This window comes from Oreochromis aureus, linkage group 11, assembly GCF_013358895.1.
Source record: "Oreochromis aureus strain Israel breed Guangdong linkage group 11, ZZ_aureus, whole genome shotgun sequence".
In the NCBI taxonomy this organism is placed as follows: Eukaryota; Metazoa; Chordata; class Actinopteri; order Cichliformes; family Cichlidae; genus Oreochromis; species Oreochromis aureus.
This window is the reverse complement of record NC_052952.1, coordinates 8047881-8119969: the sequence shown is the minus strand read 5'-3', so window position 1 is coordinate 8119969 and position 72089 is coordinate 8047881. Positions and strand designations below refer to the sequence as shown.

General features: G+C 39.1%; 1 protein-coding gene across 5 annotated transcripts; it reads right to left on the bottom strand.

Annotated features, from left to right (window-relative positions):
* Positions 1-20830: 20830 nt before the first annotated feature.
* On the bottom strand, positions 20831-69299 carry LOC116329755 (protein MTSS 1-like). Of its 5 annotated transcripts, none has more exons than XM_039619468.1 (17): positions 68774-69299; positions 66995-67056; positions 60756-60829; positions 38018-38102; positions 36815-36906; positions 36521-36595; positions 35616-35627; positions 30385-30542; positions 29041-29148; positions 28805-28902; positions 27215-27479; positions 26112-26225; positions 25511-25750; positions 25116-25331; positions 24234-24393; positions 23852-24133; positions 20831-23765 (listed from the first exon to the last, which is right to left on the bottom strand). In XM_039619468.1, the coding sequence occupies exons 1-17, from the start codon at positions 68843-68845 to the stop codon at positions 23299-23301; spliced, it is 2580 nt and encodes an 859-aa protein (XP_039475402.1). In that variant the 5' UTR covers positions 68846-69299; the 3' UTR covers positions 20831-23298. The 5 variants fall into 5 exon arrangements, with proteins under 5 accessions (XP_039475402.1, XP_039475404.1, XP_039475403.1 ...); XM_039619470.1 differs by having other exon boundaries at positions 27215-27344; XM_039619469.1 differs by lacking the exon at positions 26112-26225.
* Between the last annotated feature and the right edge of the window lie 2790 nt (positions 69300-72089).

The following is a 72089-nucleotide window of genomic DNA, read 5'->3' as shown; positions in this document are numbered from 1 at the left end:
TTGTTCTCTTTCCAACAGCATGTCTTTCAAAGCTCAGAGATGTAAACCTTTAAAAGTGTGTGGATCCAAGTGGAGGGATTACACTTTAGTCATTCAGTGATTCAAAGAATATGAACTTTTAATATTCATTCAGATGTTTTCTGACTCTAAATTTTCTGTTCTCATTTCTTAGGTTTTCCAAATTTACATTTAAAACATTTTCAGCTATTTTCCAGCTTCTTCTGTGTGAACATAAGCTTTCAAAAGTTCTGCACTTTTGTTTTCGGGTTAAAACTCTGTATTTTCCAGTTCATTCAACATTTTTGGCTTAATATTCAGCAATTAATTCATTTCAGTGCATACATTCAGATTCAAGCATTCACACTGCAGTTTCTTCAGAAAATGCACTTTCTAGTTATTATTATTATTATATTTTATCTATTCCGTACGTTTTTTGTAGTCTATCTCCTTCAAAACCGTTCAACTTAGAAAAACCATTCAAACACCGTTAGATTCCTCTTCTTTTGGACATGACTGCTTCTATTTTTCTCATTTTTAACATTTATATTTTTAATTTTATTTAACTTTTTCAACAAAAATTCCATGTATTTCAATGGGAGACCCTTCAAATCCTCATTCAACTTACTCATTTTTAAACTGTATCTACTTCCACATACGTTGACATAGAGCCACCATTCAAACTTTAAAACGAAGACAAAACATTCAACTATTCAATTTGTATTTATCTTTTCAATATCTATTATACTTTTTCTTCAGTTCCAGTTTAAGTTTCATGATGTTTTTTCTCCCATTTCAGAGTTTATAATGGGTGTGTATGGGACGGAATGTTGGGGCTAGAGTGAGACAGCTCAACTGCTAGAGTGAGAGGAGCAAAAAAATAAATCTTAAAATATTTTTTAAAACTGCTGCTGTGTCCACGGTGTTTGGTCTACAGGTATGATTTTACCCTCAAAACGTAGCCATCGCTGTCCTCTTTCATCCAATGTGTTTACTGTTGTACTAGGTGTTATGGTTCTTTCATAAATGTCACCGATGCACAGCCTCCTCCCTCCAACTCCTCCATAGACTAATGTTAAAATGGCTCAGAAGGTTCCTTTGAAAATCAGAAGAGCATGGTGTCTTTACACTGTCACCACGTCCATATAATAAACTCCACAGGCATGAAAACTGAGAATTCAGTAGACTAGACATTGCTGCCGCTCACGGTGAAAGAATTTTGTCAATACGACTTGTACTTTTCATTTGGGAAGGATTTGTTTTGGGCTGACTTTTCTGTTCATTTTAAGCAGCAAAAGTGAGGTGCATGTCTGTGTGCGTGTGTATAGAGCCATTGGGTGCAGTCACTATAGCAACCAGGCTCACACCTGCCTGCTTAACGAGCTCTGTCTCTCACTGTGCCAAGATTCATCATAAACACTTCTCTTTCAACTGCTGCTGTGTCCACAGTGTTTGCTCTACAGCCATCATTTTACCCTCAAAACGTCGCCATCGTTCTTCTCTTTCCAACAGCGTGTCTTTCAAAGCTCAGAGATGTAAACCTTGTAAACTGTGTGGACCCAAGTGGAGGGATCACATTTTAGTCATTCAGTGATTCAAAGAATATGAACTTTTAATATTCATTAAGATATTTTCTGACTCTAATTTTTTTTCTCATTTCTTAGGTTTTTCTAATTTACATTTAAAACATTTTCAATTATTTTCCAACTTCTTCTGTGTGGATGTCAGCTTTTAGCAGTTCAGCACTTTTGTTTTGAGGTGAAAATTTCTGTATTTTTCATCTCATTCAAAATTTTTAACTTAAATTCAGCAATTATCTCATTTCAGTGCATACATTCAGATTCAAGCATTCACACTGCAGTTTCTTCAGAAAATGCACTTTCTAGTTATTATTAGTGTGAATGCTTGTAAAAGCATTCACAGTATTGTTCTTCTAATCTTTATTGTGTGGATGCTTTAAGGCATCCACACTATTGTTTTCCTGTTTCTCTTTATTCTTTATTATTGTGTGGATGCCCTAAAAGGGCTTCCACACTATTGAGTTCCTGTTTCTCTTTATTCTTTATTTTTCTTTTTCAAGTTGCTTCCGTGACGCTTTTTTGGACTTTATCTACTCCCTCAGTTTTCAGCCGATTTTCTCCGCTCAAACTCTATACTGTTCTGCTCTTTCTGGAGATGGGTGCTATGACTTTTGGTGTTTATTACTGTTATACTTTTTAAAATATTACACTTTTTTCCTTTAATTTGTCCCATTGAAATGAATGGAAAACTTCCACAATTCTGCTAAAACTTGGTTGTTTTTGAAACTTAACTACTTTGTCATACTTTCACCTAGAAACTCCATTCAAACTTTAAAATGTTCTCAGATTATTGGGCTATTCCTGTGTGATTCAGCTGTTTCAGATCTTCTACCGTTTTAATTTTATGCATCTTTAAGTTTTCAGTTGCAAAATTGTGATTTTTCAGAAAATACATGCGTTGCTATGGTTGCTATGCAATTAACTCAGAGTGAGGGCTGGTCTGTTCGGAATTTTCTCTTCATGTCTGAACAACTTCTTGCTACTCGCTCAATTTCCACTCAACCCCCACAAATTATACATCAAAACGTAGGTATTTTTGCTGGCTTTCAGAAAACGTCACTATCATTCTTGTGGGATTTACAGATTTTTGCAAATCTCCTCAGAGCAACACAGGTCTGAAAACTCTCCATAGAAAGTCAATGGAGAGCTTGTTCAAAATCACCGCTGAATTTTTCTAATGAGAGGCATTTTCAAATCGTCATATCTCCTTAACGAAACAAAGCTGAGACATGACGCTTGTGCCAATATATCTTCAGACTCTCCTGATGCTCACAATTCAAGAGTATTTTCCTCACCTATTACCGTTTGGCCATGAATTACATTTGTTTGAGGATAGGAAATTTGTCTCTCGCTCAGATCTCTTCAGATTTCAAACTGTGGAAATGAGGCACCTTTTTCTCTCGTCATATCTTTTTCATTGATTTCAACAGAGCCCTGAAAATTTCCATGACTGTTCACCAAAGCCTGCTGTTTCTTCACGGTGAAAGAATGATTTTGAGGCTCCATAGAGATCTAGAGTTACACAACGTTGTTTGAGGGCAAGTCAAGGCAGTTTTGCTTCGCTTCTTCTTAGTTGCAGTGTGTTACAAGTCATATAGCTTTAATAATTTATATTTTATCTCTGAATTATGCAGACCTGGAGATTTCCCATCTCTTCTGAACAAAACGGTGTCAGAATGAGCGTTCTAGCCCCTACGGTTAGGAAATTATGGCCATTTGTTCGAGGGGAATCCTGAATGTGAGAAATACACTGCAGAAAACTCATACCTCTCTCTGTGTCTGTGTGTGTAAGTGCTGATTACAGCAGGTGCAGCTAATTTAGCTGACCTAGATATACCAAGCCCAGACTCTAAACAGCCACTGCTCGCTTTAGGCTCTGTGTATGTGTATGTTTGTGTGTCTGTATCAATATTTCTCCCATGTTACATATTACTCCTCCATAATAGTATTTGTGCTAAATCAAAGTACTTCTACTACATCTTAGTACTTCTGCTCAATCATAGTATTTCTGCTAAATCATAGTATTTTTGAAAATCATGGTATTTGTGCCAAATCATGGTTTTAGGGCAGAACCATAATATTTATTTTATGTTATGAGATTACTACTAAGTGGAGGAATGTCTGTTATGTTATAGTTTATGTGCTGAATATAGTATATCTGCCAAATCATAGTATTTATCCCAAATCATAGTATTTATGCCAAATTACAGTATTTCTGCTAAAAAGCAGAAATAGTACCTTTAGCAGAAATTTCTGTGAAAAGATATTATTTATGTTAAAACATAGTATTTCTGCTAAATCATAGTATTTCTGCCAAATCATAGTATTTGTACTTATTCATAGTACTTGTGCCAAATCATAGTATTTGTACCCAATCATAGTATTTCTGCAATATGATCGTATTTGTGGCAAATCATGGTATCTTTTGCCAAATCATGGTATTTGTGCCCAGTTAAAATTTGTTATATTATAGTGTTACTACTAAGTCGTAGAATTTCTGTTATGTTATAGTATATCTGTTGATTATAGTATATGTGCCAAATAATAGTATTTATAGCAAATAATAGTATTACTGCCCAAACATAGTATTTCTTGTAGTATTTGTAGTAGTAGTTGTTGTAGTATTTGTGCAAAAACATAGAATTTCTGCAAAATCATAGTATACCAAATCATAGTATTCCAAATCATAGTATTACTGCAATTCCATAGTATTTGAGCGAAATCATAGTATTTGTGCAAAACATACTATGTCTGCAAAATCACATTATATCTGCTATGTTATAGTATTACTACTAAGGCATAGTATTTCTACCAAATCATAGTATTCCTTCAAAATCATAGTATCACTGCAATTTCATAGTATTTGAGCGAAATTGTAGTATTTGTACTAAATCATGGTACTTGTACCAAATCATAGTATTTTTGCAAATCATATTATTTGAACCAAAACATTGTATTTGTAACGAAGTCATAGTATTTCTTCTAAATCATAGTATTTCACCCAAATCTCAGTAGTTGTGCTAAACCCAGTATTATTGCCAAATCGTAGTATTTGTACTGAAACATAGTATTTGTGCCAATAAGAGTATTTGTACTAAATCATAGTACTTGTGCCAAATCATAGTATTTCTGCCATATTGTGCTAGTTGTGCAAAAACATAGACTGTCTGCAAAATCATAGTATATCTGTTATGTTATAGTATTACTACTGAGTCACAGTATTTCTGCCAATTCGTAGTATTTGTACTAAATCATACTACTCGTGCCAAATCATAGTTTTTACAGTATTTTACAGTATTTCTGCTAAAAAGCAGAACTAGTACCTTTAGCAGAAATTTCTGTCAAAAGATATTAGTTATGTTAAAACATAGTATTTCTGCTAAATCATAGTATTTGTGCCTATTCATAGTATTTGTACCCAATCATAGTATTTCTGCCATATCATCGTATTTGTGCCAAATCATGGTATATTTTTGCCAAATCATGGTATTTGTGCCAAATTAGAGTATTTGTGTCCAATTAAAATTTCTGTTATGTTATAGTATTACTACTACGCCATAGCATTTCTACCAAATCATAGCATTTCTTCAAAATCATAGTATTACTGCAATTTCATAGTATTTGAGCGAAATCGTAGTATTTGTGAAAAAAAATATACTATGTCTGCAAAATCACAGTATATCTGTTATGTTATAGTATTACTACTAAGGCATAGTATTTCTGCCAATAAGAGTATTTGTATTAAATCATAGTAGTTGTGCCAAATCACAGTATTTCAGCCACATTGTGCTAGTTGTGCAAAAACATAGACTGTCTGCAAAATCATAGTATATAGAATAGAATAGAATAGAATAGAATAGTTTTTTATTGTCACTGTTACAAGAACAGTGAAAGGCAGTTTGGCATCTCTCCATGTGTGTGGAGTACACAATAGTGTAAGTATTTACACAATGACAAATTTACATTTACACAAGAAAGATATGTACAAGTTATAAATACACCTGCAAACATACACGCACATACATACATATATTTATATATACATATTTGCATCCGCACATGCATACACACACATATTTCCACATACACGCTTACATCTATATACATACACATACATGCCATCTAACTAGCAGGTGCATTGAGAGGTGCAGTGTGATCAGTGATATTGCACATTGAGTGTGTGTGGCGGGGGATGATATTGCACATTGAGTGGGGGTGGGGTGGGGGTGCTGTTGGAACTATACTAAATAATGTTATAATAAATAAAGTTTAAAGTGGTAAGGGTGTTGTTTGCATTGAAGTATAAACAGAAATACGATTTATAAATAAGGTGTAATGTCCATGAGTGTTGGCAGTGCAGTTATCCTCCAATCAGGGTGGAGGTAGGGCATGTTTGACAGCCTGTGGGTAAAAACTTCTGTTGAGTCTGTTTGTCTTCGACCTGATGGACCTGTAGCGTTTACCAGAGGGAAAGGGGGAAAAAGTGAGTGTCCAGGGTGCGAGGGTCTTTAATGATGATGCTGGCTTTCTGCTGAAGTCTGCCAGTATAGATGTCTCTGAGGGGAGTTAGTGAAGTGCCGATTGCCCGCTCTGCTGCCCTCACCACCCGCTGCAGTTTCCTCTTGTCCTCCGCAGTGCAGCAGTTGAACCAGAGTGTGCAGCAGTAAGTCAGAATGCTCTCAATGGTGGAGCGGTAGAAGTTTACTAGCAGTCTTTGGGGTAATTGAGCCTGACGTAGTTTCCTGAGGAAGTACAGCCTTTGTTGTGCTTTCCTACCTGGTGGGAGATGTTTGTGGACCAGGTAAGGTCGGCCGAGATGTGGACTCCGAGAAACTTGAAGCTTTCACCCTTTCTACCTCCTCCCACCAATGTAGAGGGCAGAGTGCTCAGATCGCTTTGTTCTTCTGAAGTCGATTACCATCTCCTTGGTCTTGGCTGTGTTCAGATGCAGGTTGTTGTCGTCACACCATTGCTTCAGATGCTGAACCTCCTCTCTGTAGGCTGAATCATTGTTGTTGTCGATCAGTCCTATGACAGTGGTGTCATCAGCAAATTTTATAATGGTGTTACTGGTGTGGATAGTTGAACAGTCATGGGTGAAAAGTGAGTATAGGAGGGGACTGAGGACACACCCCTGTGGGACACCCACATTCAGAATGAGGGTGGAGGAGGTGTGCTCTCCCATTCTGACGTTCTGGGGTCTGTTGCTCAGGAAGTCCAGTATCCAGCTGCACAGTGAGCTGCTGAGTCCTAAGTTGCTTAGTTTATTAACCAGTTTGTGGGGTTGAACTGTATTGAAGGCAGAGCTGAAGTCCACAAACAGCATTCTCACATAGGTGTTACTACAGTCCAGGTGTGTGAGGGCTGTGTGAAGAGCTGTTATTATGGCGCCCCTCTGTCGACCTGTTTGCCCTGTATGCAAACTGGTGTGGATCGAGGTTTGCAGGGATGGCAGCTTTAATGTGTGACATGATGAGCTGTTCAAACATTTGGCAATTATGGGTGTTAAAGCAACTGGACGATAGTCATTCAAGCAGCTCACCGTGTTCTTCTTGGGCACTGGAACGATGGTGGCTGACTTAAGGCAGGATGGTACTACAGACTGTAGCAGTGAGAGGTTGAAGATGGTGGTGAAAACCTCTGCTAGTTGGTCTGCACATGCTTTAAGCACTCTACCGGCTACACCGTCAGGACCAGCTGCTTTCCTCGCGTTGACTCTGCGCAGTGTGGCTCTATATCTATTATGTTATAGTATTACTACTAAGTCGTAGACTTTCTGTTTTGTTATAGTATCTCTGCTGAATATAGTATATGTGCCAAATCATAGTATTTATAGCAAATCATATTATTTGTGCTAACACATAGTATACTGCCACATTATAGTATTTGTGTAAAACCAGAATGTCTGCAAAATCATCATATATCTGTTATGTTATAGTATTACTACTAATGCATAGTATTTCTAACAAATCATAGAATTCCTTCAAAATCATAGTATTACTGCAATTTCATAGTATTTGAGCGAAATCGTAGAATTTTTTGCAAATCATATTATTTCAACCAAAACATTGTATTTGTACGAAGTCATAGTATTTCTTCTAAATCATTGTATTTCACCCAAATCTCAGTAGTTGTGCTAAAACCCAGTATTATTGCCAAATCATCGTATTTGTACTAAATCATAGTACTTGTGCCAAATCATAGTATTTCTGCCATATTGTGCTAGTTGTGCAAAAAAAATAGACTGTCTGCAAAATCATAGTATATCTATTATGTTATAGCATTACTACTAAGTCATAGACTTTCTGTTTTGTTATAGTATATCTGCTGAATATAGTACATGTGCCAAATCATAGTATTTATAGCAAATCATAGTATTTGTGCTAAAACATAGTATACTGCCACATTATAGTATTTGTGTAAAACCAGAATGTCTGCAAAATCATCATATATCTGTGATGTTATAGTATTACTACTAATGCATAGTATTTCTGCAAAATCATAGTATTTTGCAGAAACCTTGTACTTGGTAAATAATAGTATTTGTGCCAAATCATAGTATTTGTGCCAAAACATTGTATTTGTACAAAGTCATAATATTTCTTCTAAATCATAGTATTTCAATCAAATCTCAGGAGTTGTGCTAAACGCAGTATTATTGCCAAATCATAGTATTTGTACTCAAACATATCAGTTCAACTTATTTAACTCTTCTCAACAGCCCAACACCTCTTCTTCACCCCGTTTCAGCAGAATTGTGAGTGTTTTCACCCCTTTTCAGCACAAATCCCAGCTTTTTCAGGTGTTTTCAACAGAAATCTCTTTTTTAGCAGACATTCTGCTGATTCACCTGTTTTCAGTGCAACGTTCTACTTCTTTACCTCTTTTCAGTAGAAATTCTGCTGATTCACCTATTTTAAGCAGAATTTTCAGCCTTTCACCTCTTATCAATACAAATCTCAGTATCTTCTGCTCATTTCAGAGGAAACCATTTCACCTCTTTTCAGTAGAAATTTGAACTTCTGTACCTCTTTGAAGAAGAATCTTTGCCTTTTCACCTCTTTTCAGCAAAAGTTTCTGTTTTTTCACTTGTTTTCAGCATAATTTTTCAGTTTCTTTACCGCCATACAATTTTTGCAGCTTTTCATCTTTTTCAGTCATTTTCAGCAGGCAACTTCAGCGTTAAGGCATCCACACAGCATTTTCAAGAGGAAATGCAAATTTTTCTAGTTATTATTCTAGTTGCTTCCGTGACGCTTTTTTGGACTTTAACTACTTTAACAATTTTCAGCCGATTTTCACCGCTCAAATTTTAAACTATTCAGCTTTTTCTGCTAACGACTGCTATGACTTTTGGTATTTTTAACTGTTATACTTTTTAAAATATTAAGCTTTTTTCCTTTAATTTGTCCCATTGAAATGAATGGGAAACTTCTGCAATTCTGCTAAAACTTGCTTGATTTTGAAACTTAACTACTTTGTCATACTTTCGCCTAGAACAACCATTAAAATTTTAAAATGTTCACAAATTATTGGGCTATTCATGAATGATTCAGCTTTTTCATATCTGTTACCGTTTTCATCTTATCCCTCTTTAAGTTTTGAGTTTCATCTTTGTGATTTTTCACAAAATACATGCGTTGTTATGGTTGCTATGCACTTGGCTTCCAGTGTGCCACTGTAAGTTTCGCAGTCTTCTCTTCATGTTCGAACAACTTCTTGCTACTTGCTCAATTTTCACTTAACTTCCACAAATTATACATCAAAACGTAGGTATTTTTGCTGGCTTTCAGAAAATGTCACTATCATTGTTGTAGGATTTATAGAATTTTGGCAAATCTCCTCAGACCAACACAAAGTCTGAAAACTCTCCATAGAAAGTCAATGGAGAGTTTGTTCAAAATCACCGCTGGATTTCTCTAATGAGAGGCATTTTCGAATCGTCGTATCTCCTTAACGAAGCGAAGTTAAGACATGAGGCTTGTGCCAATATATCTTCAGACACTCCTGACGCTCACAATTCAAGAATTTTTTTCTCATCTATTACCATTTGGCCATGAATTGGGTTTGTTTGAGGGTAGGAAATTTGTCCCTCGCTCAGATTTCTTCAGATTTCAAACTCTGGAAATGAGGCACTTTTTTTTCTCTCGTCATATCTTTTGATGGATTTCCACAGAGACCTGAAAATTTCCATGATTGTTCACCAAAGCCTGCTGTCTCTTACGGTGAAAGAATTATATCAATACTCCAAAGAGATTTAGAGTTAGAAAGCGTTGTTTGAGGGCAAGCCAAGGCAGTTTTCGCTTGCCTATACTCAGTTATGGTGCATTAGAAGTCAAATATCTTCAATAATTCATATTTTAATGATAAAGTGTCAACACTGTAAGATTCCCCCATCTCTTCTGAACAAAACGGTGTAAGAATGACCGTTCTAGCCCCTACGGTTAGGAAATTATGGTCATTTGTTTGAGGGGAGTCGTCATTATGAGAAATAGACTGCAAAAGTCCTGTGTCTCTCTGTGCTGCGTGCACCTGTTTTGGCGGGAAAAAGTGCACAGGCTCTCTGATTGGTGGATTCAAATTCAGCAGCTCCCAGGCTGCTTGACTGACCTAGAAACTTACTTCTCTCTCCTGTGTGTGTGTGTGTGTGTGTGTGTGTGTGTGTGTGTGTGTGTTTGTGTGTTTGTGTGTGTGTGTGTGACAGAGAGAGAGGAGAGAGAGAGAGAGAGAGAGAGAGAGAGAGAGAAAGCCTCTTTATGGGATGATCTCATTGTAAGATTCAAATTCAATATATTTAGACTGGTGACTGAATTGGATCTTGTGTGTGTGTGTGTGTGTGTGTGTGTGTGTGTGTGTGTGTGTGTGTGTGAGAGAGAGAGAGAGAAAGCCTTTTATGGGATGATCTCATTGTAAGATTTAAATTCAATATATTTAGACTGGTTGACTGAATTGGATCTTGTGTGTGTGTGTGTGTGTGTGTGTGTGAGAGAGAGGGAGAGAGAGAGAGAGAGAGAGAAAGCCTCTTTATGGGATGATCTCATTGTAAGATTCAAATTCAATATATTTAGACTGGTTGACTGAATTGGATCTGTGTGTGTGTGTGTGTGTGTGTGTGTGTGTGTGTGTGTGTGTGTGTGTGTGTGTGTGAGAGAGAGAGAGAAAGCCTTTTTATGGGATGATCTCATTGTAAGATTCAAATTCAATATACTTAGACTGGTTGACTGAATTGGATCTTGTGTGTGTGTGTGTGTGTGTGTGTGTGTGTGTGTGTGTGTGTGTGTGACAGAGAGAGAGAGAGAAAGCCTTTTTATGGGATGATCTCATTGTAAGATTTAAATTCAATATATTTAGACTGGTTGACTGAATTGGATCTGTGTGTGTGTGTGTGTGTGTGTGTGTGTGTGAGAGAGAGAGAGAGAGAGAGAGAGAGAGAGAGAGAGAGAGAGAAAGCCTCTTTATGGGATGATCTCATTGCAAGATTCAAATTCAATATATTTAGACTGGTTGACTGAATTGGATCTTGTGTGTGTGTGTGTGTGTGTGTGTGTGTGTGTGTGTGTGTGTGTGTGTGTGTGTGAGAGAGAGAGAGAGAGAAAGCCTTTTATGGGATGATCTCATTGTAAGATTTAAATTCAATATATTTAGACTGGTTGACTGAATTGGATCTTGTGTGTGTGTGTGTGTGTGTGTGTGTGTGTGTGTGTGTGTGTGTGACAGAGAGAGAGAGGAGAGAGAGAAAGAGAGAGAGAGAAAGCCTCTTTATGGGATGATCTCATTGTAAGATTCAAATTCAATATATTTAGACTGGTTGACTGAATTGGATCCTGTGTGTGTGTGTGTGTGTGTGTGTGTGTGTGTGTGTGACAGAGAGAGAGAGAGAGAGAGAGAGAGAGAGAGAAAGCCTTTTATGGGATGATCTCATTGTAAGATTCAAATTCAATATATTTAGACTGGTTGACTGAATTGGATCCTGTGTGTGTGTGTGTGTGTGTGTGTGTGTGTGTGTGTGTGTGTGTGTGTGTGTGACAGAGAGAGAGAGCGAGAGAGAGAGAGAGAGAGAGAGAGAGAGAGAAAGCCTCTTTATGGGATGATCTCATTGTAAGATTCAAATTCAATATATTTAGACTGGTTGACTGAATTGGATCTTGTGTGTGTGTGTGTGTGTGTGTGTGTGTGTGTGTGTGTGTGATTTAAATTCAATATAGTTAGACTGGTTGACTGAATTTGATCCTGTGTGTGTCTGTCTGTGCATGTGTGTTACCATATGTGTACATATTTGTGGTTGTATGACTGTTATACTTTTTTTTGCTGATTTTCTTTTCATTTAACAATTACATTTGAGGGACACTTAGCATGTTCAGGATTTTTTCAGCTGTCCATTTTGCTTTTCCAATTTTTCTATTTAAGTTATTACTATTGTGCTAAGTCATAGCATTTCTGCTGTTTTTCAGTATTTGTGCTAAATACAGCATTTCTGCTATTTTATAAGATTTGTGCTAAATATAGTATTTCTGCCAAATATAGTATTTCTGTCAAATTACAGCATTTCTGCTATGTTGTACTGTTTCTCTAAATCATAGTATTTCTGTAATGTTTAAGAATGTTTGGTGTTAAGGTTCAATGTTGAGAGAGGAATCCAAAAATAACCACAGATCCGGTCCGTGTGCAATTAGACAGCATTTTAATAAACACATGTGTGAGTCCGACCGCTGTGCAGATTTCAGCGTCGAACTGAACTTACAATCATTAGACAAAGGCTTTATAGGGTTTGCAGTCTTCCTGTTACCAGGCAGACTTAAACAAAGCATACGTCACTCCAAAACCACAATGACTCTTAACATAGTCTAAAACAACATCGTCTTCGTCGACGGCAGGTGCTTCCTGTCTCCATCCTGCCCAGGCTTATCTTCCTGGAACATCAAGTCCATGTTCTGCACAAAATGTCACTTATACAGGCACAACTTTGCAGTTATAAACTCTTACCTACTAACTGAGTCTATCTGTGTGTGTGCACGCGTGCGGGCGCGTGCATGCTGTGTACTGCGTGCACGTGTCATGACCTCTCGTACTATATGTGTCTGTATGTGTGTCTCGCCCTTAAATGCTCTCTTTGCTTTCAGTTTCACTTTTGCAAAAGCCTGCAACTTCAAAAGCCTATAACTTCCTGTCTCTGCCCTCTACACAGAAACACTGAGATCATAGAAGCATTAAAAACATTTAAAATTATAGATTCAACTCAACCGTTTAAAGTGGTTCTTCTTGGACCTGTAATAAAGACTAATATAATACCCATATATTTGAACATCTGAATGCCCTGAATGCAACATCACTATTAACATGAAATGGTAATGATGATTATAAAATAGCAGCAAATAATAGCAGTAAAATATTCTACTCCTCTCACTCCGGAGGAGTCATAACTTTTGTTGGATTTCCACAGAGACCTGAAAATTTCCATGACTGTTCACCAAAGCCTGCTGTCTCTTACGGTGAAAGAATGATATCTATACTCCAAATAGATTTAGAGTTAGAAAGCGTTGTTTGAGGGCAAGTCAAGGCAGATTTCACTTGCCTCTACTCAGTTATGGTGCATTAGAAGTCAAATATCTTCAATAATTCATATTTTAATGATAAATTGTCAACACTTTAAGATTCCCCCATCTCTTCTGAACAAAACGGTGTAAGAATGACCATTCTAGCCCCTACGGTTAGGAAATTATGGCCATTTGTTTGAGAGGAATCCTCACTATGAGAAATTCACTGCAGAAATCCTGTCTCTGTGCTCTGTGTGTGTAAAACGGCTGCACCTGTTTTGGCGGGAAAAAGTACACAGCCTCTCTGATTGGTGGATTCAAATTTAGCAGCTCCCAGGCTGCTTGACTGACCTAGAAACTTGATTTTTCTCCTGTGTGTGTGTGTGTGTGTGTGTGTGTGTGTGTGTGTGTGTGTGTGTGTGTGTGTGTGAGAGAGAGAGACAGAGAGAGAGAGAGAGGGGCGAGAGAGAGTTTTTATGGGAGCATCTTATTGTATGATTTAAATTCAATATATTTAGACTGGTTGACTGAATTTGATCCTGTGTGTGTCTCTCTGTGCTTGTGGGACTTTTTGCAGCTGTCCATTTTGCTTTTCCAATTTTTCTATTTAAGTTATTACTATTGTGCTAAGTCATAGCATTTGTACTGCTTTTCAGTGTTTGTGCTAAATACAGCATTTCTGCTAAATCATACTATTTCTGCTATTTTATAAGATTTGTGCTAAATACAGCATTTGTGCTAAATCATACTATTTCTGCTATTTTATAGGATTTGTACTTAATATAATATTTCTGCTTAATTATAGTATTTCTGCCATTTTATAGTATTTGTGCTAAAACATAGTATTTCTACTAAATGCAGTATTTCTGGGTAATCATTGTATTTCTATATATTTCTGCCAGGTCCCCAGGAGTCAGTCCTAATATTCAAATTTACATATCAGGACCTGACGGCTTCCCAGCCAGCCAATCATATCTGAGTCCTGGCACATTTAAATTTGCATATTGGGGCATTCATGGCTTCCCAGCCAGCCAATCATATCTGAGTCCTGGCACATTCAAATTTGCATATTGTTGCCTTCATGGCTTCCCAGCCAGCCAATCATATCTGAGTCCTGGCACATTCAAATTTGCATATTGGGACCTTCATGGCTTCCCAGCCAGCCAATCATATCTGAGTCCTGGCACATTCAAATTTGCATATTGGGACCTTCATGGCTTCTCAGCCAGCCAATCATATCTGAGTCCTGGCACATTCAAATTTGCATATTGGGACCTTCGTGGCTTCTAAGCCCACCAATCATCTATGTCATATATCTCTAATATTTCATATTTTTATTTTAAATGGTCAGCATTTCAAGATTCCCCTATGTCTTCTGAATAAAATTGTCTAAGAATGACTGTTTTAGCCCCTACGGTTAGAAATTTATGGCTGTTTGTTTGAGGGGAATTCTCACTATGAGAAATAGACTGCAAAAATCCTGTCTCTCTCTGTGCTGCATGTGTAAAAGCCTGCACTTGGTGCACCAGTTTTGGCGGGAAAAAGCACACAGCCTCTCTGATTGGTGGATTCAAATTGAGAAGGTCACAGCTGTTTGACTGACCTAGAAACATGCTGTTAACAGCCCCTGTTCACTTTCTGCTGTGTGTGTGTGTGTGTGTGTGTGTGTGTGTGTGTGTGTGTGTGTGTGTGTGTGTGAGAGAGAGAGAGAAAGGAGGCGAGAGAGAGTTTTTATGGGAGCATCTTATTGTATGATTTTAATTCAATATATTTAGACTCGTTGACTGAATTTGGTCCTGTGTGTGTCTCTCTGTGCATGTGTGTTTCAATATGTGTCCATATTTGTGATTGTGTGACTGTTATACTTTTTTTGCTGATTTTCTTTTCATTTAACAATTACATTTGAGGGACCCTTAGCATGCTCAGGATTTTTTCAGCTGTCCATTTTGCTTTTCCAATTTTTCTATTTAAGTTATTACTATTGTGCTAAGTCATAGCATTTCTGCTGCTTTTCAGTATTTGTGCTAAATACAGCATTTCTGCTATTTTATAAGATTTGTGCTAAATATAGTATTTCTGTCAAATTACAGCATTTCTGCTATGTTGTACTGTTTCTCTAAATCATAGTATTTCTGTAATGTTTAAGAATGTTTGGCTAAATATATTCTTTCTGTTATCTTATACTATTTCTCCTAAATTCTTGTATTTTTGAGAAGTTATCGTGTTTCTGGTAAGTTACAATATTTCTGCTAAGTTCTGCTATGCTATTGTATTTCTGCCAAGTATTATGTTTCCTCTAAGATATTGCAGTTCTGCTAAGTCACTACATTTTAGCAAAGTTCCTTTGCTTCTGCAAAGATTTTACAATTTCTGCAACTTTTCAGCTTTTTCAGCTAGTTTCAGCAGAAAGCTTCAGCTTTAAAGCATCCACACTGCATTTTCGCAGGAAATGCAAATTTTTCTAGTTATTATTATTATATATTCCGTACGTTTTTTGTACTCTATCTCCTTCAAAACCGTTCAACTTAGAAAAACCATTCAAACACCGTTAGATTCCTCTTCTTTTGGACACGACTGCTTCTACTTTTCTCAATTTTAACATTTATAATTTTAATTTTATTCAACTTTTTTCACCCAAAATTTCCCATATATTTCAATGGGGAGACCCTTCAAATCCTCATTCAACTTACTCATTTTCAAACTGTATCTACTTCCACATACGTTGACATAGAGCCACCATTCAAACTTTAAAACGAAGACAAGACATTCAACTATTCAACTTGTATTTATCTTTTCAATATCTGTTATACTTTTTCTTCAGTTCCAGTTTAAGTTTCATGATGTTTTTTCAGCCGTTTCAGCGTTTACAATGGGTGTGTATGGGACGGAATGTTTGGGCTAGAGTGAGCCAGCTCAACTGCTAGAGTGAGAGGAGCGACAAAATTAATCTTAAAATATTTTTAAAATTGCTGCTGTGTCCGCAGCGTTTGCTCTACAGGTCTGATTTTACCCTCAAAACGTAGCCATCGCTGTCCTCTTTCATCCAATGTGTTTACTATTGTACTAGGTGTTATGGTTCTTTCATAAATGTCACCAAAGCACAGCCTCCTCCCTCCAACTCCTCCATAGACTCTAATGTTAAAATGGCTCAGAAGGTTCCTTTGAAAATCAGAAGAGCATGGTGTTTTTACACTGTCACCACGTCCATATAATAAACTCCACAGGCATGAAAACTGAGAATTAGGTAGACTGGACATTGCTGCCGCTCACGGTGAAAGAATTTCGTCAATAGGACCTGTACTTTTCATTTGGGAGCGATTTGTTTCGGCCTGACTTTTCTGTTCATTTTAAGCAGCTAAAGTGAGGTGCATGTCTGTGCGTGTGTATGGAGCCATTGGGTGCAGTCACTATAGCAACCAGGCTCACACCTGCCTGCCTAACGAGCCTCTCTCTCTCTCTCACTGTGCCAAGATTCATCTTAAACACTTCTCTTTCAACTGCTGCTGTGTCCACAGTGTTTGCTCTACAGCCATCATTTTACCCTCAAAACGAAGCCATCGTTGTTCTCTTTACAACAGCGTGTCTTTCAAAGCTCATAGATACAAATGTTTTAAATTGTGTGCATCCAAGTGGAGGGATCACATTTTAGTCATTCAGTGATTCAAAGAATATGAACTTTTAATATTCATTCAGATGTTTTCTGACTCTAAATTTTCTTTTCTCATTTCTTAGGTTTTTCTAATTTTAATTTAAAACTTTTCAGCTATTTTCCAACTTCTTCTGTGTGACCATCAGCTTTCAAAAGTTCTGCACTTTTGTTTTCAGGTTAAAAACTCTGTATTTCCAGCTCATTCAACATTTTTAACTTATAATTCAGCAATTAATTCATTTCAGTGCATACATTCAGATTCAAGCATTCACACTGCAGTTTCTTCAGAAAATGCATTTTTTAGTTAGTGTGAATGCTTGTAAAAGCATTCACAGTATTGTTCTTCTAATCTTTATTATTATTATTATATATTATTCGTGACGTTTTTGTACTGTATCTCCTTCAAAACCGTTCAACTTAGAAAACCATTCAAACACCGTTAGATTCCTCTTCTTTTGGACATGACTGCTTCTACTTTTCTCATTTTTAACATTTATATTTTTAATTTTATTCAACTTTTTTCAACAAAAATTTCCCATGTATTTCAATGGGGAGACCCTTCAAATCCTCATTCAACTTACTCATTTTCAAACTGTATCTACTTCAACATACGTTGACATAGAGCCACCATTCAAACTTTAAAACGAAGACGAGACATTCAACTATTCAAATTGTATTTATCTTTTCAATATCTGTTATACTTTTTCTTCAGTTCCAGTTTAAGTTTCATGATGTTTTTCAGCCGTTTCAGCGTTTATAATGGGTGTGTATGGGACGGAATGTTGGGGCTAGAGTGAGACAGCTCAACTGCTAGAGTGAGAGGAGCGAAAAAATTAATCTTAAAATATTTTTTAAAACTGCTGCTGTGTCCGCAGCGTTTGCTCTACAGGTATGATTTTACCCTCAAAACGTAGCCATCGCTGTCCTCTTTCATCCAATGTGTTTACTATTGTGCTAGGTGTTATGGTTCTTTCATAAATGTCACCAAAGCACAGCCTCCTCCCTCCAACTCCTCCATAGACTCTAATGTTAAAATGGCTCAGAAGGTTCGTTTGAAAATCAGAAGAGCATGGTGTTTTTACACTGTCACCACGTCCATATAATAAACTCCACAGGCATGAAAACTGAGAATTAGGTAGACTGGACATTGCTGCCGCTCACAGTGAAAGAATTTCGTCAATAGGACCTGTACTTTTCATTTGGGAAGGATTTGTTTGGGCCTGACGTTTCTGTTCATTTTAAGCAGCAAAAGTGAGGTGCATGTCTCTGCGTGTGTATGGGGCCCTGGCTCAGTCACTATAGCAACCAGGCTCACACCTGCCTGCCTAACGAGCTCTGTCTCTCACTGTGCCAAGATTCATCTTAAACACTTCTCTTTCAACTGCTGCTGTGTCCACAGTGTTTGGTCTACAGCCATCATTTTACCCTCAAAACGAAGCCATCGTTGTTCTCTTTCCAACAGCATGTCTTTCAAAGCTCAGAGATGTAAACCTTTAAAAGTGTATGGATCCAAGTGGAGGGATTACACTTTAGTCATTCAGTGATTCAAAGAATATGAACTTTTAATATTCATTCAGATGTTTTCTGACTCTAAATTTTCTGTTCTCATTTCTTAGGTTTTCCAAATTTACATTTAAAACATTTTCAGCTATTTTCCAGCTTCTTCTGTGTGAACATAAGCTTTCAAACGTTCTGCACTTTTTTGTTTTCGGGTTAAAACTCTGTATTTTCCAGTTCATTCAACATTTTTGGCTTAATATTCAGCAATTAATTCATTTCAGTGCATACATTCAGATTCAACATTCACACTGCAGTTTCTTCAGAAAATGCACTTTCTAGTTATTATTATATTTTATTATTATATATTCCGACGCTTTTTTGTAGTCCCACTCCTTCAAAACCGTTCAACTTACAAAAACCATTCAAACACCGTTAGATTCCTCTTCTTTGGACACGACTGCTTCTATTTTTCTCATTTTTAACATTTATATTTTTAATTTTATTCAACTTTTTCCAACAAAAATTTCCCATGTATTTCAATGGGGAGACCCTTCAAATCATCATTCAAATTACTCTTTTTAAACTCCTACTACTTCCACATACATTGACGTATATCCACCATTCAAACTTTAAAACGAAGACAAGACATTCAACTATTCAACTTGTATTTATCTTTTCAATATCTATTATACTTTTTCTTTAGTTCCAGTTTAAGTTTCATGATGTTTTTCAGCCGTTTCAGAGTTTATAATGGGTGTGTATGGGACGGAATGTTGGGGCTAGAGTGAGACAGCTCAACTGCTAGAGTGAGAGGAGCAAAAAATTAATCCTAAAATCTTTTTTAAAACTGCTGCTGTGTCCACAATGTTTGCTCTACAGTTCTGATTTTACCCTCAAAACGTAGCCATCGCTGTCCGCTTTCACCCAATGTGTTTACTATTGTAATAGGTGTTATGGTTCTTTCATAAATGTCACCAAAGCACAGCCTCCTCCTCCAACTCTTCCATAGACTCCAATGTTAAAATGGCTCAGAAGGTTTGTCTGAAAATCAGAAGAGCATGGCTGTTTTTACACTGTCACCACGTCCATATAATAAACTCCACAGGCATGAAAATTGAGAATTCAGTAGACTAGACATTGCTGCCGCTCACTGTGAAAGAATTTTGTCAATAGGACCTGTACTTTTCATTTGGGAGCGATTTGTTTCGACCTGACTTTTCTGTTCATTTTAAGCAGCAAAAGTGAGGTGCATGTCTGTGTGTGCGTGTGTATGGAGCCATTGGGTGCAGTCACTATAGCAACCAGGCTCACACCTGCCTGCCTAACGAGCTCTGTCTCTCACTCTGCCAAGATTCATCTTAAACACTTCTCTTTCAACTGCTGCTGTGTCCACAGTGTTTGCTCTACAGCCATCATTTTACCATCAAAACGTAGCCATTGTTCTTCTCTTTCCAACACCGTGTCTTTCAAAGCTCAGACATTTAAACTTTTTAAACTGTGTGGATCCAAGTGGAGGGATCACATTTTAGTCATTCAGTGATTTAAAGAATATGAACTTTTAATATTCATTCAGATGTTTTCTGACTCTAAATTTTCTTTTCTCATTTCTTAGGTTTTTCTAATTTACATTTAAAACTTTTTCAGCTATTTTCCAACTTCTTCTGTGTGGATGTCAGCTTTTAGCAGTTCAGCACTTTTTTTTTTTTCCAGGCGAAAACTTCTGTATTTTTCATTTCATTTAAAATTTTTAACTTAAATTCAGCAATTAATTCATTTCAGTGCATACATTCAGATTCAAGCATTCACACTGCAGTTTCTTCAGAAAATGCACTTTCTAGTTAGAAATAACTTCTCTTGTTTAGGCACATTTTAATTAGTGTTTTGTGATCCTGCAAAGGTTGGTATTAATCCGACAGCAAGTAAATACAGGATAAGTATTGCCAACACCAATACTTTCAGCCTATAAGTGCACCTTATATAGGGGAGAGCAGTGTGATACGATTTATAAGATGAATCATCATCAGTAAAACACTGACTTTTACTTTCCATAAAAACTAGTTAAGAAAACAAACAAATCTTTTAGCATTTCATGTTTTTTTAGTTTTTTTAAACTGGGCTTTTTGGACACCTGGGATGTACATGTGCTGATCCTACGCACTAGTATCGATTCGATACCAATACCTGCTTTGGTATCGATGCCATTTATTTTTGAATTGATCCACCCACTTCTAATTTTAATCAGTATGTGTTTATAAGGGCAGCACTGTGATTTTTGCTGTTGCCTCACAGCAAGAAGGTTTGAATCCACCTTCTGGGCAGGGCCTTTCTGTGTGGAGTTTGCATGTTCTCCCTGTGTCTGCGTGGGTTCTCATCAGATTCTCACTGGGTACCCAGCCTTCCTCCCACAGTTCACAGACATGCAGTTTGTTGGGTTAGGTTAACTGGTGATTCTGAATTAACCATAAGCGGTGAATGATGTTAACCTCACGACAGATTTCACACACACACACACACACACACACACACACACACACACACACACTTACATATTCGAGAAAACAAAGCCAAAACAAAATTAATATTCTTTATTATATTGCTAAAGCTGTCATAACACAAAAATAACAACATTTTTACCTCCTTAAACAAAATGCATTAAAGCCTGAACTCTACAGGGACAGACTGAGAGGTCAACTCTCTGTGGGGAAGGAAAATAGCTAAAAACTAAACTGGAAAACAGACTTAACTATACTTTAAAACTTTCACAAACTATAAACTTCTTATAGGATATACTGACATTTGGCAAATATAATATTTATATATATTTATGCTAGTAATTTAAATATGGGACTTACAGGTTAATGATACAAGTTTTAAATGAGTGGACGGAAGTTTGCAAGGCGCAATCTGTTTAGCAAACTCTTAGCATGGTTGTTGTCATTCCACTTTCAGTTCAGCCTCCAGGGGGGAAAAACAAAAATCATCACTTTAAACAATAATTTACAAAAAACAAACAAACAAAAAAAAAAAAAAAAAAAAAGGGTTTTGGCGTTCCTACTCAGATGAAAATGCGCCTTTTGGACTGAACTGAAGTGGGTGCAGCTCTGTACAAGTCCTGGGCTCATAATACTGATGAGACTCAAAACCACACTTGCTTGGCATTTTTCTTACAAAAAAAAAAAAAAGAAAAAAAAGTGTGCTTTCCAACCATCTTATCTGGATTTATGATGCAAAATATACAGATGTATGAAATGAGGGACTGACAGCGGGACAGTCGTGAACATTTGAAAACTTCAGACGGCACTGATCGAGGGAACAGCTCTGCCACTCTGATATTTTATAAGTATAAAAATAGAGACGAGTTGAGGAGGAAGACATTTAAAGAATGAGAAATGAAATAAATTAAAATGGTGTGAGATCCTGGACTAACTAAATAATATTTACAATTTCATACATCCTGTAGTAGCCATGGTCTCACAGTGCTTGAACTGAAATGCAAATCAAATACAGACGGAGTTACACTAACTAGCCTGTTTAGCCTCTGGTCTAAGGACGGGCCTAGTACCTCATCTTATATGATGGTTTTTATGCGATTTCCTTGTCGATAACATAATCAAAAACAACAACAAAAAAACCTCATTTAAAGTGGCAGTTGTAAAAATTTGGTTTGAAGTCTGAAGGACAGAAACATCATGGTGTTAACAAAAATATCATTTAACTCTGAAATAATGCTTCAGGTTCTATAAAATGTTTAGTTCTCTCTCTTTTTAAACAGAGACAGTATATACTTTGAGATTTATTACTGCCGCTATGAGCAATCGACGCGGAGCAGCTCATACTGTGGTCAATAAATGACAAACAAAGGAAAGGGGTCGTATATTAACACAAGAACCTCTGACAAGGTTTAATCTGCAACCCATGAGCATGTAGAGATTGCAGATTAAATAAATCATAAACTGAGGAGAAGTAAACCCAATCCACTTGGAGGCAGTCGGGTATGATGATCCTTATATCCTGTTAAAAGATGTGGAACTGATTGATTTTGAACGATTGAACGAGCGATGCCGACACTCCCTGGTAACACAGACGTGCAAAATTATTTACAAACCGTGTCAATATGAACCCTTATAAAGAAGAACAGGAAACAACTTTAGTCTCTCTTAATGTCACAGCGTCAGACATGTGACACTTTAGTCACACTGCAGCCTCCTACGACTCCGAATGCAACACAGTCATTTCCTTTGCTTTTGTTTTGTTTTCTTCAGGAGCTTCCTGTGCTCATGGTGTCTCTGAGTATTGATGCATACTGCATTTAAGTCTTTGAACTGTGACTGGAAGCTCAGCACCTATGAACAGCCATCAGGGTGTGCCTCCAAATAAGCACCAATGCAGGTCAGGAGTTGCCAAAAATGGAGCCATCAAAGGCCAGCCGCTGAAGCCGTTACTGTTATAGAGCACTTTAATATCGCTCTCTCGAGGGCGTGTCGTACCTGCAGAGGTTATTGCCAAGTCATCAACAGTAAGAATGCTGATCCCACCACAACAGTACAGTGCACTCCCAAAACACCGAGTCTGTGTACACATAAGATACAGTACTTTTTTTCACTCAGAGGAGACGTAAGTATTGTGTGTATGTGTGAAAATAATGAGTGATCAGTGTGGTGCTACTTACTAACAAAAACATGCTGTGTTTTATGCTGCTCTGTTACATCCGTGGGCCTGGAATTACAGTTTATACAAGGATTAGTACAAATGGCCTCATCCAGAGTGAGTTATTAACCTGGCTTTATATCATTTCTGAGGCAACGTAAGTCCAATAAGACAACTGCTATTGTCTTTTTTTTGAGTGATTGTAAATGGGGTCTGTAGTAGGAGGTTCTCACAGGTGATGAAAGCCAGCAGATACAACTGATACTGCAATGTGTTATAAGAAGCCTTTTAAGTTTACACATTGCCCTTCTTATCTGCAACGTTCCTTTTTCCTAAAGCTTTTGACCTAATTTACAAATGAGGTCACACGTCTCCTGCGACCTTTGCCGAATCACGCGATCCGTGGTGCAGAGCGATCGTTAGTGAAGGTTCTCTTGAGCTTGACCCCTTTGCGGATGGCCATCAGCATGTCTCCTTCTTGCTCTCCTGAATCCTCTCCTCCTCCCTCCTGTCTCATCTCACTCTGAAGGTGCTGCTGGCTCACATAGTTGGGTAGATTGGGAGGGTTGGTTGTGGCCTGACCGCTCCAGGATGCCATGGGTAATGTGCCGGGATCCTCCCCTCCTCCAAATGTTGGGGAACAGGGGGATTCTTCTCTGCCTCCCATCTCCTCGCCTCTGTTCCCATTAACAGCTCCTGGCATATCAGGCACCGTGGGGATCTTTACAGGAACGACAGGAGTGCGAATGGGAATGGGGCCTGTACCCGTAACGGAGCCCGAACGGCGGCCAGAAGGTTTTGATGAAGGCGTGCGGCGGATTGTGGCAACTCCAGGGGTGACAATAACTGGGCCGTGGCCTGTAGAAATGGGAAGAGAGGCATTTTGAGAACTGATGGTCACGATATTTTATCACCAACATTAAGAAAGTGGCCAAAACAGTTACCTGTAGGTGTAGGGGGATACTGTGCAGTAGGAGTAGATGGATAAGCGCCTGTGTGGATTGGTGTGGAGGGATAAGGCCCCATGTGGTAGGCCCCCGGGCCAGGATAAGGAACCTGACTGCTGGGTAGCCCCGCTGTGGAGGCTGGGCGTTTGGCCTGGAACATACGTCTGTAAGACTGAGTGATATCACTGTTTCTGGGGATGGTGGAGGACTTATCAAAGTCAGACTGCTGCTGCTCAGACTCTGGGTCTCCAGCCATTGAAAAGTAGTCGTAGTCTGATACTGGAATGAAACAAATAAAGAAATAAGCAGTGTATGCACCCAGCCACGTGACGTATGATATGATGCTAGCAAGTTACTTTAAAACTGGTGAGTGTGCTACCTTGTGATGGTATAGTATCCTCAGAGCAGCAGGGTGTGTTGGTCTGTGTGCTGTAGCCACTGGAGCACTGGATAGAGTCTCTACTAGACCTCTGGGTGTCCAGTTCCAGACCTCTGGATAAGGCCAGAGCCAGATCATCCTGGGCCTCGATATCCCCGGCCTGGAGAAAAACAGATGCAATCAACCAACAAAAAGAAAGAAAAAACAAAACATTTAGTAACAATCTGAATGTTTGCCTGGAACCAGTCAGGTACAATTCATTAAAGTCATTAAAGTCATTAGATTCAACCCATTAAAGTCATTAAATGGGGACATTAGTGGTGGGAGGCTATTCATATCATCTAAATTCCAGGACAAAAACATCGGCCTGCAAGTAGTTTAACGTGGGTTCACCTGAAAGTCAAGTATCACAGTTGGCAATACACATAGACTGATCTCCGTTTACAAACTTCATGAGTTAGTAGCAGTAAGATAGAAATGAATCACAGAGGAATTTTTATTTGGCTAGCAAATGACCACAGCTTTTAAGCATTAGGGAGGGATCTAAGCAGAAATCATCTGGCGCTTCTCGGCATATAAAGCCACGAAAAACTGAGAAGTAAATTGAAGTTATTCAACAATTTATGGAGAGCATTCATGTAAAGTACACCAGTAAATTTCTCACCAGTTGCTATTATTAACAGTATATTTGTCCAATAGAAGAAGAGATAAAAAACAGGCTAAACAGTAAAAAGTGCAAATGAGATTCCTTAATTAGGAAAAACGTGTTACTGAGAGACCAAAAAAACCAAAAGAACATTTGGCTGAAGCCTCACTGGCTAACTAACAGCATGCTTGTTTAATCAGTTAACAAAAAGAGGGAGACAGAGACAAAAAACTGACCCTGACAGCTGCAGGTGTGTTCCTGTTCTTGTCTTGCACTAATGCTGATTGGCTTGGTGTTTGCAATGCAGCTGGAGCTGCGGTCTGGGCAGAGGGAGGGCTATTATCACAGTTCATACTCCCATTACTGTCCACCACAGCTGGACTCTCCTTGTCTTTCTTTCTCCGTAACGTGTTGACCATAGGCTGGTCATAAGGCCCAGGCTTCGCCCAGTCCTGTTAAAAATAAGAGATGCAGATGTCAGTTTTTGTTGTTTATACTACATTTTTGGACTCAACTAAAGTAGGTATAAAAAAAATAAAGAAAACCCAAATAATTCACTGAATGTGTGTTCAAACTGTAGACAAGGAGGATGGAAATATGTCGATCGTCAACTCAGAGGAGATGGACAAACCTTCCAGCTGGGGACTCGTGATGAAGGCATCATGGGGGAACCCAATGTGCAGTAGGGAGGGTAGTCTGGCAGCAAGGCCGATGCAGGACGTGACCATGAACGAGTGGGGCAGGAGGTGGAGGTTGAGGAGGAGGGAGGGAAGAAGGGGAAGGCAGTGTTTGACACTGAGCCCAAACTGCCCCCGTTGCTATGCAGGTAGGGGGAACTGGCTGGGCTGTAGTGGTCGAAACCATTGGACAACTGTTTGTGTGCATGCCGGTCAGGAGGAGGGATGAGAACAGAAAGAAGACAAACAAATGTGTAATGGGATAAATCATTTAAATGATAAAACAGTGGAAAATAACACAAAAAAACACAACATAACTGAGGATAACTCAAGTACAGGAAACACAAAAAATATACTGATCACATCCACACAGAAGAAAGGAACTGCTCATGAATGCTGAAATGAAAGGAAACTGGAGATGCACATACAGCATACAGAGTACCTTTGCATTTCACTGAATCGATGTCACACACACCCAGGTTTCGAGTTTAGTATGAGGAAAGCATGTTGGGTGTGTAAAGCTTATAAGATTCATGGTGGATGAGTGTTTATCACCTTGTCAGTAGAGGGCGGAGGTGCAGTAGTATCTGCTAGTGAAGAAGGGGTGCTGCAGTCACTATGCAGCAGCCCTGTCTCTGACATCTCAGAGGAGCTGGAAGTGGGACAAGCCTGGGACAGTGAGGGCAGCGGCAAACAGGCAGTGACACGAGACCAGAAGGAGAGAGGAGTGGTAAAAGGATGAGGGAGACATCACAGACGGACGTGTAAAAGGAAAGAATCAAAAGACAAGACATGTCAGCAGGTAGCGAGAGAGAAGCAGTTTGTTAAGAAAGCAGAGGCAACTTTTTCACTGTTCTCAGCAGTTAGTGCAGTGCACAGCCAAATAACTGCAGATGAGGTGCACTGGCAGTCAAACCAGCATTAAATGTATGGACATCAGCAGCGCGAGGTTGAGTGCTGGAGGCTGGAAACACAAAGTTCCTTGTGATGCGTAAAGTGCGAGCTGTGAGGCCGTTCTCTTTGAAACTCTTTCAGCTACTGTAACTACACCAAGAAAGAGGCAACGAGGAGGCCGATTCCCAGGACTGTACTGTAAATGGGTCAGAGCTAGACTTGCCAAACCACATTCAGTGCATCATAAAAACTTGGAGCCTAACTCTACCAATGTGTTCTGGACAGGGGAACTCTGGTTGCTGGCATGCCAAGACAACATCAACTAGTGCAGCTGCTCTCAGTGCTGATCTCCAACCGCGGAGCCCGCACAGACGATCCCTCGGACTACCTCACAGACGATTAGATAAAAGTGACAGACTGAGACCTGCTGATAGAGACATGCTCTTAGCGACTGTAAAACATAATGTTGATGCTCTAACATGCAATTTTACTGTAATTCATTTAATGAAAATACAATATACACCGCAGTCTGTCACAGCGGTTGACTTTTTAATAGCAGGATGGGCCTGACCTGTTTTGCCCTGGGGTAGAATGGAGGCAGACTAATTTCCTTCACATTTATGCTATAATAATAGCAGTGAAATGACTTCACCATGATCACACACACACACACTAACTGCTGCCAGCTAACTGTCTCTCATAGTCTTGAGAGAGTTGGATCCAAAATTATGGTCAAGCGTGGGTATCTGAGGCCTTTTTCTTACCTTTTTTTCAGCTGGCAGTGGCGAGGACGACTTGGATAATGTGTACTGGTCTTGTGATGAAGAAATGAAGCCCGAGTCGTGGGAGGAGATGCTAGGAAGCCGAGCTGGGGTCTGCTGGGGTAGCGTGGAGCTGCGGTATCGATGGCGAGGGTGATGGTGGTGGAAGAGGTGGTGTGAGGAAGAGGAGGAAGAAGAGGAGGAAGGAGAATGAGAGTGAGAGCCACTGGATCCCCTGGAGTCACTACTGTTAACGCTGTTCAGACTACTGTGAAAGGGGAAGGAGTAAGCGATGAGGGTAAAGAGAATCAAGTGCACCCAAAGGCAGATTGGGTTGAAGGAGGGGGGATGATTGGGTAAGGAGGAGATAAAAGGAGTAGACATAAAGGCAAAGGTTTGGGGGTGGGGGAGTGGAAAAGACATGGTGGGAAACAATTAAAACACCACACCAAGATGCAGCAGGCAGTGAATTAGGCCAATCCCCTCAAAAACAACAACACAAACCAACTCAAGGCGACTGAAATCATAGATGGCAATAATTGCAGGCAGGATTTGTGCGAGCTTTTTGTAAATATTCACAGAAAAAAAATCATGAAAAACAGAAACAGCATAAACATTGGGTCTTAATTATTCCATGACTTCTAAATTAAAAGATCTGTCCTATGCAAATCAAATCTATAACCAGCTCAAGCTGCTAGTGCTGTACCATGATGCACCATCTCATAAAATGTGTATGCATTAACCAAGTCGCCAAAATCTCAGATGAAAATGATGTATTTGCAAAAGCTTTAAGAAACAGGAGGAAAAGCAGCATTTTTTGTTTTGGGCCTGAAAGTCTTGCATTGTTACCATATAGCAGTCAATCATAATCTAACATGTAATTTAAAGTTTTAGTCCAATCATCACACCCACAACCCTGAAATAGATTTTAGCACATTTAAAAGGAAAAAGACGTAAAGCAATACACAACCCAGGCATTAGACGTATTTCCTTAAACCAGAACAGCTCTGGAAAACGAATCATTGGAAGATGCACAAAAGCAGTGAGGACAGAGTAAAGAAGACAAGATCTGAACAGCTAAAAATCAGTAGCTGCTTCCTTTTGTCAATTCTCCTTCATCTTTCTTAACACTTTTCACCAAATACAGTTAAACCAAAACATATCTTTAGCAATGCAATAAGAAGATTCTGCAAAGTATTGCAGATAATTTTGGCCACTAGGTGGCAGACAAAGTTTAAACAAAGCCAGTAAATCACTTACTCCTACTTTAAAATCTCTTTAAATTGATATCAGCCATCTCCCAAGCAGATTCATAAGCACTGATATGGTTAAAATGACAGTTTTGCATATTTTAGTAGATCTTGCAATGTATATATGGGACGCTGTTATAAAACCGTGGAGTCTCTAACTCGAAGACACACTGTAATGCAGTTCCATTTCTCTTATAACTTTATGGAAACTGGTGACAAAAATGGCATAATTCAATTTTACTTTAATTTAATTTTAAAGCAAAGTGAATTTCAAAAGGTTTTATGGGCGTAGATTCATGTGTGCTTATAAAACTATGCCCCTCTTTCACTTATTTGAGCCTACCTGCACATGCTAGACTTCCTGGACATGGTGGTGCTGGGGGATGAGGGCGGAGTTTGATATGACCAACCATAGTCTGAGCCCTTCAAGTCCAAGATCACCTGAAATGGACAAAATTATTAGCTGATTTTTTCAGAGTTGAGAAAAAAAAGTAGTAAACAGAAATTTAATTTAATAAAAAGCACAAAAATATGACACACATAATAAATAAGTACTTTATCTTTAATGTTTTTCCTCACCTGTTCACTCGCAGGGGGAAGCTTGTGTGGGTCTGAGGTCAAGGCTTTGAGGTCCTCAGAGATGGTCTGGAGATGGGTAACCTCTCCCAACATAGAAATCTCCTCATCCTACAAGGACAGGACATGTAGACAAGGTGATTACGCCTCGGGTTACACAACAGTAAAAAGATATGTCTGTGAAGGTTCTCAGTCATCCAGGTCATCGTAGTCAAAGGAGTTTGCAAAGAAAAGCGTCTGGACTTCTTTGAGTTGCTTGAAGACGTTTCACCTCTCATCCGAGAAGCTTCTTCAGTTCTAAGGTCAAATGGCCGAGAGTCCCAGATTTAAACCCAGTGGGAGTAACCCCCCAAGGAGGGACAAAGGACCCCCTGGTGATCAGAGAAACTCAGGAGAGTTTTCTCCAAGCACGACATCCCAGTGTACTTCAGACCCAGCAACACACTCAGACACAAACTGGTTCACCCGAAAGACAAAACTCCAAAACACAGACTGAACAACGTGGTGTATGCTGTACAGTGCAGTGAGGAATGCCGGACCTCTACATTGGAGAGACCAAACAGCCACTTCACAAGCGCGCATGGCACAACATAGAAGAGCCACCTCCACAGGACAAGACTCAGCAGTCCACCTGCATCTTAAGGATAAAGGTCACTCTTTCGAGGATGCCAATGTTCACATATTGGACAGAGAGGACAGATGGTTTGAAAGAGGAGTGAAAGAGGCCATCTATGTCCACTGTGAGCGACCATCTTTGAACAGAGGCGGTGGTTTACGACACCAACTGTCTGCCATCTATAATCCAGTTTTGAGTTCCTTCCCAGACGCCTTAACGCCCACTCACATCCTGGGCCATCTGACCTCAGGAAATCACATGATAGGGTGGGGCCAGGTTTCACAATGAGCTCACCCGAAACCCTGGCTGATTAGGTCCCACACCCACTTTCACACCTTGGCGCATGTGATTAGAGGATCACCAGGGGTCCTTTGTCCCTCCTTGGGGATACTCCCACTGGGTTTAAATCTGGGACTCTCGGCCATTTGACCTTAGAACTGAAGAAGCCTCGGATGAGAGGTGAAACGTCTTCAAGCAACTCAAAGAAGTCCAGACGCTTTTCTTTGCAAACTCCTTTGACAACAGTAAAAAGAGTCATTACATTTCAGTGTTTAAAGTTAAAAAAAAAGCTTACATTTTAGTGTCTTAAAGAAAAAGAAAGTTAAACGTTTTCTATCCAGTGTGTGGGATGTAAAAAGCACAGAGCCTGTGGAGTTAATATATTTTTCTGTTGCTCTCGCTGAGTGGTTACCCAAGGCCCATTTCTCTTTCCTCTCCCCCGCTGCACTCACCACTATAGGCCGCAGCATGGCTACAAAACAGCAAAATCTCTGTCTCTCCTCTATAAGAGCCTTCCTCAGGGCCTGCTTCTCCGTCTCTTCCAGCAGAATGTATTTGTCACTGACATCCTGCATGGCGCTGTCCAACTGTGGCTGGATATCACCACGACCTTGGAGGGGGAAGAAAAAAGACAAACAGGGGAAAAAGAAGAATCTACGTCAATAGAGGAATATAAACATGACATCAGAGATGTGATCAAATTGACAGGTTAAGTATGAAAACAATACTTTTTACCTTTGTAATTCCTTCACAGCACAGATATGAAACAGAACAGTTACCCTAGTGTGACACGCATGAATAATCACTACTTCTCTTTGGTGTTAGCTTGGTACTAGCTACTTGTACTACTTGTTCTGCATGTTGTTTATTGAGGTGGACATTGCTGTTGTAAAAGCTACTGTTTGAATTTCTTAACTACTCCACACTGCTCCTTGTAAAGAGCCACTCTTGTCCCTGGAGCTTCCCATCTTTTGTTCAGAAGTGGAAAAACAAGTTATCAACCTTAGGCTAAGCTTTCGCATGTCTTGGAAAGCTTCCCATATGTTATGATAAGATAGTCAAAATGGCACTCGCTTCCATCTATCTTTCCATTACCCTTTGTCGATTCCTCTGAATTTCTGGAATGTGTTAAGAGAGAGAGAGAGACTGTGTGCATCAGCTTTCACAATCACAAGAGTCCGGGGTATTGACACAACCATCTGGTCCTTGTGCTGCGTTTTAATATGCATGTATAAATCCAGGAATGTCTGAGGACATTTGCAGCCCCAGAGGTTATAGTGTCATTCAGCACTTTCTGTTCTGATGCTGTGTTTAGAAATTGCATTTATGTGTATGATTTTAAGAGAGGATACCCTGAAGTCAAATCACATCCTCCTGAATTCCCTGAGGCAGCAGGAAAGCTGACGACTACCCGACACTGTGCTTCAAAGGCACTTAAATTACACTTACACCCAAACGTATATACACACGCACAGAGTTTTAACTTTGATAATCAAGGTTAAGCACACACTTGCAGAGTGAACAAGGTCTGTGGTCTCTTTGTCTACTCTTGTGTCTGGGCAAAGATCTTTTGTTGACGTTTCATGTGAGGCCCTTTATCATGCAAATAGATACCAGAGAAAACACAGAGATGGAGTTACGCAGGTAAATCATCCTCATCTCAAATGTAAAACCTACTGTAAGCATGTGCACGTTATCCTGAGGACAAACAAGCTTGTTCCTCATGGACGTGTCCATGTGTGGTTGATGCATTTTTAACAGGATAAAGCAGCAGGAAGATACATTTTTATAATTAACAATGACTTGCAGAACACACACAAATACCAGCATATGAACACTACAAATATAAATATCACGGGGCAAGTCTGAGTCTGTAATGACTGTGTACAAAAAAACAAGAGACGAGACAAAAGAAGTTTCAATATGAAGGGAATCCATTTACCAAGTTTAGCGGGTGAGTTTAACACTGGACTCCGAGGAATGTGAACTGTGTGTCTCTTTATGGCAGCTAAAAAGTAAATTGACTGTAAAAGCTGGACTGGAAAATCCAGATTGAAGTATACATTTTCAGTTTCATATAGATCCAAATGCAACTTCTGAGGCAACCCAGGGTACAATTATAACATGCAAGGGTTTGTGGAGAGCTGGCTATGTGAGCAAACTTTAAAGGGCTAAGACAGACCTCACTCATTAGTCTGGTTTCCATTGCAGGACTGAACTCATTATAGGGAAAATCGTATCCCTCCTTTAAGGCAAAAGACAAGGAGGCATGTGATCAGTGCTGTGTGTCTCTCACTTTGGTATAAAATGCAAAAACTATAAAACCAAATTTCATGAATTGTAGTGGAGTGATGGAGCGCAGGCACAGGAAGACCCCCTTACAGTCTGGTGTAAAACCAAACAGCTATCTGAAAACAATGTTGAGCTCTCTTAAATAAAAGTTTGAGAGCGGTGAGTTATTATTATTTTACGTAAAATCGTGCATCTGTAAGGTGTAAGGTGTAATAATTGAATCTAAAAAATGTAAACTCTAATGGGAAAACACCCTTTACATGCCATGATCGCAAAAGATGCTTTGAGTGCATGTAGGCTCTCTTATTAATACTCATTTATATGCAGTATGTCAGACAAAGTTAAGAAATGTTCTTATCATATTGTATCAATGTTTTCCTTCACTTGGTTTTGGGACTAAGTCAGCATTAGGTTTCAGTTGGCCTCGGTGTAGAAGAATAGCATTTCAACCCCCAAAGCCTGTGGTGTCTCCTCAGCATGCAGGAAAATGAAGGCGCACACTGAATTCTGGTTTTCTTTACTTTAAGCATTGGCAGACGGTTTTCTCAACATAACCGATGTGGTTTTGGAAAGACGCTACTGTAAGTTGACGTACTTTGTCTGAAACAGATGGAAAGCCAAATATTTTCTTTGTTGCTGTTTTTTAGTGCTCGTGAGTAGCTCGAGTAGTGCTTCTAATTCTGCTTCTGTTAACGGTTGAGGCTCTTAAAAAGCAGCTGATCCCTTTACTCGCTCGATTACACGAACAGTGTAAAAGTTGCAATTTACTAATTGGTTTATGAGTTTAGCCTCTTTAAAGTCAAGTATGAGGGAAACATGCTTATTTACAATAGCGTGTACTGACTAAATCCCCAAACAGGTACTTATTAATAACCTGCTTATAATATGCAACCAGAGGCCATATCTGTTACTTAATAACATCAGAGACTTAATAAAGATACTACAATTGACATAAATGACCTAAACACTCACACACAGGGACTCAAGTGTATGGACACAACTCAGGAGCATACTGCAATGAAATGACAGTTGTGGTAAGAAGAGGTGGTGTTAGTGTTGGTTACACATTGGGTTTGTCTGCATTCCTAGTCTCTGAGCAGCTATGTGGATGACAAGGTTTTGATAGCTACTTTCTATTTCCCTTCAACTGCAGAAAACCACCAAGGTATAATAAAGATCTGTGGTCACTGACCACACACTACAATCTACTTCACCACCATTTTTAATGTTCAATCAGACAATTGGTGCTTTAAGAGAAAAGGAGAGACGGCAAAATAATGTGACTGCACAAAATTCACAGGGTATATGAACAAATAGCAATTGCAGCATTAGGTACACTGGTTATGTTTAAGTGCTTATTAATGCAAAAATCTATTCAGACAATCACATGACAGCAACTCAATGCTTTTAAGCATGAGGACATGGTTAAGACGACTTGCTGAAGTTCAAACGGAGCATCAGATTGGAGAAGAAAGGTGATTTAAGTCACTCTGACATGACATGATTGTTGGTGCCTGACAGGCTGGTCTAGGTATTTCAGAAACAGAATTTGGGGTAAACAATATAAGCGTGGATCCATCTTGCCTAATATCAGCGGTTTAGACTGGTGGTGGTATAATGGTGGGCCTTTTGGCACTGACATTTGGGCCTGACATTTTGTACAAACTGAACATTGGGCCCACCTGAGTGTTCTTTACGTTCTTTCAGAGCAGAGCTACAGATTAAAAACCAGCGGTCAAAGTGGTACACAGCATGCAAACTTCTGATGGCTGCTGTGATACTGTCAAAGGAGGTAACAGGATGAAACACACCATGCAGGGGTTTTTCAAAGCCGAGAAAAGCTCAAATAATCTCAAACGGGTGTGATTTCTTGAACATCCCCCAAAAGACAATGAGTTCACAGAAATGTACGGATGAAACAGCAGCAGTCACTTCAGATCTAAATCTAAAAAGAGCAAACCGTAGTTACATGCGGCTGTCTTCTTGTTTGATTGTGGTGGCCAAAAAGGCTAAAATGACCAAAGAAAAAAGCTAAACATGAGAGGTTTTTGGATGTTTTTTCTCATCATGGATGTGCAACCATTGTTAACAAAAAACAGCTGTGTTTGTGATGTTATCGGTTTGAAGTTTATGAATGCGGTTTGGCATGAGGAATCAGAGGAGTGTTCTTTATGGCCAGTGGTCCATCTTTATTAGCAATGCTAGGTTAATCTCAAATGACTGAACATGACAAGAGCTTTTTAGGTTCTAAAAGAGCACCTTAGGAGTAAACTCTCAAATCATCCAAAAAGATTCAAGAATTCAGAGGAATTGGCCAGTGGTCCTTTTATTAGCAATGCTAGGTTGTGCAAATGACTGCAGAGAGCTTTTTTAGGTTCAAAGTAAACCTAAATCATCCTAAAGATTCAAGAATTCAGCTTTTTTCTTTTCAGTTGTTTTGAGTTGTTTGAATTAGGTGGTTGAAGTAGCCCCCATTCGATTCACATGCAGATACATGTGCACACCCAAATGAGATTAACTGCTTCAGCTTTCACGAGGGCAATGATTACATTAGGTTGCAGTCACAGGCTGTTTCTTAGAACGGCCAGGGTCTCAGGTCAGAAAAACACCCTCACAAGACACGCATCAAACATCAGATATCGACTGACCAACACAAGCGGACAGATGGTGTCTTACATCTGATAGCAAATGGAGCAGTCTTCTTTCAGTGTAGCATATTAGAATCTACTAACCTACTGCTTTGCATTTTATTTAAAGATCTGTTTGTGCTGCTATCAGTCAGGTTTAAAGAAGCAAAGCTAGTTACGATTGTCTTTGCTCACATCAGTGTGGAAGTCTCCAAAATGCCTAAATAGAAGATGTCTACATACAAATAGCAATAAATTTGGAATTAGTATGACATATTAAAAGGTAGTTAGATTCATTTCTTTCTATCAAACAAGAGCTGTTTATAAAAAACATCACTTCGGCTGTTTCTGTAGTTATGCTATGACAAACAACAAATTAACCCGCCTATAAATGTGGTTAAAGTTAAGGTGATTATCAACACAGGCCCTCAAATCAGGAACTACAGGCCATGAATATATAATTAAATAAAGGGAAGCTAAATGAAGCATCTACATGAAGTGGGAACCCTGGTTTCTCCGCCCCTGAGGAAAAAACAACAACAACATGCCAATATGTTGTGGCAACCATCGAGTGTAAACAAGAGTTGCCTCACCTGTAGAAAAAAAAAAAATGAGCATGCAAATAACTGGAAGCATTTACACACATTAAAATTTGCATACAAAGATCCATGGTGCCTATTTCACAAGACAACCAAGATGCTTGGTTAAGCACAATGGTGTGAGCAACAGTGTGGACAGTGTGTCTATTCTATAAGCTGACTTACCGAAATTATCAGCTGCAGTGCAGCGTAAGGTGAGGGATGGTATCAGAACCACATGGGGACAAGGAAAGGAAAAAGATCCAAGTCAAGTGAAGGAGCGCCAGCGCTAAACACTAATCATCACATGATTTTGGAGCATTGTGTGAGTGAATGGACCCTTTAGCATTTTAGGAATCTGAGAAAAAACTAAAACAGTCCTTCAATATGTTTAAAAAAAAAATGTAATACACTTAAATTCTTTCCACAATGTATATTCTGAAGTTAAATCTAGTGCTGAGCTGAGACTTTTTTTGGCTTAAGTGTTTTGTACGAGTTATCCACTGATTTAAAAACGAACCCGCAATATCCCTAAAGATACTGAAGGGATATCAGACTAAGTCCTTTTTTGTGTATGGAATTTTTTTTCTAGGTAGGTGAATGTGTATGTAGAACCTGAGCCAAGAAAACGGCAGAGGGAAACAAGCCCTACCCTCCGAGGGAGTGTTTACCAAGTAAGGTAATGTTTAGCCTCAGTAGAGCTGCACAACTAAATCAGTGGGGACAAACGTCTACACACATCGCTGGTGTCTAATGAAAAACTCACATATACAGTTTGGGCATTTTCCTATTACAAGTAGATTCTTCAGCTTAAGACACGTAAAAGTTTGTCTTACATTTAAAATAATCATGTTTTTAATTTAGTCCTGAATGTAAATTTACAGTAGATGGTTCTCTAAATATTGTAGCGGTAGCTGTTTTTCCTTCTACTCTCATGTGTCTTTATTTTTAATTGTTTTTTTAAACTTGCGAGATACAAAGAAGACCCCCCTTTTTTAGTGTGAATTAGTTTATGTTGAGTCATGTGTAATCCATTTACTGTTACCAGCATTTAGCAGGTAAAATTATTGCAAAAGTTAATTAAAAAGTACCTTTTTTTGCTTTCTTTTGAAGTTTCAGCGTGTCTGATGACTTCTTCTTAATTTCCTGCCGAGCTCTTTTGTACTCTGGTTCACATGGACAAGATTAAAAAGGTCAACTAACAGTTTTAAAGTACAGTTTTCCACAAACTTAGTATTATGTGAGATGGGAAGAAAAAAATGACATGCTCAAAATAATTATGTATTTAAAGCTTTGGTAACATCTAATACAGAATGAATAGAGCTAACAGATCACCAATACTGCTTTTTCCACAATGATTGGAAGTTTTTTTTTGTTCATCCCACCTTTTGCATGGTCCTTGTCCAAAGTGTTGACTCCTCTTTTCCACTCCTCCATCTGTTCTTGTAGAGGGTTGATCAGACCCTCAAGGAAGCCCCTGTAAAAACAGCACATACCTCACTCCTGATCTAAGGTCAACCTGATCAGTTAACCACATTTCACCATATACAGTGAGTATTTGGACAGGGACCTTTTTAGTCTTCAGGGTGTGTGCTTCAGCAGATTCAATTTGAAATTGAATTGTACTAAGTTTTAGATTTAACTGGAGTAGTTTCAGTAGTTTTTGTGTGAAAGATATAGCAATTTGAACACAGGGTTATAATCCAATTAAAACTTCAGACAGACTGTTAGACTTAAAACTCATTTGTTTAGTTTTCCTTTCTGTTTATGTGGTATATGATTTTGTGTCAATCACTGACAGGCAGAGAGAGAAAAACACTGAGAAAAAAGTACAGTTATATCTGTCAATCATTACCCAACCATGCTCATCTTCCAAGACGTATCTGCGAGTGTGAGAGGTGGACAGCTGCAGTCTTAGTGCATGAAACTAAAATTAGACTATTCCCACTTGCAGACATTTCTACAAAGTCCCTGTGTGTGTGTGTGTGTGTGTGTGTGTGTGTGCGCATGTGCATGCACACAGCCCCCCTGTGTACAACTACTACTATGGAGCTCCAAGTGGAATCTCCACTGAAATGCCAGCTGAAATTAGAGAGCCCCTTGTCTGTGTAGTCTGTGTGTGTGTGTGTGTGTGTGTGTGTGTGTGTGTGTGTGTGTGTGTGTGTGTGTGTGTACAGAAGAGAGACCTGGTGTGTACGTCTTTATGGAGACATTATAGATGCACATACTGCCAGACGAATAGTCTCTTTCCCAGCATTCCCCGACACGGCAATTTCACCCCCACACACATGACATGTCAAAACATGGCGGGCACGGTGTGGAAACAACTGAATTACAAACCGTTTTATTAGAGCTGCACAGCATGGAGGGCAGCGTGGGTCACTAACTGTGAGTTAATAATATAGGAACTAGTGCAAGAGGAAAAAAAAAACAGAAAAAAGAATCTACCTTTGCAAGTTGCAAGTTTTGAATCTAATCTCAAAGCAGCAATTGAGAGTGGCTGATACAACTGAATAGCACTATGGTTAAAAAATAAGTAAGGAAGGGTGAAGCAGCACAGTAATATATAGTACTATAATATTCCTTACGCGGAGAACTGTTTGAGTTTAGCCTCTATGCTGCGATGTCTCATACACATCCGGGTCAATGCTGATCCAATGTCTCTTGTGCCACCTGAAAGATAGCAAAGAAGAAAAAAGAAAAAAAAAAAAAACACGTTATTTTGTTAATAAATCATGTTAATTGTGAAAAATGTTCATGCCAGTGAACAAACCTGAGACATTTACCTAATGAAACTAATGCACAAACTGCATCAGCAGTGTTCTAACCACCTCTTCCTCCCACCAGTTTAATTTTATGAGAGCTGACAAATGACTGGGACCGAAGCAAGAAAATGAAGAAAGTGAATGATGTTTGCTGATATTTGAATTCTTATTAGTAACAAACATTTTTTTCCAGTTTAGACTTAGGCACACTAATGCCTGTGAAACAGAAAAAAAATCAAAAAAAATCCATCTGTGTCTTATTCCCGTTAGCCAACAAGACTGTTTTTGATATTAACCATCTCACACGAACTGCCATCCAAAAGTTATATTTGCAATAATTTGCTTGAGATTGAGTCATATTATAATTATATCAGAGCTGCAGCTGGACCATTTAGCAGGACCTCCAATTATATGAGTAACAGGAGAAAACGTTTAGCACAGAGCAAAAACAAAAAAAAGGAAAAAGGCAGTCATGGGTCTTTAAAACAGATAAATTCTAATGTCCTAATTATTGTGAAAAGATGCAAATGAACTCCACTGACTGCAGCTCACTGGCCTTCCTGACCTACTCTCTATCTACACTTCCCCATAAAACTGTCAAAACTGAGCTACCAAATGCACATACTGTGTGTATATATATATATTTATACACATGTATTCAGGGATAAATGTGCTCGCGGCTAATATAAGATTCCTTTAGGGCTGTCCACCAGAAGTCTTCAGGCTGGACAGCTAAGCAGGGCCCTGACGCTGATTGACAGAGCTATTGTCTGGCTGCTCGGTATGACTAGCCGCTTTCTCCGTGGGACTACTGCGAATATGTCTATGTCGGTGTGTGCGTGACAGGGGCAGAAAGATCCTGTATGAAATCGTGCAAAGTTATCGTGATACTGTCTATGTGAGCACGGGTTTTGTGTGCGAGACTGTGATAATCTGATGTGAAGTGTGAATCCCCTCCAACAGAGCAAGCCATTCTGCTGTCAGCGCAGTCCTTACCGCATGCAGAGACGCACGCAGAGCTGTCACTCACTCACACATTTACAGAATTGTCTTTGACTCTTAAACCCTGCACAAAACACGAGCTCTCCGACACTAACACAAAATAGAAAGAGAGAAATCCTACAGCTATAATCTGATAAAGACAATTTGGAAATTTTACCAAGTGCATTTCAGGCTTGTCAGCATCTTGTGCTATCTGGTGTGAAGTGTGTATCTCAGATTAAGCCAGGGTGGGAAAATGCTGGGCCCAAAATTCTTCTCCTGTGGAACTACTGATTAATTTAGTGTCTATTTTTAAATTCATATTTTATATTATTTTATTCTACTGCTGAACAATGTAAAGTGTACTGTATTTATTCTTATTTTATTTTAAATTTTTGTGTGAATCACTGCAACTTGACAAAACAAAGAGTGTGGGATGTTATCTTATCTTATCTTACTCATTAAAAGTTCTATTAATGCTGAACAATAAAGCAGGATGAAAAGTGTGTGAATCAGCAACTTAAAGAGTGTGGGATGGTATCAGCACTATCAGCAAAGTTCTTTCGTTCACTAAGCAACAAATGTTTTTGTAAGTGCACTAGAGTGACAAAATATCTCAGTGCCACCATCACATGTGTGGTTTGTGGGGGGTTTGAAGCCACAGTCAGACAATCTGCCTTTTGTCACATTCTTCTACAAAGACATGTTTTCACGCTGTTATGTTTTAGACTGCAGAAAGCTGGACAGAAATACTAGGTCATTATTATTACGCTACTCTGGACTGTAAATCATCATCTAACCTTTCGACTTGGTATAATTCACTGTCCCACTGAACTCAGTCCTAACCAAATTTTACCCTCTATCCATTCATTTATTCATCCTCTTCATGTGCTTGTTATTGCAGAGGATGTGGCTTTTACGTGCTATGAAAGACCTTTTTGTCATCCAATATCATAATGCTCATTTATTCCTGCGTCAACTTGTTTAGTCATCATATCTATTAATCTGCCCAGCTCTCCCTTACTATGTGTGCTTGTTATTCTAGAGGGTGTGGCTGATAGATGCCACAGTGCCATAGAGAGGCCACAGCCAAAAACTGGGTGGTTAGTTTCTCATTATAAAAGGTACCTTTGTGCAGTTGCAGCCCATGCTGATGATTGAAGAGTTTGGTTTCAGTTGATTAGTCCTTTGCCACAACCTCACCCACTGTTATTGGATTCAATGAGGCAAATAAGATAACCAAAATCAGGACTTGCAACTAAAGATGAACAGACCGCTGCCGTTAGAGCCTAATATTAACTACTGGAATCAGCATTTATGATTAAAAGGTAAAGAAGAGACGGGATAAACATCTTTTAACCGGGCTATGAGTGTTGATGTTGCATAGTTTGTCAGCCAGAAGGCATTCTACGACTTGTTGGCAACGCCACAAGAACAACAAGTCGGGCAGAGCCTCAATGAGTAATCCTCAACTTGGTGTGACACTAAAACAATTATTTTATTATTTTAAACAGTGTTGTCATGTTATCTTAGTAAGGGCTCAGTAAAAACTGCACATAACAAAATTAAATCGTTAAAATCTGAAATAAACAAAAGAATATTTTTAATCACCAACTATTGGTATCAGTAAGGTATTGGTCTTAAAAATCCTATATTTGTTGGAGTAGTTGTAATCATGCCAAAAGCATGGGGTTAACCCCAAAAATCTGCAATACTAAGGGAGAAACTTGTCTTCCTACCACTATCACAGCAGGTAGCCAGTCAGTGTGGCCCCTGCCTTGCCTCCTAGTTACCAAGGAAACTGTATACAATATGCATCTGTATTATCGGCGCCTACAACAATTTGATTTGGTGCCCCAGTAGTATAATAGGGGTTTCTAACATATGACACATATGCACATTAGCATTAATCACTCACGCATTACATACACGGACAATCGTCAGGCTGATTTTCCCTGCATTCTCTCAGGATAAAATGGCTGCTTACACACTACATATAGTCTGCTCTGTCTAGCAATGATTGACCCCTGGATAGAAATAGCTGCACTGGCAGCTCCAGTTGTCTGCGACAGACGCACACAAAAAAAAACAAACTTCAACTGCGTCAATACCAGGCCATACCACTTCTGTGTGTCTGTGTGTGTGTGTGTGTGTGTGTATAGTGGCATAGCTGGCTGTCAGTAGAAATAGCTGCTCTCTGACAAGCTTGTTTTCAGAGGCTTGTAATTATCCCTGCACCACCAACTTAACCAGTCAGAGAAACTATAGGCTTCATTCTTTGGTGAGAAAAAAGGAGCAAATGTAGCCGCAGAATATTTCAGCATTTCACAATATTTTGGTTGTGCATGGTTTGGTTAGCCATTTAAAAAAAAAAGCCTTCCCAATCAACAACAACAACAAAAAAAACCCAAACAGCATGAAGCGAATGAAACATCTTCATGCTGCACTTTATTAAAAACACGTTCTTGGTGTTGATTAACTTAAAAACAAAAACATTTTTCCCCTCAATGAGTAATTTTCAAATTTTAAGAATCTCAAAGTTTTGTCTCATGGTTTCTGATATTTCAGCTTTCGTGTGAGCCAGCCCGCAGAGAGTCTGCGAGGACATTTGTGACAGTTTTCGCTCTGAGTGAGAGAGAGAGATAGTGTGGCAATTAGATGCCGAGTTGCCAAGTCTGTGTCTGTCCTCAACCCCCTTCCAGACTGTTCCTTGGAATGTCACACTGTGCTGACACAGAGAGAGTGTGTGCATGTGTGTTTTTGCACTTTGTCAGACTGCATTAGAAAGACAAGACTTCAAAGCGCTGGAGCACTCAAGGGTTTGTGTCTAAATGGACTGGAAACATACTGTAAAAGACACCCATCAGTTTAAAGTGTTTTTAGTTGTTATTACATCGTGGAGTGAGCGTTGACTGTTTGTTTTTGATTGGCTAATCTTTGAATAAAGTGACCTGTTAGATAAACCTATGAGGCAACTGTCTGAAAGGCAGCAGGCTGTGTAAAGACGGAGGGCAAACATTCCTCTTTCTCTGTAGTTATACAACAAACTCTCAGGTTGCTCGTGGATTGTGAAACAATCTGATGCAATCTGAAATCATCGATCACCAAGGTATCAATAATGCAGGAACCAAAATGATACTGAATGCTTCTCGGCTATAAGCCTGCAGTTTACACCTACAGAATAATACAGTACATACTAAATATTAACTTATATGTTAAGCATTATGTTTCTTGTTTATAATGATGACATACATGCATACAGGGAATGCTATCTCGAGATTCTAAATAACACTTTTAGCCTTGTGTCAGACTGGGGACCTGTCCAGGGTGTACCCCTGGTATCTAGGATGGGCTCAGCACCCCTGCAACCTTGAATGGGATAAGCAGAGGAAAACGGATGGATGTTAAGCATGTGTTTAAACATTTCTGTGATGGATAAATTGTGTATATAATAGTTACAATAACTACAACATACAAAAAAATAATAAATAATCATATTTTGAAACTTATACCAGCTTTTCTTTAGAAATGATGATGAGAAAACTGAGGGAGGGAGAGAAATGGAGGGGGTGAGGGAAAAGTCAATGAAGCAAATGTTAAAAAAGCCTCTATTTATTCATTTAAAACATGAGGGATAAAAAGAGCGGTGAACCAAAAAAGGAAAGGGGAAAGTGAGGAAGGAAAGAGCATGTAGTAGTGACATGTGGATGAGAGAGGTTGGTTAGCTAAAACCAACTCTGTGCATGGGCACCAGATGGCTGCTGTTAACTACGGGGCAGTGGTTACGCTGATAAGAGACTGGAGACTGTACAGCTGGATACACACACACACACACACACACACACACACACACACACACACACACACACACACACACACACACACACACACACACACACACACACACACACACACACACACACACACACACACACACTTCCAGCTGGACAGAGGTAGGGTGATCTATTCACGAGGTAATTAAAGAACCGGAGAATAAACATCCACACTGAGCCACCTAAATCTCACATAGCTGGTGTTTTTCACACCACAACATAAGTGATGTCATTTATTTCAGAATCATTATGCAACACCAGCTTATTTAGAAGATTATACAATACTACTGAAACCAACCTATATTTATCTGTTTCATTCATGACTTTTTAAACTGCTCTGACAACCTTAATGTAAAGTAGGCCACATTTACAGGGGACATTTAGTCAAATCACCATTTTCTACTCATTTACGGTAGCAGAAACAGAACTACCATGTTCTCATTACCATAAAGAACAACTCATTTTAGTATTTACCTAAAGAGGAAAACAGTGTTACAAAGTGTCAGTGATTTAGTTTAAAGCTACTACTTTAACAATATTGTACAGGCTAAGAAAGAAATGAATCCGTAGACACATGCACACACAGCCCTAGCTGAGCAGTTGGCAAGCCCAGATGGAGCCACCCACACAGGACAGATAGAAGCTAGGATTTCATTCACTGATTTAACTGCTCTGTCAGTCTGGTACTATTAGTGCCCAATTACACATTTCTAGAAGAGTAAAACTAAGTGGCTAGTTCTGATGGGCTTCAATAAATGTAGGAAATAGGGGAGGTCTAAAAAAGGTGATTTAATTAATTTAATTAACTGATTCATCTAAAGATTATCTCAATAAATCTAAGTATAGCAATTAATTAAGGTGTGGTGCATGGATATAAATCAGAGTTAAGCTTGAGGGCTTATAATAGCCTTTTCTCTTAGTTAGCCTGCCCTGCTTGGCTCAACTCTTCATTCATCAATAGCTGCTGACAGACAGTCGGCTCGCCTGTCTTACACTGCCTACCCACGCACCCACGTACACGCACAAACACACCCTATACCGTCAGCAAGTCTAACCTCAATGGGCACCAACACATGCAGCGTGCGGGCGAGCAAACGCACGCACCTGCTTCAGTGTGACCCGTGCTGACACAGAAAAAACCCGGGACTTTCTGATTACATCTCCAAACAGCTGTCATGCAAAGACAGGATAAGGAAAAAAGGCAGAAGAGGAAGAAGGAAGAAAAGAAGATGGGGAGAAATTAGGGCAATTTTCAGACACAGTTAAAGCTATAGTGACTGCATTATCAATGTATTCATTTCCTGGACTCTACTGTAGAGCTGTGTCACCCTTTGAAAATTATGAATGCCAATTCACTTTGGATAGACAGTCAGCCAAGTGTTGGATTTCTGGATTTTTAATGATATAAATATTGTTGCTTCTAGCATTAAAAAGAGATTAAAACATTCACAGTAAAATATGCTGACAGGGTACATCAACACTGGTACATGTATAACAAGTTTTCCACACTTAATCCCTGAACCTATTACCACCACCTTACAGTTGACTATTAAAGGATTTACCCAGCAACAAAGAGTTTGAACTACGAGCACCATGTTCATTGAAAAAAAAGAATAAATAAGCTGACAGGAGGGGATTAGGGAAAAAAGGAGGGTAATTCAGCACATATTATTAACTAGAGAAAAACTAACAACGCCATTGTTTAATGCACTTTAGTGAAATGAGGCAGAAAAACATCTGGAGCTTGACCTCTATGTCTACAAAGCTATTCAGGATATTAAGTATCCTTTAGAATAAACTGAATGTGTGTCAGTCCACCACTGCAATGCAGTGAAATGCATTCTGAATAGTAATGCATTACCTTTCTCTCCTTTATGTTGCTCTTCTCTCCTGAAGGCTATATTTTGTTAATCTCCTTACGTGGTTCTTTTTTTCTCTTCTTTCTGCCCAGATCATGTTTTCCCCACCTTCTTTTCTTCCCACTCATTTGTCCTCTTTTTCTCTTTTCATCGCCTTTCTGCACGCATTCCTTCTATTCTGCCACATCATTGTCAGCAACGAAATTTAAACCAAAGATAGCAAAATGTTTTGGCGTTGGGTGATGTATTTGGACTTTTAAAATTTTGTATACTAAACAGAACCGAGGCTAATATGAGTGAGTGTTTTAGTATGCCCCTGTAGTGCTGCAGCCTTACTACTACTACTACTACATCTTGTTTAAAATTCCAGTAGAAAAAGGAGGAGAGCTGAAAAGGAAATAGATGTCAGGATAGGGATATATGTAGAGTTTTCAGTATCACACCGTTGAATGTGAAGAGGTGAAGACAGCCCAGGTTAAAGATGAGACAAAAGCAGAGTACAGATGACAAAGAAAAGTGATGTGAATGTGACAGTATGCCACCTTATTGCAGTTCTGCTAATGAGGTCTTGAAGCTGTAGCTAAACACGATGAGACAGCTGACAAATTCAGTGTCTCTTCTCATTTGAATACCACAAAGCTACTGTATCCCCACCTTCCTCCCCTGTTAGTCTCCCCTTTCACTGTTTCTGCCTCACAGTGCTGCTTTATGAATGGATGCTAAAGCAATGGATGGGAACCAATTAAGATAACAAGAAAGCATAGCTCTTGCCTACACCATCCCTTCTCCTTTCACTTTTCCGACTGCGGCGTGCTACGTGGAGTATTTCTAATCTTCGACAATTGTTGCAAATCCAGTCCTTATTTGTGTATGAAACAACGCTCCTACCCATTGTCAAATACATGTTCGGTGAGTTTATAAAAATACTTTAAAAACTATTAATAGGGCTAATAAAGTATTTCAGTTTGTGCTGGTTACTTTCAAAGTACACAGAATAGAAGACTACTTATTTTCAGGACCTAAACACACAAGTATAGCTAAGTGCTTTATGCCCAAGCAGTGGAATGTTTAAGGGTGGATGACCCAGCTAACTGACCTCGATCCAGATGAGCAGATGTTTCACTTGATACCACAATGAAGCAAAACAGCGCCCCAAACAAGAACTTAATGAGAATAGCTTTAGTACATGCCTAACAGAGCACTGCCATAAAAATTTCAGTTTCAAGAAAAAAAAGGAGGACAGTGGTAGTAGTTGTAGTACAAAGATCCCTTGATAGAAACTCTCTACTGTCTTTAGACTTGATATGCAGATATATCAACTTGCAACCTGTACTCTTACAGCAAGAGATGTCATAACGTCACATTTCGGTTTCAGCTGCAGATTGCAATGGAAACATCGGCTATTTATTCCACTGCATTCCATGTTTAATCTTTTATCTCAATGATCTTGTTGTTCACAGTTCACTCCAATCTCTCTGTGCCATGTTTGTTTCTCTATACAGTCTAAGGCCTCGACTCCCACTCGTCTCTGATGTCTCTGTGATAGCAGTATAATAATGTTAACGCTGTGCCTGAGTTAATCCAGTCAGTAAGCAGCTGGCTAGTTCAACGAGTGGTCAGAGTTAAGACCAAAACAAACACTCAAAGAGAAAGAGAGACTATCCCATGAGAAAGTACAATAAGATGAGAAGGCAGTTTGTGTATTATTGCAAATGTCTTGACTCTCTTGAGGGGGAGATTAAATGATTTCTGTGGAACATTTTGTTTTGCAATGTTGCCCTTATTTTGCCTTCTGTTACACTACTCCACAGATTAGTGTGCTTTTACTTATCTTTGAAGCCTAAACGTCACCAGTCATTGGGTCACTCGCACAATAGCAGCAAGTATTACATGTTGTTAGTGTGTTCAATTAAAGTGTTGCTGCAGTAGGACTTCTGCTCAGGAACCGTGGGTTGAAAAGCCAATGCAAGTTGGTGCAAGGCAACCAAACTGGCTTCTATGTAGAAAACCTTTTATTGCTTTTATTTAACTTTTTATCATTAAATCATATTTAAAGTTTAAAAGGAAACCACTGTGAATTAGATAATTTCTAGTTTTTAAGTTGAATGATGCATGAGGTTTCGAAAAGTCAAAGGGGAATCGCATTAAATATTTATGCCAGTTTAGCTAAAAATGAATCTACAGTCCCATGCCAAACACTGGGTAATTGCCTGGTGTGCTTGAATAGCAAAAATCAACACAATTAATACATTTCTGCCCCATTAGCAATCATCAAATATTGTGCAAATACCTAACATACATAAAGGCACAAAAAAACAGACATATGTAACAGCTAAACAGCAGCAACACGCCTGCTGCAGTTTAAGCCACCATTGAGTGGGTTTAAGCATGGAATAGCCCCAGAGAGAGAGAAAACGAGAGAAACAAATAGAAACAGACAGAGAGATAGTGAAAGAGAGAGAATAGATTACCCTAGAGCCCACTCTTGAGCTTTTCTGGGCTTTGGTGCCCCACTTTTTTCTCTAATCTTCCTTTCTGGTCTGACACACATTCCACAGACAGATAGACAGACAGGATTTACCAGGATCGACCAATGAACTAAATTCACTGGTTGTTTTGGTTGAACGGTTGGCTCTCTATTCATGTATGCAGCACTGAGAAGCAATAGCAACTGTAGCTGAAAAAAAACGAAACAATATATGACTCAATGAAAGGCAATGTTAAAACACACATGCGCTGCAGGGTGCCTGCGTCCATTTGGAACGTGCAAAAAGTCTGATGCCACAGTTAATCATTTACAACAAACAGTTTCATATTTCCACGTCAGTTTCTCAATAAACTCATGACTCGTCTGAATCATGTTTGTCTTGTGCTCAAGACAAACAAAGTCAAAAGTTCAGATCGCAGTGTGGCGAATGTGTATGTGTACCAGCTATAAGTCAAATTATTATCAATGCAAATGATCATTATCATCATCATCATCATCTTGTATCGCAGCAATTAAAAGAATAATAATTACACCCTAAAAAACGATTAAGAGAAAACTTTGTTACAACATGTATGTGTATAAATCATAGAGAGAAAACAGGTAATTCAACTAAGAGGGTGGAGAAGGTTTACGACAGTAATTAAGACTTTGTAGACACACGTTTGAAAAAAAATCCTACAAGAAAAGGTATACATTAAGTAAGTGTGTAAGAAAATAGACTTTTATCTTCAACAATGGAAAGACCTTCACTGATCGTGACCTACAAACATGGGGAAACTTTGGTTTCTGATGAGCACCGCCCTAAAACAGTTTTCATTAACAAAGTTGCTAACAAGACAGCAACTTCACAAAGCAAAGAAGTAAACTTCCTTCTCACTTAAAACCAAACAGGAAACACAACATATGAAAAATATCTGCAATGTTTGGTTTTTCACCGTCTGCACTCAGTATGTGAATGTGACACTGACCTCTTGTTTCCCTGTAGGGGGAGAAGCTGAGAGGCCGCTAGTCTGTGCGATACTGGTGATAATTTAAACCAGAGACGCGCCAGAGAGAGTGTACTGTTTGGCAGTGCAACACAACACTGCCTTGTTTGCAGTAATGACCACCAGATTACATCTACCATGTGTGTGAGCCTCTGCATGTACATGTGTGTGTGTTTGTGTATGTGTAAGAGACCCCCATAAAGTCAAAGGGTTAGTGAGGGGACTTTGTCCTCCCCAGTATCACTCCACATCCCTCCACCCGCACAAGTAGCCACACTTCACACAAGTGCATCATTCATTCAGTCTTTTATGAAGAATCTAAGAGGGAACAAGTCAAAGAGATTACTGAATCTGCCTGCTTACTGAGTAACTTGAATGGACTGAACTTAAGCAGAATATATCCCTCAGTCGACAAGTACAGTAGAAATACTCTCTCACACATGCAGCTTTACACATAAGAACTGTTGCTAGCACAGGAACTACCTCTGTTCAAGCTTTAAATGGCCCTGAAGAATCACTGGTCTGGACTCAGTGCTGATTGGATTACAAATAAATGGCATTTAAGTAAGAAGAAAACCAGCAAGCACCAGAAAATCTGCTATATGAGCTGACACAAAAGCATCAAAATAACCCAAGTGACATTGTTCCTGTCATTTTTGTCAGTTTTGACAGGAACAAAGAATCGTAAATGGTCATTTTTTTGAGTTTGGTGGATCCTACAGAGCAATGGAAACAGAAAACTGAGAGGCCCGTTTAAGGGGCTACCCTGCAAGGGAAAGGTTAACTTCACAATTGTTAATCACATCAAAAGAATGCTGTATGACAAGCTAGTTTTGAAGAGTTTACAGCAGAAAAACCATCGTGTTAAATGACTATATATAGAAAATGTCATATTTAAATCAAATATACCTAAAGAAAAAAATGCTTTCAGTGACTTGGGAGAGCTGAATGAGGTGACACTTTGTTCAAGTTCACCTTTAATGTTAATGCTGCAACAGATGGCCCAGCTGCCCTCACACAGCAACAAGCTGACACGGTATCCCACTGTGCGTGTGCGTCATTTTATGCAAATATGAAGCTGTTTAACTTCATTCTCAAGTATGATACATTAAAAACTGTAAAGTCTGAACACACAAGCACATTTTTCCCATTACATTGTAGATTTCTCTGTGCTGCCTCTGCACTCCTGCATCTTTCTCTCTGTCCTTGAAGGAAGGATCACTGGCAGATAAAGCCACTAAAGCTAAACAGAAAATGGCTTAGAGTTGCTGTCAAAGGTGAGTGTGGGTACACTTTCCCTTGACAGCCTGGACATAGTCAGGGGTAAGGTTAGAGATTTAAAAGAGAGAAAATGAGACCAAGTTTTCTTCCTGAATGATATTTGGGCTAACTGAGACCACAGAGGGAAATTCTCTCAGTCGCAACTTCCCCGCCGATATGAACGAGTGTATTTATGTGTGTGCTGCAGGGAACAAAGGTGAACTTTGTTGGGCCCAAGCTTAGCTGCTGGGACGTGGCCTTGTGTTAAAAAGTGCATTAAGAAGAGAAACCTAAAATTAGCACACACAGCCACAACGCACCTCTGCAATTGTAAGCTAGTCACAAAACTACAAATGTACATAGTTTCCTAGAAGAAAACAAATTAGTGTACACACACGCTCACACGTGCGGCATATATGCAAATAAAACACACTTACAAAACATGAGTTTGACAGAAACTGGCACTCATACACAGAGCATAAACAGACCAAGATCAGATCAATGCTTTCCTCACACTTTATAGAAACGAGGTGAACAGTGAGACAATATCAGCTAATATCACTGCTTTTTATAACTACTGGGGTTAAACAGGAAGCCCATTCTTCACTGCTGTCTTCTGTCTTGGATAATGACAGAAACCAGAAAAGATTTAAAACAGCCCCCAGTGTCAGCTGTGCAAGTATCACTTTAACCAACAATAAGACAAACAAACAGCCAAATTTAAGACAAACTGAGTCCTAATCTATTTGAGCCGATATCTGCAGATAGAAATGTGTGATCTGTAGTCAAGGAAGAATACTTTTGCTACTGGAAACCTTCTAGTTCCCATTGGCAGGGCAATTGATTGAATACTGATCAATCACATTTGAGTTCACCTTGGTTGCATCCAGGTTAACAGTCCATGTGGTGAGCAGAAGAGGGAACACAAATGCTGCCTAAATATAATTTAGAAACAATCGGCTATTGTCTGACGATGATTTGCAAAGTCTTGTACTGGATATCAGCTGGGTACAGTGCACCCCCAAACCACTGGCTTCTGTCCACAGAGGCTATGTCATCAGAAAATAGCCAGCAGGTTCCCAAATTGATTAATTGACTCCATTTTTGTTTCCCCAGAAATTTAGATTACTGTTTGCTGTATTTATTTTTCTACCCCATGACATCTGCTGTATGACGTAAGATTAGAGAGAGAGACGGGAAAAAACAAACATAGGATAACTCCTGCAGTGTATCTTTTCCATCGGTAGAAAAATATCAATTTGGCAGCTAACTTAATAAATAATGATTTCAGCACTTCGGAGATAAACAGCACTGAGGTGCATTTGCCAGAGAAGTGTGTTTTGAATTTGGCTTTGCATGCATGTCAGATGTTTTAAATCCGAAGCTCACTGGTCTAACCGGGTTTATGTTTAAACAAAAACAGAGAGCAAACAGCGCTAACACCCACAAACACTTGTGTGGACACACACTGTATGCGTGCATAGGCAAGTGCACAGATGATTCTCTGATACTCTATTCGCTTCTCTAAAACGTACCTATTCTTTCTCATGTGACTTTTTTCTAAGGAAAAAAAACATACACTCACTCATGTTCCTGTCCCTTAACTGTATGACAAGGGCGACTGGACAACTCTGAACTTGTAATGTTGACGTATATATACTCTATGCAAAGCAGAAGGCTGTAACTAAATATGTTAGAAAACTTTTCTTGCATTTTTGTAAGCTTGCAGCACAAAGCTCATCCAAGGGATGAGATATTGGTCTGCGCTGGACAGAAGACAGGAAATGTACATAGCCAGAGCCAGCCTTGGACTGAAACTGGAAAAGAGAACAGAACCCTCTCAGAAAGGGCATTGAGACAGTGGGTTAGTTTGGGATCTAAGGCTGCTCTGTTATGGAGGCCAAGACATGAACAGAAAAGGGGCAAAGAGGAAAGGCCCAGATTTTTTTTTTTTTTTTTTTTTTTTAAATAGAGTTGTATGGACGCCTGTCCACAGCAGCACACACAGAGCGTGCTTAGAGAAATGAGCAAAATATATTGAGAATTACATCAAGTCTTGTATGCAGAGCATTCCAATGTGGGTTTAGAAATCAGTGAGTGTTTGAGAAGTTAAAGCAAAAATGTTTATGTCAACTCGAATGCTTTTTGCTTTAATTAAAAGAAGCTGGGTGTAAGTCAGTTCCCAGTAATTACATGGTCCAGTGTCACTCACAGTAAAAAAACAAAAAGACTGAAAAATGCAGAACAGAAGCCTCATTGAGAAACAACTGGAGCATGCATATGTATGTACATAGACTCACAAAGACTTGCATGCAAATGCCTACAGGCACATACACACCTATAATCATGTGCTCCTGTTGAGGTCATTAATTACTCCCTTCTAAAACTTGTGATACAATATTGAATTCAAGATTAACTTTTTGATGGCAAGACATGCAACACCTGAGGTAGAGAAGGGCTCTCAGGATGTTTGTGTGCGGCACCTTTTATCATCCAAACATCGTGCTGCCTCTTATTTTGACTGATGAGTACTAAGGTCTTTAGAAATGCTTCTGAAGCCTTTCACACAAACATCATTTGCCTTTAATTATAGGGAGGAGCACCTCTACGAGCCACACCTCCAATCTCCTCTCTTCAACTGGAACACCTGCTTCAAGGTAGCTTTTTGGGGAAGATGTTAGGACACAGGCTTCCATACTTTTTCGAGCCTGTGTTCAGATCGTGCATGTTAAGAGTAACTACTTGTGCTTTATTTATTAGGACCTGGATAAAAATCCAATTGCATTTTATGAGTAAATGGTGCAGAAATTTGAGATCTTGAGACTGTACATGTATTTATTGTGCTTCACTTGAACCTCTCATCCAGCGTAAAAGCCCACACTTACTGGTGACAGGGCTAAAAAGCAGCAGATGTGACAGCTTCTGCCTCGAATTAGCAGAAGTGCCAAGTACAACAATTTATATAATATCTGCTGATTTGGGGTGTGTCAGTTGTGTGTTGTTTTTTGAAGTTTCACTTTCACAGCTTTATTATTTAAAAACATGAGCAGTGACCACTGATAGTTAACATGGAAGAAAATACACTCCTCTAGGCTACGAGTTATTTTGGGATGCTGAACTCATTGTTGGCACACAAAGGTCTCAGTGGAGCTAAGCTATTCCATAAGGAGGGGCAGAGCTGCTGTTAATGGGAGAGGTTATACAAGGCAGTGTAAAGAGGTCAGAAAGATGTAGCACAGCCACTCTGTGACAACCAGAAGCAAGCTGTCAAATACATACAGATCGGCCACAACATTAAAGCCACGACTGATGTGTGTTTTGAAGGTCCCCTTTGTTCTGCCGAAACAGCTCTTGTCCATGGGGACACAGACACAGAACCTCTGGGGATGGGTTTTGGTTCGTGGCTGTAGATTCTTTGGGTTTTGAGGGTTTTAGGTGGGGTCTGGGTTAATTCCAGCACATCCTGCGAACAATCAGCTGGATTCAGATTTAGGGAGCTCTTTGTCTTAGTCATATTCCTAGAGCTGCTATCTAGCAGTTTTTACTAGCAGTGGCGCATTGTTCTGGATAAGAATGCTTTTGCAATTAGAGAGGGTGAGGAGTCAGTAACATCCACACAAATACCTAGACCTGATGTTTCCCTGCAAAACACTGCAATCTATGTAGATGATCAGTGTCAGTCACCTCACCATTGGTAGTCTTAATGTTGTAGAATTAAAAGCACTGGTATTATTGTTGGTAAAACTCCTGTAACCTAAGTGTTGACAACAATATTCATACTAGACACTTTTATTCTCTGGATACTTTAGACTTCTATGTCTAAGGAGAGTCTAAGAATCACAGAAGCTTTGTAAAGCTGGGAGGCTTCCAGTCAGTCTACTGGCGTTTGTGTTCGGTTGATGTTTTGTTTTTCCTCCACTGCATGCCTGTAATTACTGCAAGTGACAGCTAAGATGGATGTCAACAGACAGGATATGCATGAGATTTATCCTTTTAATAACAGCTAACTAATATTACACCATGGGAGCACAATAAAATATCTGGCCTTTAGGGTTAGAGCCTTAAAAAAATGTTTTCATGGAACATTTATGTTGATTATGTATTTGATATAGATCACAGGAGGATTAAAGTAATTATAAGCTATTTAAAAAAAAGTTGCTAACTAATCTTTTTAGGTTATAACTGATCCAACAGGCTTCTACAAGTAAGCTTTGTGGCAGGTGTCTATTTCATCTCCACTGACTCAAACGTGTCCAAACAGACTCAACATCAGAGCTGCTGACAGAGTCACGGGGATTAGCACACTGTATGTGCACAGGCTCACATCCACATGCAGACACACACTTAAAGAGCACACTGGATATGTACACACTCTACAAGTAGAGACAGAATCCTAACACCTGCCAACCTGCTTGTGAAACTGAATGGATTATTTTTATTACTGTGCTCTTCTGGGGAAATTAGGTGTGAGAGACAAGTGCACTGTTTCCCACACAGACCTTATTTGGACAAACTGCTAATATGGTCCAAATAACAGATATAATAAAAAGACAGACAAAATGTATAGACCTCAGTAAATACTTTCCTGGTAACTTAATGGGCTTAATCACTAGTTTCATTGAATAAAACATTAACTTTATTTTGTAATCGATGGGCATTGCACAAGTCAGAAAGGAGGACTATCTAGCGTGTGCTCATTGGATAATAAGTTGTCAATGAACTTGTGGAGTCCTCGGTTTCACAATCATATCCACTCCTTGTTTAGCACATCTGATTTCAAAACACCAAGATGGCGATGAGAAAAAAAAACAAAAAACAAAAAACAGCTTGAGGCTTCACTAACTAATCAGTGATGTCATGGTGGCTACATCCATCTTTTATACTATCTATTATTATCTTTACTGTTTTTGTCCAAAATAAAAGGGCTACCTCTCATCACTTTACTCGACGACAAATATCGTTGCTCATCTTATTTTGAAAATTTTGTGATTGCTAATAAGTCGGCCTCCTTCCTGTCTGGCCAGTTTGCTGTCCTTGATGTCACTGGGCTGTCTCTCCAGAGATTGCCTCACCCCACAGACAGACACTCCATCGCATTGAACTGCAGTCATGCCAAACTTACTGAGGCTGCACGCTTGTACAAGGACTGCTGTCGCCATATGCAGTCCAACACAGTGATACTGGAGACTGCTGCGAGACAAGAGGTTCATTGAAGAGACCGCTCAACAGATTGCACGTATTTAGTTATAGGCTTGTCAAAACGTGGAGTAGTGGAGCACCTATACAGAACTACAAAAAAAAGAGCAATATAGTCTTATTCCAACAATATGCAGTTCTTATAAAGTGTAAACATCTCTTTATATTATTAAATGTAACTTTAGCTCTTTGTGTCTCAACTGTTGCATACAGTGAGATCATCTCTCTGTGTAGGCCGGATGCCGTCAGCTGTTTCACTGCGGCTGCCTTGAGGAAGGTAACACAGATATACATGTACACACAAACAAGCTAAAAAAAGACCACAGGCACACAGAAACAGATACAGACACACAGGATCTTTCTGTAAAAGAGGAAACAATGATGCACCTATAATTTGATACTAAACAGAGGGAAAGAAGATCTACATGGAAAATGGACTGTCGCTTGATGAAACAAGAGAAAGGATTATTCTCCAGAAAAGCTGTTTTTGTCTGTTCTCGTGCCCCTGTTATCTCTCCCTCTCTCTCTCTTCAGGGATTCAATAGGGCTTTGTCTCCTTCTTCACCAATGACCGCTACTGTTTCAAGTTTTTGGAGTCAGGAAATAGACACTCCAGATTGCCTTGTGTCATCTCCATGGAAAGCAAAAGTTGTGCGAAACACTATGTCAGCTTGTTTTTCATCTAACGTCCAGCACCTTGTTCAGAAATATTACCCAAAAAAAAAAAAAAAAAAAGAAACGTCATAAGGTTAACTCCAAATCATGAAAAAAATCAATACGAAATTCCCAATTCCAAAAAAGCTAGAGCACTGTTTAAAATGTAAATGATGACAGACACAATTTGCAAATAAATGACCTCATTTGTACTGTAATGATAAATTCCCTCAATTTAGAAATTTGACATGTTTTTATGTTGTATTGTGAATATATTACAGGTTCATGAGATTTGCAAATCACTGCGTTCTGTTTTTATTTACATTTTTTGTGCCAGCTCTTTTTGGAATTAGGGTTGCATATCGTTTCCATTTTGGAAGCAAACCAAGCCTGTCCAGGGTTGTTATGAGTATCTGTGTAATCAAATCATAGCACCGTCAACTGGAATCTAATTTAATAACTAACTACAAGAAGGTCACTCTTTTTCCTTCATTCACAGACACCTCTTAGTGTCAGCTTGTTTGCCAGTCTCTAGGGCACAGGAGGACATGTTCAAAACATGTTTAATCATTAACGTTTTCACATGAGTTTAAATCAAATAGAACCATTATACCTATTAGCACAAACACTGTCACACTGCTTCAAGGCCAGAATGGCTCTGTAGATGCGTGAGTGCGCGCGCGCGTGTGAAGAATAAATGAAAGAGTGAAGTCAACAGTGAAGAAAAAAGCTTCCTAAAGAGCAATGCCTGAACATAACTAGCATCATTTGATGAATCTTGTTTAAATATAATCGACCCTGAAACCAATGCAATCCAGGGTAGCTACAGATTTAGGTTTTCTGTCTTCTACCTTTATTTGTTTCTTATGTCTCACTGATTATGTGTTTGTATCACCACACAGATGAATGCTTTAATGCAGATAAGTAGGTTTAACAATCAGAGACAAAAGAAATCCAACATCCTTATCTGTCCTGGCATATGTTGAATCTTTCAGCTGATGGTTTGGTTTGGTCTGGTCTGCAGTGCTGATGTTGGTTTTTCCAACAGCACAGAAAATGTCCAGAAGCTTAAGGAGTAATTTATTGTCTACCTTAGGATAAGAAATGCTTTGCCCTAAAACTAAAGTCAATCTTTGTTACTTTTATTAAACTTTATCCACTTGACATTCGAGTTACTTGATTGTATTCAACTAATAAACCAGTAAGCTTAGACCTTTACAACTGTAGACAATAAACTTTTGAGTTTCTTTTGGTAATACATGTGTGTCTTTAGCTTGGTCCATGTATTACAGAAACTGGCGTAATGCTCGAGGTTCGCATGCTTTTTCTCTTCTGCTAATCTTTATCAATACATCTGGTCCTCATCACTGAATTCAAACACTATAAATCACATTTCTACAGAAACATCTAGCAACAGCTAATAATTATATTGCTACAGACTTTCGCTGGACTACATCCAAAACTTGGCTGAAGAGTTTTATTAAACCACAATGATTAGCTCATGCAATGAGTATTTACTAATGCTAACACCGGGGGGTTGTTTTAAAAGACCAATGTGTTTTGCTTGAAACAATTACAGCAAGGCTACAAAGCACTACTGAGATTTTACACAATTTCTTCAATCTAAAAGTTGCCTCAGTGGGATTAATGCACTTCAATATCAATAAGATCTCAAGGGAATAAGCGTAAAATAGTGTCTGAATGTAATTTGTAGCAAACATTTTATTTATTTAGCCACTAAACAGGCCTGAGAGAGCTACTCCAGCTACACCCTGTCAGCAGTAATCAAGAAACCATATGGCTACATTCTAATCTGATAAAGCAACTGACTTATCGCATGAGGAACAAAAATATACGAGAGAAGCCAGAGTTGGTAAAAAAAATCTACTTTCCAAGGAAAATATTAGAAAAGGGTTAGATTCTGTGAAAAAGGTGTTTTCCTTTTAGTACTGGAACTCAGAGAGCTGTCAAAGGCGAGCACTGTTTTACAGCTTTTTATTGCCAGCGACCCTGATCTCCACAATAATTCAGTGGGACGTTTACTGCACATGCTCGTCTTCACCTCTTTTGTGAAGATGCTCCTTCAGTCGAAGAATCGTTGAAGTTTTTGATAAGCAGATTGTCTATGAAGAGCATATTTCTAACAACAACAATAATACTGGTCAATCGCACAAACAGATAACTTAAGGTGTTTCGACACACTTTATACAACCTAATTATTATTCTCAATGGGACAGCAAACTTCTATTTTAAGGTCTACAAAGACCATCAAGTATCTAACCCTGATTATAGAAGAGAAACAATATAATTAAAACCTAATACCAGTGTAAGACACTACTGTGGTCTATGGCATGCTATCCTTTTTGTTTCCCAACACTCCTTCCACCACTCACAGAGTTTAGTGCCTACCCCACAATGTCCCTCTGGGTAACATTTCTCCTTTAAAACACAGGAGCATTTTGGGTTGCATCTCACACCTGCTGCTGCACATGAAAGCCATCCAGTGCTAAAAATAAGTTTAAGTGGAGTCAAAAAACTCCTAACTTCATACTAGAGGACTAAGGGGATACGAAAGGATTTTATGTGCAGTGATGTGTAATGATTTGTAGGGTAATACGCAGCAAACATATCTCCATGAGTGCAAATGCTGTACACAGGCTGGGTGTACATTTAAATGCATTATTTAAAACTAAAACTTGGATGGGGTGCTGCCATGGCTTACCTCGATCAGCACGTGACAGGTTACGTTCAAATCTGCTCCAGAACCCCTCGCCCTCCCTCCTTCCTTGTCTACTGTCCTGTTCAATAAAAACTGAAAGCACCAAAGATAAAATTTGGAATGCACTTCTCACATGTCGCAGTTTTTATAAAACACCACAAAGCAAAGTCGAACCTCATGCTGCTTCTATAATCTAACTGATAAAGCAGTTCTTTCATGCTAACGCCAATAAAAGTACTTGCTGTCAGATATCAAAGTCTGCCGGTTTTATAGATCACCCCTTAAATCTTTATACACTATAATCCTCCCAATATATAAAAAGCAATACAACACATTAACTACCCAAAAGGGCAATTGAAACCTCTCTTATTATGATTAAGACGCTAATTGACCTTTAATATGTGCACATGTGAGGACAAGAAGATTGGAGTAGATAAAAAGAAATTAATAGATGAGGTCACAATGTACTGCATAAACATGTGGCCTCAGAAGCACCTGAAGACACACACACAGACTAGGACATTTAAAAAAAATATTGACTGCATTTCAACACACTTCATCTCATGAATGAGATGAAGTGAGATGTTGAAAGATTTGTTTCCCAAACAGACCTAAAATAAAACATAAAAACATAAAAATCTAGTAAATGAAATTAAAACAAGTTTAATGGATACAAATCTGATGGTTAATGTACTCTTTGAGTCCCATTGAAAGCTAATTTTAGCTGTTAAAACTGCACAAGGTATCACTACCTTTCTTTTTCTCAACACTGAAGACTCGTCTGTGACACCTGACTTTTTTCCTGCCCACTACAGTTTTATTTAATCCATGACTAAAAACAAGTTCAAAGTCTCCTAACGGTCTCCTGCAGTTAAACTGAGCTAACTAAACACTTTCAGTGCCAACTGTCTCTGAATAATAATTACTTCAACTGTTTTAAAATGGACTGTTATCCTGAGAAATCTGAGGCAAGAAATAAGACCTGCCTAATCTCTCCTTTATCGACCATATATTACTGATAATCTGAAAGCCTATTTAAGGCAATACAGTATCATTGTTTTTCAGAGCAGTGGAAAACTCCAAACATGTCTTTCTGTTTCTGTTAATGAATGCATCAAAGTGTTTGGGCACCAAATTTTACAGAAGTAAGGAAAACGGTGTAGATTTCAGGCTAACTCTGCTAAGGTGCAATAGCTGATGGATAACAACTGGTGCACCACTAAAACACTTCAGTTGGAGCATGTGCTCTTAGATGCCGACATAAATAGACTTTTGACAGTTTGGCTCAAAGGGCATACCAAACCGTTTCAAAATATCAAAAGAACACATCTTTACTCAATGTTCTTCTCTCCCCATTATCTCTCCAACACATGTTGTCATTACAGCAGCTCTCTGAGCTACTAATGCATGGCCAATTCAGTAAAGTCTTTAATCACCATGGAAAATCAAACGACCTTGTCTTGCAGGAATACCGCCATTATGTAGACAAAGAGTGCATGTGTGCCCATGTAGGTTTGATGGTATTATAGTTCGATCTCTATTAGTTTAAAGCATTTTTATATCAGCATTTTGGAGGATAATGCAGTGATAAGCAGATTAAAATCCCTTTGCTATAAGATACTGTCAAAGCCTTTGTAAGCTATACTCAGTACAATAACTCACACAAAAGGTTAAATGTGTAACTTCGATATAATGGATGATTTTAAATTCGATCTGTAAACCTGGGATTTGAGACTCATAATATGTTAGTGAAGTTCTTATGGACAGGTTATCTACCTGTGTGTCAGACATGCAGCAGTGTATTATAACTCATTATCCATGTTTGCCTGTATTCTGAATCACTAGGTGTTTAGTAAAGTCTGTAAAACAGAGCAACAAAAACAAACAGAGGGGTGGTATATGATACCCCTACCACATAATACTATATATAAAGATAACAAAAATGGAAAGTGATGAAAGAGCACAAAGAAAATGATGCAATGCTCTTAAGCTAACTGAATATGACTCCTTCAAAGCAAACAGATCTACTGTATGAGTTCAACACGAGAGAGCGAAGAGAGCAAAGACTCCCTGCACTCCCCCGACTCTCTCTTTAGCTCCATACACTCTTCTCTCGTTCTCTTTGCTGTGAGTGAGGTGATGAATGTGTATGTCTATCTCAGTTTCTATTAATAGCATGGCGCAGGGCTGGAGGTGTCAAGGCTGGGGAGGGATGAGATCTTTCACCCTCTCCCTTTCACTCTCATAAACATACAGAATTAAAGCATGCTACCACAGAGTCCAGATGTAGCCGAAGTGGGGTGTAGGTGGGGGTCTGCTGAGCGAAGCAGAGAAGAGGGGGGTAGAGGTGCAGGACAAAAGCCTGCAGCAGAGCTTCAAACAGGGTACTGAGTGATTTACTACCCATATGATAGAAGCACAGCAGAGCTACACAAACACAGTGACGCACGAGTAATAAGATACATAGACTGTCAAACAATGACTCAACAGTTTTAGCCCTGTGAGCAGTGCGGCCTGTCGTGTAAGAGACGAACAGTAGGTTTGATGGAGAACACTACTACCAGCTACACACTGAAACTTCCTACCTCTTGAGTTGGTAGCCAAGTCGGCCACTTTCTGAAATGCATCTAGGAAGGCAGCCACAGCAACCACTGTCGCCCTAGAAGAAATGAGAAAGACAAAGGTTGATTTAAAATAAAATGACAAAAAATGTACTAAAAAAATGAACTGCAGCATACAAGTGATGGTAGTCAAGGACACAAACAAATCTGATCACTTTAAGATGAAAAGGGCCACCCAACAGGGAGACGTTAGTGCAGTCCAGCATAACCGATAACGCTCTGCTACATTCACCATTAAAACAGTGGACGTCACGTGTGCTGCCTCCTACATGCTCTACCCAGGCAGCTCTCTCGCCTAAACCGCGATCACTTCCTTTAGCGGACCCTTTCCTGCTGTGTGCTACATATGAGAAAGGACAACTGTGAAAAAATACCCTGAAATTCATGTGTGAAAATGGCATAAATGTGCTAGAGTATACTGAACATATTGTTTAGTGTGTGTTTAGGTTAAAACTTGAATGTGCCCTGCTGTGTGAGGAATGTCTATGCAATTACTTAAGAGACCACTGGAATCTGTCTGGCTCAGCAGAGCGGCTCTCGAGTTTACCACACTTACAGGTCAATGAAAGGATCAATGGGATCTACCCTGTTCAGCTGTGAAATGGAAGAGCGAGTATGCAACTTAAACCGCCGTTCCTGTCATCTTGCATCGTTTAGCAAAGCGCAAGTGCAGTATAAATTACTTTTTAATCGCGGCAGATTACAGAAAGGGCAAAATCCAGTGCATCATAAAAATGAATGGAAGTCTGGTGTTGATTACTTTCTGTTTTACTCATTACAGAAACCGTCTTCCTAGTATTCCAACTTGACTGCCTACCTGGCTGCCTGGCAGACCAGCTGTTGTGCGTGCTCGCAGCAGGCGGCCTCACCGTCGAGCCCACTGACAAGTTAACGTACTTGAGATCTCCCCTTGATTAAGATCACAGGTATAAAAAGATGAAAGGCTCTCGGTGTGGGCACGTGCGTGTATGTGATATCAGATCTACCAAACAGAGACTAGACAACCGCAATCAGTCATGCGTGCCAGACAAAGACAGACAATTGATGAGAAATTTTCCACAGCACTCCCAGCCACAATAGATTGTTTGTTCTAACACAGGGGATGTTAATTTGTCAAACACTTGTTAACTTCCATGGTTAAAGAGAAAACCTTCATAACACAACCTGGGAGTTTCCCACTAGGAACTACGTTTCACAACTGGAAAAAAAACCCACATAACTGATTACAGGACAGAACTGCAAGGGGAACAAAGGTATTAATATTCCAAGAAAAATGTACTACAGAAATAGCAATATCACATCAGGGTTGTAGCCACCATCGTATAATCAGGTTCCATCCATGTTTTTTTCTGTCCATAAAGGCTATTTATTTATATTACTGTGTGGTCAATAGCAGTCACGATAGTAGGCTTCTTCTTCTTTTGGATAGTCCCTCTCAGGGTCATCTGCCACCATCTCATCCTATTCCTAGCATCCTTCTTTGTCATATGAACCCTCTGCAAGTCACTACATCCATGAACCGTCTCCGTGGTCTTCCTCCTCTGTTCACCATCCCTCCTTTGTACATGTCCAAACCATCTCAACCTTGCCTTCTTTAACTTTTTCTCCAGCAATAATAGTAGGCAATACCTTCAAATAAGGTTTTAGTGTCACTAATTAGACATCTGCACAAATATGAACTGTTGTCACAATGCCCCATTCTTTTCTGAGTGATTTTATTCTTTATCAATTTTTTCTATTAAACATTTTTATGATATTTTAATGCTTTTTTATTAATGACTAAATAAATTTTTTGAGTCACAGATAAAATCTTTTTTGTGAATTCCGATCACCAAAAAACAGTAATCCCAAATTTCAGGTCATACTAACTTTGCTCCAGGCATTCTTTGGATATTACATTTCTGCATGGATGATGGTGACCGAAAGCATAATGCCTCAGGCTACGAATGGGCTGCCGCCAGCATGGAGGCATAAAAATAGATGTTTATCCAAAGACACATACAAGGCAATGCTGAAAGGTTTTTGCACAACACACCTAAACCTCAATCAATCTGTCAGCAGTGGTGTTGCAGTGTGTGCAATGCTGGATCCTGGATACAACAGGAAGAAACAATGAAGGAATAAGCTAATTATTCCTTAATACATTACTTCGCGCCCCCGTGTGTGGCAGCCTGGAAGTAACAATGAAGGTTATCTTATCTTATCTAATTAGAAAATTAACCCTGGTTCTACAGCATTGACTTGACACTGTCTGCTTTATGTCTCACAGTATTATCAGGAGCGCAATAATAAATCTGTTACGTTTTCTATTAATACATATCATTTGGGATAGGAGGAAACTAGGTTTCAAACATGAACCAGTGCTGGAAATAAACTCAAAAAAGATTAAAGGCTTATTCTGCTTCACATACATATAGTGTGCATTTGTATCTCACTGTTTCAATAAAGTTGTTTGGAGATATCTCAGAGGGGCCTGATGCACGGCTGACAGAAAGGAAAAGCAGACCAGATGATAAACAACCCTGATTCAAAGATTAGTCAGAGCAGGGCTGTTAGGTGCTAGCATCCTTTCAAGGACAAATCTTTTTCTTTATCACTGAAAAAAACCTAGTGTAATATTGCCTAACAAGTGTTGTGTTGTTTCAGAGCTGACCAGAAGATCCTGGGGTGTGTCCTGCGAATGGAAAAAGAAACATACGCGCAGGCAGACATAGATTCCTTTCTATTTAAAGCCCAGTGTGGGCACCAGAACAACCTCTAACTGATATCTGCCCCCACTAATTTATAACATGCACACATTGGTCTATGGATCATATTTTACGTGCATTTGCAGCAAAGTCAAGTTTAACTCATTAATTCAAAGCAGACTTGTGCGAACACTGCTTTCGGCAACCCTGGCTCCAGACAACTTAAGTACAATATGTGGTAGTTAACCGTTACTTGTGATGATTATCTGCTCCATACTTTTGCAAGAAAATGCTATTAGTCTAGTTTTACCGTTAATTCCAGCTCTGTGACCTTTTTGTGTTACAACACAAAGAAAATTGGTAACCCTAACCCAACTGGGAGGAGAACCTAGGGCCGATCCAGGACATGCTGGAGAGATTATGTCTTTTGGATACCTTAGGAATGCCTTAGTGAATGCGTAGAAGAGCTGGATGAGGTGGCTGAGGAGAGAGAGGTCTGACTATCACTACTCAGAGTGCTGGTCCTGTGACACAGCCCCACATAAGGACTAGACAATGGATAAAATGGATGGACAGATAGCTAAAAAGCCTCAACATGCCAAAAAAAAAAGAGAAAAAAAAAAAGAATCGGCTCTGGACAGCAGTAAAATAGTGACCTGACTTCTACCGATGGTCTTAAAATCTGCACACACCTCTGTTCTTGATTTAGCAAAAATTACTTTAACATAACTTTGGTCAAGCCAATTCAAACTCCCTATACAGATTGCCACAGTCCAGCAAAGTGCACTTTCTGACAATGATACATTCAGCACCACTGCCCTCACAGCCCTATTCTTAGTGCAGCAGAAACTGGAAAGAAACTGGAGCAAGTTTGAGTAGGAAGAGGGTCTGTTCAACTCAAATTGATAGCTCTTTATCAATAAATGAATCTATATACATATCCTACTGCTTATTTGAGCCAAGTAAGTTTTTCTAAAGATAGAAAAATAGTTCAAATCCAACAAGAGCTGTCTTTTCAAGTTTTATGTTGGTCTCTTTCAACAGAAAATTAACTTAAAAGCAGAATGGTGGGGGACCGTATCAAAGCCCAGCTTTGACACAGCTGTGTCAACCTCGGTACACCAAACAGACCAAACACTGACAAGTTAAAGGAGGACTGTCATTAGAAATCAGTTAGCCTATATTCCACCCTGCCTTCCTTCTTCAAAGCTCTGCTCTATACGCAAGCACATGTGTATATATTTGTGCATTTGTGTGTGTGTGCGCGTGCACAATGGCTCTTTAGAACCACAAAGAGCAGAGGGAAAAAACATGACAGAACTACCCGAACACTGTAATTGGTTGATTTCCTAGTTACTTCGTAGGGGAGAGGGGGGCAGAGGGGCTAAATTACAGAGTAGTCTGCCTTAGGGCATCATTACACACACAGACATATGCCGCTAACACTGCTGGCTAGTCACTTATCCAGGCCAAGGAGGGAAGGTGGGTGTGTTTGTGTCATACTCTGCGTATGTGTTTGTGTGTATGTGCGCCCCTCTATGTAGTCCACTCCCCAAACAGATTACAGAGGACTGTGGGTTGGGGGTTGTGATGTAGTCAAAAGGGCTATTTTTGCATTTGTAATGGCTTGAGAGAGGCTTTAAAGGCAAAGAATTAGTCTTATTTGTAGGTCACCATGAGCAATCCTGCACTTATTAGTGATCCAGCCGCAAGGGCATCATTAAAGGCACCCATATGCAACAACCACTGCAGACTGTGGCAGGGTGTAGGCCAAGATTAATCAGGAGAGCATCAACTGCCGCATCCTCACAGAGCTGTCCAACTGACACAATGACTATACATTACATGGCACAAAAAAGGCAAACACAATCATCCAGCTACCACTAGTGTACTGGGACTAAATAAAAAGATCCTAGCGTAAACTCACTAGTGTAAAATTACTTTCCTCCCCCCATGTCAAAATCAGCAGGTTTGTACTTTTACCAATGTTCTGAGACTCAGACACACAAACACTGTTCTGCTAAACAACCAGTCATTAGCAAAGAGGTCACAAATACTCCCCTGAGCTTTAGCATGCCTGGGTCACATATTTAACCCCTGAATGATGGAGACACTTGAATAACATATCACCATTAATCAGCCCTAATAGTGAGAAAATGGACAAAGAGGACATGGAATTCCTCTTGGAAAGAATTGTTAAGTCACTGAGCCTTTATACAGCTGTCCCTGTTAGTCTGTTTGAGGACACGTGGACACTTAAATGGAAAGAAGAATGCCATGCACTGTTAATCAAAGAGTAATTGAAACCACAGGACACTTTTGTTTGCAGAACCCAATGGACAATGAGCTTTTATTTCAGCTGTCATAAGTTATTGGACTTGTGACACATGCCCACTTAAAAACAACTATGAGAGGTGGCTGGGATTGGCATCCATTGTTAGAGGAAGACTTGGAATAATAACGGCAAAAGGTGTGTAAATGTACAATAGAGGAATGTCCTAAAGAAGGCAAAATGATGAAGAAGGACAGTATTGCTAATGGATGAGACGTTTGTGTAAATGTCATTGCTCATTACGTCTCTGTGGCTCCTTAAAACTTCTTGAGAATAGAATTGGTACTGACATCTTTCCAGAATTTACACCCTTAGTGCTAAAGAGGATCTTCATGAGGTACCATAGAAGTTACACAATAGTCACTAGGGTGTGTATCCCATGACACATACATGTTAGGGACTGCTATTGCTATAGAGCAATTCTTCAATACTCCATATTTTGCAAGCGAATCATCAGCTGTGTAAGTGATGAAGGCAAAAACCAGGATATATGTATTTATTCACTACATTGAGCCATTGGCGTGCATGAGATATTATTATTAATAGACTAAATAATGTGTTGTTTCAGTTAATCAGCCCTGTGTTTATTATTGCACCTATCTGAATTTGCACAAACATCATCACAAATGCAGCGATTAGTAACATACTTGTCGTTAAAAAAAGATTGTAAATTCCAAATCTTCAGATTTTTGTATATATTATGTTTATTTTATCATCCCCTTGTGAATACGATGTTATTCTCCATTTGTTTGTCACATTCAATACACAGATGAAAATATGCACCTGTTAAAGCTCACAATTTTGAAAAACAAAAGGCTACAGTCTTACCATTAACCTGCACATGTCATGTTTTCATGTGTTGGTGATTAAGCTTGTGACATGGAAGCTTCAGAGAATGACACAGACAGATGACAAATTTGAGGAAAAACCCAAACCCTTAGACCACCATAACAAGGGGATCCAGTCGGTCTGCTGTGCTAGTTTTCTGGCATGGTTTGGGTCCTCTTGTCCATTTAGAGGAAATGGTCGCAGCAATACAAAGATGTTCATGTGCAAGTAATCTCCTTTAGTCTATAAAAATTTATAACCTGTTGTGATTAGTCTTGAGAATGATAATGCCCCATCTATTAGGTTATGCAATACCTATCTCTATGAGACGTACATGCACACAAACACGCTCTCACCTGAGCTGCGACTGCAGTTTGCCTGCCTTGGTGATAAAGTCCTCCCAAATAGGGTAGCTGCTCTGTGGAAGGAAAAAAAGAAAAAAGACCTAATCATGACTGATTGACATGATCTCATGACATGATCACATTTCACTTTTCCCACAGTTGCATAAGAATTAAACCGATAAAGGTCATACTGATGCCTCACCTCACCTGCAGGGCTAAACACAACTAAACCAAGGTTTAGGCTTCCCTATGCAACCAAACCCCCAAATAACATGTTTTTCCACCTTATCATCAGCAGACCTGAGAGTTTCTGGAAATTACAGCTAGAAATGAATCAATCAGTTGTACACAAATGAAAATCATTGGCTCTCCCAAGAATCTGGCTTTCATTTCACCCATGTTTTGTTCAATATTTCCTGCACAGACACATTTAACTGAAAAAGAGGAATGGGCTCAACAACGTCCTGCGCGTGTTAGATTTCAAAATGGGTCAGAGACGTCCTTTAGCTCTAATACTACAGTATAATGAGCCTGGTTCCCAATAGGGGGGCTTTAAATGTTTCCTAATTCAGGTCCCGGGCTGAAAATAGCTGAAGAGTCTTTTATCAAAACCATTAAAGAGACCAAGTGGCCTAATCCGTCGTCAAGAGGAGCTAGTAAGGGAGCACAAGATAAAATGATGACTATGTTTGCCATTAATTTGTTACTACTGTCAGAGGCCTGAGGAATGTTATGTTATGCTGTCAAACTTTACACCCAAACACCATCCCTAGTCTCTACTACCAGGAGTAGTAGAGACTAGGGATGGTCTCTATTATTCTTTGAATAATGCAGTCACCCTTACATCACCTCTGCCCATCTTTTCTCATCGTGTCATCCTGCTCCACTCTGCAAACCTCCTGTTGACTCTCTCTCTAAACATCACCGAGACTAATGGGCTTTCCCTGCATCTACCCTATCCTGCCATCACTCCTCAACAGATTAGGCTTACATACTGTGAAAGGTTACAGCAGGCAGGCATATCTTCATCAGCTGTGCCATAAAAGACAATGGGAATTTGAATCTTTTTTGTTTAGATTACTACGTGCATTTGCACTATTGGCACTACCTTGCAAGCAGAGTGGCCTGACAGCTACAAAAAAACATTCAGGTGGAGCAGGGAGTGAGGCGTGAAGACACTGAGACGTGGAGAATGTCTCATAACAAACTTTCTGACTCCATCAGGAAGGCCATGTCAGAGCCTTCAGACCCTGTGGGTAGGTTTCTACACTGACAGCTTGGTCCCCGGGCATTCCATTAGGCAAGCACAACAGCTGGGGAATCAGCTAATTGTCTCATCAGCCAAGCTCTGTCAAAAAATAACATCAAAACAAGACGCCCTAGTTTTGTGACTGCCCCAGTTAGCCTTTAATGTTGGCCACTACATCTGATTCAAACTGGAGCAAATAAGAAGTCTGCATTAAAATGATGAAGCATGGAGCACACAGTGCAGTGAAACGTAACAAAACACCTACCACAAAAAAACAAAACAAAAGAAGCAGGGCAATTTACATTATGGCCGATAACCATCAAGTGAAAATCATTGTTCTATTCGTATAAATGCATACAAGAGGTTAGGGTTGATTTTAAGCTGAGTTCAAAAGCCTGGCTCTAAGTGTAAGTTTAAACTTAGCTAACCAACCACGGCTCTCGTTTATCAGTTACCAGGCTGCTGTTAGGGGCGTCAAGTAGCTAGTTATGTTTTGGATGTGGCTCTTGGATAAATTAAGTGATAAAGTTTAAAAGGCTTACTTTCATGTCTGCGATAACAGTTTGAAAGAGTCCTCCGAGCGCGCTGCATTCCTTCTCGATAACAGCCTCCATTTTTCAGGACCAACTCCAGCGGTCAGTCCCGACTCCCAGAGCCGTTTTCACTTCACCTCCTCCGCTCTCCACGAAAAACACAAACTCTACACAACCCTAAAACTGATTCGTAAAAAAAAAAAAAATCAAGCAAACCCGCGAGAAATAACGTCGACTGCTCTAGTAACTTTTATCGCGAGGAAACACTGGCCGGTTTTTCTGCTGTGGTGCACCGTAACTACTTCAAATCAAAAGAAGCTGTCGGGACGAAAAGAAATTTAAATCCCCCTCTCCCCTCCACGCCGCCCCGCTCATATCCATAACTGAAGCGCCAAGATACTGTTTGGAAGTCTGCTAATCGAAACGCATATAATCCACGATGTTCAGCTGGTAACGTTATTCCGCAGCTTGACAGGTACCTTTAATATCGACACCCGAGGTTTGCCCTTACTGCCTTCACAACACTGAGAGGGAGAAAAAACAGTAATGAGCCGTCAAGCCTATCCGAAAGATACAAAAAGTGCACTTCCGGTCGCCTGTTTGTCATCAAAATAAAACATCATTTTACTAGAGGATTCAAGGTCATAGCTCGTTCAGCGTTGTAATTATATCATTAGTAGACACAAGTAACCAATCGAACATAATTTAAAATTGAATACTACGGCCTGGTGGTAGCTCAAGGTTTTTATTTTTGGTTTTTATTATGAAGGACCTACGAAGGAGTCTTGTTACTTCCGGTTTAGGCTGCTGCAGATGTGCAGGTGAAGTAACGCACGTTTACAAGTGACTTCTAGCGTATCCTTAAGCAAGTCTGATTTTGTTTGTTTGTTTGTTTAATTTTTAGTTCAAACAGCACAGAAACAACGACTGGACATGTTATCTCAATGAATCAGAAACGTGTTTCAAAAATGTTTTATTTCCTATAAATTTTGTTTGACTTCGAAAATATTGAGACCGCAGTGATAAAGCAAATTATTTCAAAAACACATCATCATACATTCTTGTTGGTGCAAATGTTTTGCTATTTAAACTGAACATAGTTTAGGATATGTTAATTTGGAAAAGTGACGCAACAAATCACAACAGTTTTATTAGCAAAGCACGACATCTAGTGGTCGAAATAAAAATCACAACATAAAATCACCGCAAGGGACTTTATTAATCCAGGAGGGAAATAGGCTGAATATGCTGCATTTCCATGCAGAAATTGCAGTTTACTCGCACTCATACTTTTTATTCAATACATCTTAAAAGGTTCATAAGCATTCTCAACACAAAAGCTGATACATTTTGAAACATAGAGAACTTATGCATACTGTAGTAGTAGATTAACAGTGAAATCAAATATGTATAACTATGTATTATACAAATATAGTAGAGCAACACTTTGCAAGATCCAGTAAACCCTGTGAAATAATTAATCTCAAACAGATGCAGGACAGTGACTTGCAAAGGAAAGTACACCCTTTCAGTTATAATGTTTTGCATATCAGGTCATAATAAAAGTCATCTGATCCTTACCAGATCTTAAAATTAGGCAAATGCAGCCTCTGATGAACAAAAACACATTACAACATATTACAGTGTGTCATTATTTATTCAGCTAAAACTAAGCTAAAAATGCAGAAGCAGTGTGTAGAAAAATATTGTTAAGGCTTCCATAGGAATTAATAGGGAACTAACAGCCAAGTGCTGCAAGTGTGGAAACCTCTGTAAAAACAAAGGTTATATCAGTTTGCTGGTCTGGATGTGTGTTAATGTGATGCCACAATGTTCCCAAGAGTGGATATGCCAGCAATTTCAGAGTGGGTCAAATTGCTCCACAACAATGTGAGAGACTGATAAAGTCATACAGAAACCCATTAGGTGAACAGTAATAGCTACAGGATAAAGAGAGCTTTTTTTTCTACACATTGCTTTTGTATTTTGGCTTAGTTTTTGTTAAATAATTAATGGAACACTGTGACATGTCATATTTTGTTCATCTGAGGTTGTATTTACCCAACGTTAACACCTGTAAGGCTAAATGACTTTTAATAATGTCCTATTATGTAAAACTTTAGAATTTAATTTCTTTTTTAAATATACTTGTATCTAAGGTAACTGTAACTGAAAATGTAACATTATGAAATAAAATAAAATAAAAATATCTGCTAATAATCACATCACAATTAGCTCTACTGATTAGGATTTTACACAAGCAGGGACTTTTTTGTGTAGGTTTTAAATACAATAAAACCTCGTTATTTTACACTGAGGTTTGTCCCAGTCAGAGACATTTTGCTAAAATATATGGATGGAAAAGATGGAGACAGAACTTCAACTGTCAGAGTGAGGACTTGGAGGGTCTCATAAAGTTGAAAAGAGTCAAAACCAGCTCATACATGATAATTGAAGCTCCAAGCAACAAGACTTGTGCGTTTATAAAACCCTGCACTGTAATTTAAAATGTTCTGACTTTAATTACAATATTAAAAAAAATCACAAACAAACAAACTGTTGACTGTGAAGGACAAATTCGTTTTATTTTTTAAATTTATGACTTTTATTTGTTGTTCTAAAATGCATTTAAAATATCAAACAATCAAAAAAATATTAATTTAACACTATTTTAAATTAACAATATGTTCCAGTTACCTAACACAAACAAAAGTATGCAGCAAAAACAAATCATAAATCATCATGAGTAAGATAGTTATTATTAAGGCATCAACACAATTAAGTATTAAGGTCAAATATTAAAACATTCTATTTAAAATATACTTTTTAACAAAAATTAATGAACAGGTTAAATTACTGATTTTATTTATCTGTAAGTCACTGAAGTCAGCTACAGGAGAGCACTAACAGATGTTTTTACATTACCAGTAATAACTAAGTCTGCAGTAGGTTACAATATTTTGAAAAACATTCAATCAAAAATATTAAGACATTCAAACACCAGATCCACCTTTATTTTAAGCCACATGAACATTTCATGACAGCAGTATTAAAATCAGAGTTCACAACACCTTAGCACCAAAGTATGTCAGCGACACTGGGAATAATAATATGCCTGTTGTTTGTAGTCTGTGAAACATATTGTGCCATCAAAGTAATCCATCCATCCATCCATCCATTCACTTCCGCTTATCCTTTTCAGGGTCGCGGGGGGCGCTGGAGCCTATCCCAGCTGTCATAGGGCGAGAGGCGGGGTACACCCTGGACAGGCCGCCAGTCTGTCGCAGGGCTAACACACAGGGACAAACAACCATTCACTCGCACA

What these genes read in the sequence shown, in the direction of transcription:
- LOC116329755 (XM_039619468.1), bottom strand. Translation starts at nt 68,845, where the DNA reads ATGGAGGCTGTTATCGAGAAGGAATGCAGCGCGCTCGGAGGACTCTTT. An exon ending in CTGTTATCGCAGACATGAAA is followed by an intron (nt 67,057 to 68,773) that starts GTAAGCCTTTTA and finishes TTCCTTCCACAG; the next exon opens with AGCAGCTACCCTATTTGGGA. An exon ending in AAACTGCAGTCGCAGCTCAG is followed by an intron (nt 60,830 to 66,994) that starts GTGAGAGCGTGT and finishes CATTTCTTCTAG; the next exon opens with GGCGACAGTGGTTGCTGTGG.